This window comes from Engystomops pustulosus, chromosome 7, assembly GCF_040894005.1.
Source record: "Engystomops pustulosus chromosome 7, aEngPut4.maternal, whole genome shotgun sequence".
In the NCBI taxonomy this organism is placed as follows: Eukaryota; Metazoa; Chordata; class Amphibia; order Anura; family Leptodactylidae; genus Engystomops; species Engystomops pustulosus.
The window spans coordinates 61,617,695-61,689,783 of NC_092417.1; the positions used below are offsets into that span (position 1 = coordinate 61,617,695).

The 72,089-nt window shown below is 42.6% G+C and overlaps 1 protein-coding gene across 4 annotated transcripts; it reads left to right on the top strand.

Annotated features, from left to right (window-relative positions):
- Positions 1–11,359: 11,359 nt before the first annotated feature.
- Positions 11,360–49,899, top strand: DDHD1 (DDHD domain containing 1). 4 transcript variants are annotated; one of them, XM_072116140.1, is made up of 13 exons: positions 11,360–12,219; positions 16,255–16,428; positions 18,133–18,234; positions 22,367–22,495; positions 23,974–24,121; positions 25,242–25,351; positions 26,257–26,363; positions 28,233–28,489; positions 29,331–29,397; positions 31,985–32,134; positions 35,198–35,441; positions 35,645–35,838; positions 49,153–49,899. In XM_072116140.1, the coding sequence occupies exons 1-13, from the start codon at positions 11,637–11,639 to the stop codon at positions 49,345–49,347; spliced, it is 2,460 nt and encodes an 819-aa protein (XP_071972241.1). In that variant the 5' UTR covers positions 11,360–11,636; the 3' UTR covers positions 49,348–49,899. The 4 variants fall into 4 exon arrangements, with proteins under 4 accessions (XP_071972241.1, XP_071972243.1, XP_071972244.1 ...); XM_072116142.1 differs by having other exon boundaries at positions 11,361–12,219; positions 35,645–35,839; positions 49,163–49,899; XM_072116143.1 differs by lacking the exon at positions 18,133–18,234 and having other exon boundaries at positions 11,362–12,219.
- Positions 49,900–72,089: the final 22,190 nt, after the last annotated feature.

Here is a 72,089-nt window from a genome sequence, read left to right on the forward strand (position 1 = left end):
ACTGTAGATTACTGACTTTCTTTTCAATCAAATACTATATTATACTCCAGACCTGAACTTACTAATACTACTGCACTGGTAAGCTTCGTAATTGCAGCTGTAAACCACCTCACTAGGGCTGTATAAAAACCACTTGTGGGCAGGACCACGTGGTCTTGGTCAGTATATTCCAGAAGCAAAGGAGAGAGCAGTACCTGGCCGTGCTGCAGAAGCCAGTGTCACACTACCAGGAAGCAGAGGTGTCTCAGGCCACTACCTGACACCTGTCGCCAGTCAGGAGCCTAAGCCCCAGAGCAGAGGTCCACTGTCCGGACTCGGCTCCATCTTACCCAACCCAGCCTGAAGTTATTCCTACACGAGTAACCCTTTCTGCAGACCAGCCATCTCCCACCAGCTTTCCCGCCTGCTGAATCTGCTGCTGATGTTAGGCCCGTTGCCTGCCGTTCAAGTTACAATAAAGAACCGTGAATTAATTTGCACAACGTTGCCTCCATCTGATCCCTGGATACGGATGTCACCACCACGGGCTCCCCATACATTACCCGGGGACTTATCTTACAAACACTCAGGGGTTGCCCAGGGAGAACCAGTACATCAGCCTCTCCCTCCATATTTCTTGCACACAACACCTGCTGGAGACCTGCCAGGCTGCGGGACAGCCCTCCGGTCCCCATACCGGACTGTGACACTAGCGTGCCCAGGCCGCAACCGCCAACCACTCTGGTATTCTGGCCCCGACTGTCTCCAGGCCTCAAGAAAAGGCCAGGCCCCAGTTCTGGCAAGCTCTGTGCAGCGCTGCGTAATATGCGTGCGACATGTAAATAAAGAATTATTAATTATAATTATTATTAGTAAATAGATAGAGAATAAGCGACATATATAAATGGTCAGATTATAGGAGATAGATAACTAGACAGGAGAAAGATGATAAGCATCTTCACCCGGGAATTCAACCAAGGGGTATTAACCCTTTCACTGCCAGGGATTTCTGGATATTTTGTCGTGTTATTGACCAGAGCAATTTTTACAATTCTGACGTTTAAAAATTTACAGCAAAAAGAATTAAACCCAACAAATCATATATTTTCTGAAAGCAGACACGTATGCCATTTTCAAAATTGCATTAAAGAGTTTATAGATATAGGCGCCTTCATGCAATTTTGATTCAAACTGAAACATTTTATTAAAAAATACTTAAAATTTGACTTTGATGACAAAAATGTGCTCCAAACAGAAAATATTTACCTTCGCATCTCCTAAATGTAATAGATGGGCATGTGTAGAGTTCACAAATGTCCCATATTGATATGTTCACATAAATAAATCCACATAATATCACTAAAACTGTAATAACTAGATATCTGCTTTTCAGCTACAAATTTTAAGCCAGTCACAACCTGCAAAATAAAGCAATAAAACAGAATAAAAAGTAAATGCACCATAAAACCTATATAATTTTGAAAGCAGACAACCAGGCAATGCATTTGGCAATTAACATTCAAAATTTCCTCTAAAATATGTACAAATCCAGAATACTCATAAAAAGAAAATATATTTTCCTAAAACAGTATGATGTGAGGAGATTATACATACCCCACATGTGTATATTCACCAAAATATGCAGCAAAGGGAACGTTAAATCCACAGGGGGCACCAAACAATTATTGCATGAAATTGAGCTCTGAGCTTTACACTGATTTATCATTGTATGCTCCTTTACACAATGCCCACTTTGCCTACCCATAGCGCCGGCCCTGCTCATCTCCCCCTCATAGTGTGGCCTCCTCTCATCTCTCCCTCATATTGTGGACCCTCTCATCTCCTCCTCATATTGTGGCCCCTACTCTCCTCCCCCTCATATTGTGGCTTCTCTCATCTCCTCCTCATATTGTGACTTCTCTCCTCTCCCCCTCATATTGTGGCCTCCTTTCATCTCTCCCTCATATTGTGGACCCTCTCGCCTTTCCCTCATATTATGGCACCTAATCCCCCCCCCTCATATTGTGGACCCTTAGCTCCCCCTCATATTGTGGCCCTTCATCTCCACTCCCTCATATTGTGGCTTCTCTCATCCCCCCCTCATATTGTGGACCCTCTCATCTCCCCCTCATATTGTGGACCCTCATCTCCCCCTCATATAATGTCCACTCATTTTCTCCTCATATTATGGCCTCTCTCATCTCCCTCTTATATTGTGGCTTTTCTCCTCTCCCCCTCATATTGTGGCTTTTCTCCTCTCCCCCTCATATTGTGGCTTTTCTCCTCTCCCCCTCATATTGTAGCTTTTCTCATCTCCCTCTTATATTGTGGCTTTTCTCATCTCCCCCTCATATTGTGGCTTCTCTCATCTCCTCCTCATATTGTGACTTCTTTCATCTCCCCCTCATATTGTGTACCCTCATCTCCCCCTCATATTGTGGCTTCTCTCATCTCCCCCTCATATTGTCTCCTTTCATTATCATATTATGACCCCTTATGTCCCTCTTATATTGTGGCTTTTCTCATCTCCCCCTCATATTGTGTCTTCTCTAATCTCCCCCTCATATTGTGCCCACTCATTTTCTCCTCATATTATGGCCTCTCTCATCTCCCTCTTATATTATGGCTTTTCTCCTCTCCCCCTCATATTGTGGCTTTTCTCATCTCCCCCTCATATTGTTGCTTCTCTCATCTTCTAGTCATGTTGTGGCTTCTCTCACCTCCCCCTCATATTGTGTGCTCTCATTTCCTGGCCATATTGAGGCCCCTCTCATCTTCTCCTCATGTTGTATTGTGGACCCTTTTATCTCCTTCTCATATTTTGGACCCTCATCTCCTCCTCATATTTTGGCCTCTCTCATCTCTCCCTTATATTGTAGCCCACTCTCATACCCCGCAAATTGTGGGCCAGCTCTCATATTCCCCATATTTTGGCTTCTTCTCGTCTCCCTCTCAAATTCTCATATTGTGTACTCTAATTGCCTCGTCATATTGTGGCCTCTCTCATTTCCCCCTCATATTGTGGTGCCATCTCATCTTCCCCCTTATATTATGGAACCTCTCATCTTCTCTTCATATTGTGGCTTCTCTCATCTCCCTCCTCATATTGTGGCCCTTCATCTCCTCCATCATATTATGACACCTCTCAACTCCCCCTTATATTGTGGCTTCTTTCATCTCCCCATCATATTGTGGCCCTTAATCTCCTCCCCCTCATATTGTGGCCCCCTCATATTGTGGCTTCTCTCATCTCCTCTAATTTACTCCTCACATTGTGACTTCCCTCATCTCCTCCTCATATTATTGACACTCATCTCCCCCTCATATTGTGTGTTCTCATTATATTGTGGCCCCTCTATTTCCCCCCTCATATTGTGGCCCCTCTCATCTCCCCCTCATATTGTGGCCCCTTATCCCCCCCCCCCCCCGCTCATATTGTGGCCCCTCATCTCCTCCTCATATTGTGACTTCTCTCATCTCCCCCTCATATTGTGGACCCTCATCTCCCCCTCATATTGTGGCTTCTCTCATCTCCCCCTCATATTGTGTCCACTCATTTTCTCCTCAAATTTTGGCCTCTCTCATCTCCCTCTTAAATTGTGGCTTTTCTCCTCTCCCCCTCATATTGTGGCTTTTCTCATCTCCCTCTTACATTGTGGCTTTTCTCATCTCCCCCTCATATTGTGGCTTCTCTCATCTCCCCCTCATATTGTGGCCCCTCATCTCCTCCTCATATTTTGGCCTCTCTCATCTCTCCCTTATATTGTAGCCCACTCTCATACCCCGCAAATTGTGGGCCAGCTCTCATATTCCCCATATTTTGGCTTCTCTCGTCACCCTCTCATATTCTCATATTGTGTACTCTAATTGCCTCCTCATATTGTGGCCTCTCTCATTTCCCCCTCATATTGTGGTGCCATCTCATCTTCCCCCTTATATTATGGGGGAACTTCTCCTCATTGTGTGGCTTCTCTCATCTCCCCCCTCATATTGTGGCCCCTCATCTCCCCCCTCATATTGTGACCCCTCATCTCCTCCATCATATTATGACACCTCTCAACTCCCCCTCATATTGTGGCCCCTCATGTGTACTCAATTGCCTCCTCATATTGTGGCCTCTCTCATTTCCCCCTCATATTGTGGTGCTATCTCATCTTCCCCCTTATATTATGGAACCTCTCATCTTCTCCTCATATTGTGGCTTCTCTCATATGCCCCCTCATATTGTGGCTTTTTCATCTCCCCATCATATTGTGGCCCTTAATCCCCCCCCCCCTCATATTGTGGCCCCTCATCTCCTCCCCCTCATATTGTGGCTTCTCTCATCACCCCCTTATATTGTGTCCTCTAATTTACTCCTCACATTGTGACTTCTCTCATCTCCTCCTCATATTATGGACACTCATCTCCCCCTCATATTGTGTGTTCTCATTATATTGTGGCCCCTCTATTTTCCCCCTCATATTGTGGCCCCTCTCATCTCCCCCTCATATTGTGGCCCCTTATCCCCCCCCCCCCCCGCTCATATTGTGGCCCCTCATCTCCTCCTCATATTGTGACTTCTCTCATCTCCCCCTCATATTGTGGTGCCATCTCATCTTCCCCCTTATATTATGGGGGAACTTCTCCTCATTGTGTGGCTTCTCTCATCTCCCCCCTCATATTGTGGCCCCTCATCTCCCCCCTCATATTGTGACCCCTCATCTCCTCCATCATATTATGACACCTCTCAACTCCCCCTCATATTGTGGCCCCTCATGTGTACTCAATTGCCTCCTCATATTGTGGCCTCTCTCATTTCCCCCTCATATTGTGGTGCCATCTCATCTTCCCCCTTATATTATGGAACCTCTCATCTTCTCCTCATATTGTGGCTTCTCTCATATGCCCCCTCATATTGTGGCTTTTTCATCTCCCCATCATATTGTGGCCCTTAATCCCCCCCCCCCTCATATTGTGGCCCCTCATCTCCTCCCCCTCATATTGTGGCTTCTCTCATCACCCCCTTATATTGTGTCCTCTAATTTACTCCTCACATTGTGACTTCTCTCATCTCCTCCTCATATTATGGACACTCATCTCCCCCTCATATTGTGTGTTCTCATTATATTGTGGCCCCTCTATTTTCCCCCTCATATTGTGGCCCCTCTCATCTCCCCCTCATATTGTGGCCCCTTATCCCCCCCCCCGCTCATATTGTGGCCCCTCATCTCCTCCTCATATTGTGACTTCTCTCATCTCCCCCTCATATTGTGGTGCCATCTCATCTTCCCCCTTATATTATGGGGGAACTTCTCCTCATTGTGTGGCTTCTCTCATCTCCCCCCTCATATTGTGGCCCCTCATCTCCCCCCTCATATTGTGACCCCTCATCTCCTCCATCATATTATGACACCTCTCAACTCCCCCTCATATTGTGGCCCCTCATGTGTACTCAATTGCCTCCTCATATTGTGGCCTCTCTCATTTCCCCCTCATATTGTGGTGCCATCTCATCTTCCCCCTTATATTATGGAACCTCTCATCTTCTCCTCATATTGTGGCTTCTCTCATATGCCCCCTCATATTGTGGCTTTTTCATCTCCCCATCATATTGTGGCCCTTAATCCCCCCCCCCCCTCATATTGTGGCCCCTCATCTCCTCCCCCTCATATTGTGGCTTCTCTCATCACCCCCTTATATTGTGTCCTCTAATTTACTCCTCACATTGTGACTTCTCTCATCTCCTCCTCATATTATGGACACTCATCTCCCCCTCATATTGTGTGTTCTCATTATATTGTGGCCCCTCTATTTTCCCCCTCATATTGTGGCCCCTCTCATCTCCCCCTCATATTGTGGCCCCTTATCCCCCCCCCCCCCCCGCTCATATTGTGGCCCCTCATCTCCTCCTCATATTGTGACTTCTCTCATCTCCCCCTCATATTGTGGTGCCATCTCATCTTCCCCCTTATATTATGGGGGAACTTCTCCTCATTGTGTGGCTTCTCTCATCTCCCCCCTCATATTGTGGCCCCTCATCTCCCCCCTCATATTGTGACCCCTCATCTCCTCCATCATATTATGACACCTCTCAACTCCCCCTCATATTGTGGCCCCTCATGTGTACTCAATTGCCTCCTCATATTGTGGCCTCTCTCATTTCCCCCTCATATTGTGGTGCCATCTCATCTTCCCCCTTATATTATGGAACCTCTCATCTTCTCCTCATATTGTGGCTTCTCTCATATCCCCCCTCATATTGTGGCTTTTTCATCTCCCCATCATATTGTGGCCCTTAATCCCCCCCCCCCCTCATATTGTGGCCCCTCATCTCCTCCCCCTCATATTGTGGCTTCTCTCATCACCCCCTTATATTGTGTCCTCTAATTTACTCCTCACATTGTGACTTCTCTCATCTCCTCCTCATATTATGGACACTCATCTCCCCCTCATATTGTGTGTTCTCATTATATTGTGGCCCCTCTATTTTCCCCCTCATATTGTGGCCCCTCTCATCTCCCCCTCATATTGTGGACCCTTACCCCCCTCCTCATATTGTGGCCCCTCATCTGTTCTCATATTGTGACTTCTCTCATCTCCCCCTCATATTGTGGACCCTCATCTCCCCCTCATATTGAGGCTTCTCTCATCGCCCCCTCATAATGTGTCCACTCATTTTCTCCTCATATTATGGCCTCTCTCATCTCCCTCTTATTTTGTGGCTTTTCTCCTCTTACCCTCATATTGTGGCTTTTCTCGTCTCCCCCTCATATTGTGTCCACTCATTTTCTCCTCATATTATGGCCTCTCTCATCTCCCTCTTATATTGTGGCTTTTCTCCTCTCCCCCTCATATTGTGGCTTTTTCCTCTCCCCCTCATATTGTGGCTTTTCTCCTCTCCCCCTCATATTGTGGCTTTTCTCATCTCCCTCTTATATTGTGGCTTTTCTCATCTCCCCCTCATATTGTGGCTTCTCTCATCTCCTCCTCATATTGTGACTCCTTTCATCTCCCCCTCATATTGTGTACCCTCATCTCCCCCTCATATTGTGGCTTCTCTCATCTCCCCCTCATATTGTCTCCTTTCATTATAATATTATGACCCCTTATGTCCCTCTTATATTGTGGCTTTTCTCATCTCCCCCTCATATTGTGGCTTCTCTAATCTCCCCCTCATATTGTGCCCACTCATTTTCTCCTCATATTATGGCCTCTCTCATCTCCCTCTTATATTATGGCTTTTCTCCTCTCCCCCTCATATTGTGGCTTTTCTCATCTCCCCCTCATATTGTTGCTTCTCTCATCTTCTAGTCATGTTGTGGCTTCTCTCACCTCCCCCCTCATATTGTGTGCTCTCATTTCCTGGCCATATTGAGGCCCCTCTCATCTTCTCCTCATGTTGTATTCTCGTCTCTCTCTCATATTCTCATATTGTGTACTCTAATTGCCTCCTCATATTGTGGCCTCTCTCATTTCCCCCTCATATTGTGGTGCCATCTCATCTTCCCCCTTATATTATGGAACCTCTCATCTTCTCCTCATATTGTGGCTTCTCTCATCTCCCCCCTCATATTGTGACCCTTCATCTCCTCCATCATATTATGACACCTCTCAACTCCCCCTTATATCGTGGCTTCTTTCATCTCCCCATCATATTGTTGCCCTTAATCTCCTCCCCCTCATATTGTGGCCCCCTCATCTCCTCCCCCTCATATTGTGGCTTCTCTCATCTCCACTAATTTACTCCTCACATTGTGACTTCCCTCATCTCCTCCTCATATTATGGACACTCATCTCCCCCTCATATTGTGTGTTCTCATTATATTGTGGCCCCTCTATTTCCCCCCTCATATTGTGGCCCCTCTCATCTCCCCCTCATATTGTGGCCCCTTATCCCCCCCCCCCCCCGCTCATATTATGGCCCCTCATCTCCTCCTCATATTGTGACTTCTCTCATCTCCCCCTCATATTGTGGACCCTCATCTCCCCCTCATATTGTGGCTTCTCTCATCTCCCCCTCATATTGTGTCCACTCATTTTCTCCTCAAATTTTGGCCTCTCTCATCTCCCTCTTAAATTGTGGCTTTTCTCATCTCCCCCTCATATTGTGGCTTCTCTCATCTCCCCCTCATATTGTGGCCCCTCATCTCCTCCTCATATTTTGGCCTCTCTCATCTCTCCCTTATATTGTAGCCCACTCTCATAACCCGCAAATTGTGGGCCAGCTCTCATATTCCCCATATTTTGGCTTCTCTCGTCACCTTCTCATATTCTCATATTGTGTACTCTAATTGCCTCCTCATATTGTGGCCTCATATTGTGGTGCCATCTCATCTTCCCCCTTATATTATGGAACCTCTCATCTTATCCTCATATTGTGGCTTCTCTCATATCCCCCTCATATTGTGGCTTCTTTCATCTCCACATCATATTGTGGCCCTTAATCTCCTCCCCCTCATATTGTGGCCCCTTATCTCCTCCCCCTCATATTGTGGCTTCTCTCATCACCCCCTTATATTGTGTCCTCTAATTTACTCCTCACATTGTGACTTCCCTCATCTCCTCCTCATATAATGGACACTCATCTCCCCCTCATATTGTGTGTTCTCATTATATTGTGGCCCCTCTATTTTCCCCCTCATATTGTGGCCCCTCTCATCTCCCCCTCATATTGTGGCCCCTTACCCACCCCCCCTCATATTGTGGCCCCTCATCTGTTCTCATATTGTGACTTCTCTCATCTCCCCCTCATATTGTGGACCCTCATCTCCCCCTCATATTGTGGCTTCTCTCATCGCCCCCTCATAATGTGTACACTCATTTTCTCCTCATATTATGGCCTCTCTCATCTCCCTCTTATATTGTGGCTTTTCTCCTCTCCCCCTCATATTGTGGCTTTTCTCGTCTCCCCCTCATATTGTGTCCACTCATTTTCTCCTCATATTATGGCCTCTCTCATCTCCCTCTTATATTGTGGCCTTTCTCCTCTCCCCCTCATATTGTGGCTTTTCTCATCTCCCTCTTATATTGTGGTTTTTCTCAACTCCCCCTCATATTGTGGCCCCTCATGTCCCTCTTATATTGTGGCTTCTTTCATCTCCCCATCATATTGTGGCCCTTAATCTCCTCTCCCTCATATTGTGGCCCCTCATCTCCTCCCCCTCATATTGTGGCTTCTCTCATCACCCCCTCATATTGTGTCCTCTAATTTACTCCTCACATTGTGACTTCCCTCATCTCCTCCTCATATTATGGACAGTCATCCTCATATTGTGTGTTCTCATTATATTGTGGCCCCTCTATCTTCCCCCTCATATTTTGGCCCCTCTCATCTCCCCCATATATTGTGGCCCCATCTCATTGACCTCCCCCTCTCCCGCCCCCCCCCCTGCATATTGTGGACCCTCTCATGTTCTACTTATATTGTGGACCCTTTTATCTCCTTCTCATATTGTGGCACCTCACTTCCCCCTCCTGAAATTGTGTCCTCTCTCCCTTATATTGTAGCCCACTATCATACCCCCTAAATTGCGGGCTCTCTCTCATATACCTCATATTTTTGATTCTCTCATCTGCCTCTCATATTCTCATATTTGCATGGCCGGGACAGGTATTTAACTGGGGATTGTGTCGCACGCAATTGGATTGTGGTGCAGCTGCACCGGCTTTCATGCGACAGAAATCGGGGGGCAGTCTGTCGGACAATACGACTGATTCGGCCTGAGCGCAGCATTTAACTCCTAGAAGGTGAACTCCGTCGGACCTGACCGGGGAGCGACACTTGCAGGATATCATAGTGAATTGCTGCACAGTGCATGATCAACGGACAATGCACTTTCGTGAACTCCGCAGGACCAAGTAAGGAAATGTGCCCCATTGTGTGCTCTCATTTCCTCATAATATTGTGGCCCCTTTTAACTACCCCTCATATTGTGGACTCTCTAATCTTCTTATATTGTGGACCCTTTCATTTCCTCCTCCTCATATTGTGGCCCCTCATCTCCCCCTCATATTGTGGCCTCTTATCTCCCGCTCATAGTGTGGCCCCTCATCTCCCCCTCATATTGTGGCCTTTCTCATCTCTCCCTTATATTGTAGCCCTCTCTTATACCCCCCAAATTGTGGTCCCCCTCTCATGCGCCCCATAATTTGGCCCCATCTCATATGCCCTATATTTTTCCCCTCTAATAACCCCCCCATATTTTGGCCCCCTTTCATGCCCCCCATAATGTGGACCCTCTCTCATATCCCCCTATATTGTGGGCTCCCTCTCATACCCCCCAAATTGTGACCCCTCTCATAAAGATATGATGCCCCCCTCACTTTTCCTCTTTTCCTTGTTTCAATTTAATAAAAAAAAAAATAAACACCACATACCCGTGCCAGTTCTCCAGCAGCTTCTTATCATACTCTGTGCTGTGATGCTGGCAGATGATGACATTATCAGTCTGCGCCTGCCAGAATCACATCTACAGAGGTACAGCTAATTGCTCTTAGCATCACCCTGTTATTTAACTCTATCTGTGCCCTCTCCAGACACAGATAGATTTGAAGAACCAACAGCCAGGAGCGGAGTTAGGGGCGTTGTGGGGCGGAGTCAGCATGTGCCAGGGGGCGGGGTCAAAAAGGCAGTAGTCTGACCCTACGGGTATTCTAACCAAGAGACTTCTATAGCCCTCAAATGAGACATGTGAGTAGTGTGTGAAGCTGTCAATAACAGCTGGTTAACTATCAATAAACCAAAGCCAAGCTGCACGGCCACCATGGGGGAGGTCCAGAGGGAATGTGCTTCCAGAGCCCCCCCGTTTTGCAATCAAAGGGGGGGGGGCTGCAGTAGTCACAGAGCCTACAACCCCCCAGGAGGACGTTGCATCCATCAATGCCTGCAACAGAAGAGGAGCAGGAAGAAGGCTTTAGGGAGTGCTGGAAGGTGAGTCTAATTTTTTATTTTTTTTTTGTTCTGGGGGCTATCTATATATACAGAAGGGGCATGTGCTGTGCTGGGGGGCTATGTTTGCTAGCTTTATTGGAGGGTTCTGATACAGCTAGCAGTGTAACGCTGCTACATCTGAGGTAGCGCTAGGAGCTGCTTACTTTAGTAAGCTCCTAGTGTGTTTTTTTTATGGTGACAGCTCTTCTTTAAACAAGAAAACCACCAGGCGTAACAACACGCATGCTGAATTTTTGAACCCGATCTCTGGGTCCAGCCATTCTTTATAAGGGTACAGACTAAAATAATTCAATAAAAGAAGATGCTGCTGCTTGAAACAATCACTGCTACACCATAGGAAGTATCGTAGCTCGCTAAGTATCTGAAGAATAACAGTGAATGGTGGACCCTATGAATGTATTTCTCTGCTGGGCCCCAGGTACCTCAGTCGGGCACTGCATACCAGCTCCCGGATGTTGCAGGTCACACTGTTCTGCTGTAGATCCTCAGCAGCAGTAGCTTTCTGATCACATGACCCGGCTGCGGGTCACGTGACAGCGTCCAGAGCGCTGTGTGAGAATCTGGAGGACGCGCACGTCAGGGAAGATCGTGAAGGGAGCGGGGGCGCGCTCGGCAGCCGGTGTGTGTGAGGGGAAAGTCGAGCATCTGCCTGAGCAGACGGTGCGGCCTCCATGCCGGGGCCGAGAGGCTTCATGAGAACTGAGAGAAGCAGGACGTCGCCGGTATGAGTCACTCCGGGCACCGGTCACCGGAGAAGAACGGCGAGTGCGACTGGGAGGAGGAGGAGGAAGAAGAGGACGGGGAGGGAGAGGAGGGGCAGGAGCCCGGGTGTCCCCCCTTCGGGCGGCGCCGCTCTCCCATGTCCCGGGGCCTGGAGCTGCACCTGACCGGCCATGACTTCCCCCCGGTGCCGGAGCTGGCCGGGTCCCCCTCGGAGGGCGAGGATGCGGAGGATAGCCTGCAGATCCCGGGCAGGCGCCGCACCCGCTCCAGCAGCTCCCGGCCCCGCTATGAGATCGTCACGGAGCTGGGCGCGGAGGAGGTGCGCTGGTTCTACAAGGAGGAGAAGAAGAGCTGGAAACCGTTCATCGGCTACGACTCCCTGCGCATAGAGCTCGCCTACCGCCGCCTGCTGGAGCTCAGCGCCGCCCCGGAGGGGGAGCTGCCTGGGGAAGCCGAGCCCGGGGCCGCCGCTCTGGACCTGGTCAATATCGGGGAAGTGGCCAAGATAGAGCCGGTGTGTGTGCGGAGCGGCCTGTACGAGGTGGACGTCACCGAGGGCGAGTGCTACCCGGTCTACTGGAACCGTAAGTGTACGCTGACTGCCCCATGTCTGTGCTGTGCCTAGTGTCTCCTCTACCTAATGCTCAACCCGGCACCTGCGCATCCTGGGGTCATCACCCCGCTGGCACCTGCCCCTTCTCCCGCCCACCCGAATGGCACCTGCCCACCCGAATGGCACCTGCCCCTTCTCCCGCCCACCCGAATGGCACCTGCCCACCCGAATGGCACCTGCCCCTTCTCCCGCCCACCCGAATGGCACCTGCCCCTTCTCCCGCCCACCCAAATGGCACCTGCCCCTTCTCCCGCCCACCCGAATGGCACCTGCCCCTTCTCCCGCCCACTGGGGTCCTTGCCCACCACGCTGGCACCTGCCCCCCCCCCACTGGGGTCCTTGCCCACCACGCTGGCACCTGCCCCCCCCCCCCCTGGGGTCCTCGCCCACCCCGCTGGCACCTGCTCCCCCCCCCCCCCCCGGGGTCCTCGCCCACCCCGCTGGCACCTGCTCCCCCCCCCCCCCCCCGGGTCCTCGCCCACCCCGCTGGTACCTGCTCTCCCCCCCGGGGTCCTCGCCCACCCCGCTGGCACCTGCACCTCCTGGGGTCCTCGCCCACCCCACTGGCATCCGCCCCACCAGAACTGTAATTCACCACTTTCTTCTATGTGCAGCTTTTGTGGACAAATTGTCGCTGTCATTGATGTCTTGTATCCAGGCCTTTCCTAGGGATATAGCTCCCAATCCCATATTCCTGGAACATGTGTGCCTTCTGTGCACTATGGGGCTTGTCTTAAATCTTGCTCACATACAGATATGTACTAAGCCCAATATGCTGCACAGATACTGAGATCTAAAAAATAAATAGAGCGATGTCCTGAGGGACTGGAGACCCACACAGGTCTTATGTTTATGGTCCAATGATGTGAGGCTCCCAGAAGAAAAAGCAGACCCATTTGTAATAAATGGGAAAATCACATGTTTTCTGCAAATACCATTTCCAATTTCTATCTCCCTGAACCTATCTTGGGTTTGGGTGTGAGACGCCTGTGGAGCTTGGAGGAATTCCTTGGCCAGACAAGTCTATGTTGTAGTGAGTAGACATGACGGTTTTCTGCACCAATCTATGTATGCCAGTGTATATCAGGGCAGCATGGTGCCATTATCAGCACGCCATGTTCCTACATTTCCATACGCATCACAGTACACCCTGCAGCATTAGGAAATCGCTCCTCTGGCCCTGGGACATCTACAAGACACAGGTCAGAGTACAGCACGAGGCTTTCTCCCTCTGTGACCTTTGTCATGATTCAGTGCCTGTGAGGCTGAGCAGGCGGCTGATCCACAGCACATATCAGGATGATAATCTGCAGCCTGTCCCCTAATACACAGGTTGGTTGCATGTGAAAAATCTCTTCATTTGTTTTTTTTTTTTGTTTGTTTTTTTTTGCATTGTTGAGGATTTTTGATGCTTAAGAAACTTTGAAAAAAAATCTACACCATTTTGGCAAGTTAGACTAAGCTGTTACGTATGCAAAGGCCCAATAGACCCCCTATAGAGAGACATGGTGGTAATATCTGTAACATGCCACCACCTACTATGTGCCATTGTTGGCAGTCTCACTGCCCCTGGGCAAGGGAAAGTAACATCCAGTGATCCATTTATTGGTTATTTCTCAGAAGAATTACAGAGAAATGGTACAACACAGAATTCAGGAGGTGTTTCTCCAGAATTGTAAGGGTTTTAGGAATACAGTTTCTTGCTGGAGAGCTTCCAGGTTCTTATCGGATAGGAGGGGTCTGGCTCCGGGCACCCCTGCAGATCAGGTTATTGGGGGATTGAGGATTGCAGCTCTGTACATAGGTACCTGCTGTAATGGAAGGGATGATACATTGACAGTAATAAGACGGCAACACACAGCGGCCAGAGATCAACAGGTTTAGTCCTTCCCCTCCTCTGGCCGTGCCCTGAGCTGCTTTATTCCTAAGCTTTATCCCTTTAGCCTCAGATCCTTTAACTAATGTCATTCCATTTATATAGGAGTCCAAGTCCCTTCCACCTATTTACACAGTCTACCTAGAATTCACTTTTATTCCTGCTGGGCCATATGTCAAGCATTACGGTAGAAAGTGCCTTCAGTTTCTATCCTCTTAAAGGATTATGTTTTGTGTGTTTCATGTAGTAAGAGCCTGTGTGTGTAGTTAGCAGTGTATGTGTCCACATCTATGTCATACACACACAACTGAACAATGCAGAATGTCATTTCTCTCTGGGTTCAGTTCTTACTTTAAGTTTTGGCTCCACATGGATCAGATTTGTGAATTTCCCCATTGTGGGACTAATAAAGCATAATCTTATCTTATTTATCGATCTGTAACAGAAATTCGGATACTGCTCTATAATTTGCAGATTGGGCAGTCAGCTCATACATTGTATGAGTCCACTGAAATATATGTGGACGTGTGTCCATGAAACAACATAATACGTTCCTTTATCATTGACTGCTGTTTGTCCACGAGTATCCTAGGCTGCTGTTATAGATGAGAACTACAGAAACTAAACACCCTTTACTATCCTCTCACGTTGCCTTGCCTTCTCCATCCGGCTGCTTATTTTCTTATCATTGGCTGTTTTGTGAATCCCTGAGCCGGTGTTCATATGAACTAACTTGCTCTCTTTTATCTCCTGAAATACTCTGTGTTCCTGTGCGCAGTTTGTGTCGAATTTATTTGCAACCTTATTTCAGAACCATAAAATGTTGTCTGGAAAGTTCATTGTGGAAAATCGTCTTGATTACAGAGAAGCTGAGGCTGCGGCTCACATTGATCTTTACTTGCAGGTGATTTATAGGATTTGACATTCAAACGACTCCATGTTCTACTTATTTGTTTAGTGTCCTTGGAGTTGGAGGTCACACTGCTTTGTGTCATCTGATCAGTATCTGATGTACTTTACAGGTAAAGGTGTATTCAGATGGGGCCGATTACTGTGTAGTAGGGAAATAGTGCCCAGAAATAATGGAGGTGACTGACAGATACAGATGTGTAACCACTGACAGGGCCACTTCCATAACATCTCAATGTAGATCGAAATAAGTTATTCAGAACTGTTATTTAGTTTAGTTGGAATGATCTCGGTGCTGCCTGCTGACACATTGACCGGATCCCTTTTACTTCTTTTCTGAAATATGCTGCCATACTTGTGTATCCCAGTGTATTAACGCTTCTACATATGTTAGAAATTCCACTGGGATCTTCCAATAGGCTTCTCCCTTGGGACCTTAAATTGGTCCTAGGTTATCTCCTTAGTAACACCTTCTATCATGTACCAAAGGTGGCAACCAATTGGTTTCTTCTTTGTTCAGAAAGGCCAAAGCTGCTAAGACCTGGTTGGGTCAATGCATGTCTGTGTACTTTCATGCCGGTCAGAAATTAAACTCCTAATGAAGAGTTTTCCATTAATGGCCATCTTTACAGGCAAACTGAGACCTAAAGGCAATGCAAGCTCTGCTGGGGAATCTTGGAAGGAAATACAAATACTTTTTCTAGGGTACGATCAGAAAAACATTGCCTCCATGCTACCTTGCAAGGTAGCCCCCGGATCATCCACCATGACTTTTTCATGATGCAGGATTATTGCCAATCCAGTATATCTATTTCAGAATGAACAGACTTTACATAGTTGGTTATCGTCAGCCACATGAAAAGCAGACGGGTTGACTGTCATGATATAGTCTGTCCTCCTAGCTATGATTCAACTCCAGAAATGATGGGTGGTTTTCTTCCTATAACACTTTTCACATAAGAAAATTTGAGGAAATGGCGACCACCAACAACTCTAAAATTTGTCTGATAAAGGGGGTGGAGTTTAACTGTGAAAGGTGCAGTAGCCAAGTTGAGGGAAAATTTTTTTTAAAAGCCAACAAATAGGTGTAAAGTAGGTTTGGACTTATCATTTGTCATCTGACATGGTGATTGATCTGACACAGTTCAAGACTGTCTAACCCTAGTTATGTTATCAAAACTCATCCTCTACTGTTTTTATTCTTTCATCTCTTCCCTTTAGAAAGTGACAAAATCCCTGTGATGAGAGGGCAGTGGTTCATAGACGGCACGTGGCAACCTCTGGATGAAGATGAGAGCAACTTGATAGAACAGGAGCATCTCGCTTGCTTCAGGGGTCATCAGACGCATGACAACTTTGACCTGGAAGTGGCAAAGCCTATAGACCACAAGGATGGTGAGCTTTTCTGGTATTTTCCCGTAAAATTTCTAAAAACAAAAAACTACTTGGCTGAATATTTTTGCTTTTAGTGGCCGCACATATGATTCTTAATGCTCGCTATGAGACTGTAGATAATCATGAAGAAGCCCAAGTTATTCATTTGGCTGTGGTCACACTTGCCAGATTCACTGGTATAATGATCAAATATTTCCAGTGTCCAATACTTGGCCATATAAAACCCAAAAAGATATAATACGTTTGTGTTCTTTCTTATGTTTTTCAGCCCAGTTCTGTTTTTTAGGTATTTATGCTAATTGTCACCTTAAGACAAATCACATACTTATACTTAAAGTGGGTGATCTTTAACCTTGTGGCTGTCCTGCCCTTTAAAAACTATAATTCCCATCATGCCTTGACTGCCAAATGGCATGCAGGGACTCATGTTTTGCTGTGGTTTATGAGACAGGTTGGCAGACTTTTAATACTTGCCATTGATTTTTATAAATGCTGTGTTGACACTATTGATTTAGTATTGGTATGGCTCTAGTGATCAGATTAATAATCTATTCTTCCTACTTTAAGGACGCCAAATGTCTGGGTTTTTTTAAATAATGTACTAACTAATATTAACATGACAATCAATATATCCCTGTGCCAAGCAAAGTCTTTATTAGATACTTGCTAAAGATTCTATTTATTTTATTTGTCCAATTAAAATTTTATTTATAGATGTTCTGTATAAGAAACCTCTACTCCCCTCGCAGATCCCAACACATTTGTCCTGGTGGTACCTAATCCCTGCAGATCTCCACAATTCCCTACTACAATCAGTAGTCTCATGTTATTATACAGCAGTGTAAATTGGAGGGAAAATAATTTCTTTATGTGGAAATGATTCTTATTATGACGTGGTATTGCAGGCATAATTGGTATGGACACATATTGCCTCTAACTGCATGCAGCCAAATCCTTTCCCATCCGTGGAGACCATGCCTATATAATCCACATAATTGTGCAGAAGGCTAGCATTACTGTGTGTCAGCATCCCAAATACCTATCCATATAATGGATTTATAAAGAGTTACCCTAGCAGACACTAGATGCTATATGTATGCTCTGATGTTTGTGGATAGTAAACCTGTAAGTATAAGGAGTGGTCCCATCTTTTCTATGGATCCTGGTTGTGGTTAGGGCATGTGATAAGCAGCAATGGACTCCTATTTCTGTGAAGGTGCTGTCTGTAAGGTGCCTTCCACATAAGACAGATGCGCCTGAGATAGACCAATGTTGTGTGTGTGATGCTGGAACAATATGTTTCTGCTAATGGAAATGTGTTCCATCTATCGTAACAGCCGGAGAACTTGCTGTGGATTTTCATTAGGAGTTATTGATCAGACACCACAGCGGTAGTGGGTAATCGATCATCTCCAACAATGCCATAGGGAAAATCCCTCTGATTGTTACTTATCTTGCAGGCAGTGCAGGCCTCACTTATAACCATTGCCCCACTAGTGAAATAATGACCCATGTATTAGCAGCTTTAGATACAGTAGTAGCTTATAAAGACTTTGATTGGCAATGGGAGGTATAACAAGTGCTGAGTAAAATTTGACATGCATGTTACATAATGATTTTGCTTTGCTCTCTGTTCTTATACTGTGATTCTGAGACGTTTTCAGTTAAAAGCCAAAGTAAAGTTCCCTGTCTTCACTTTGCTAGTTATCTACCACCTTGCTCCCTTCTCCCTCCCTTTCCCGTTCAATTGGAGAGGATATAACCAGAGCACAGGCGCCCCATGTGCTAAAAGAAAGCGCTATGAAGGTACGGTAACTGAGCTACTCCTTGTAGAAGTCTCTGGCTGTAGACGCTCTTACTAGAGGAGTGCACACATCTCCCATCATGCTTTTTGCTGATCCAGAAGTTAGTCTTTGTCCCTGACTCTTTTTTTTCATGTGCTTAGACAAACAGTAACAAGATCCATTGTGTGACCTTAGGATTAAAGCATCTACTCTTCGCATTTTTCAGCCATCATTGCATAATCCCTGCTTGTTGGCTTTCTATGTAAAACGTAACTGGCGTTTGAGATATTTAAAGACGCACTCCGTTTTTTTTTTCTTGTCATGTCCCTGTAGATATAGATATATCTGAGTATTACATAATTTCTCACATAAGTATATACAGGCAGTCCCAGGGTTACGTACAAGATAGGGTCCAGAGGTATGTTTTTAAGTTGAATTTGTATGCAAGTCGAAACTGTATATTTTATAATTGTAGATCCAGAGAGTTTAAACATTTTTTGCTGTAATGGGACCAAGGATTATCAATAAAGCTTCATTACAGGCACCTTACAGCTGATCAGTGCAGCCTGGGACTATAGTAAAGCATTCAGAAAGCTTCACCAAGGTCAGAGGGGTCTGTCTGTAACTATGGGTGTCCTTAAGTAGGGGACCGCCTGTACAGAGAAGAATTATTACACAGTCCTTCTAGCAAGCACAGAAAGAAGAGTCTCTGGATTCCCCTGCGATGCTGTGCTGATGAATCATGGGATTAATAGCAAACACTGAGATGGAGAAACCTAACATCAAGATGGAGTATGATCAAAACATCCAGGAAGCTGCATGACAGGGATATGAGTGCCCCTTTAGACTGTGCTCTTATATACACTGCATCGAGCCATGGGTGCAGGAATGGAAAAAGTCAGCAGGAGTGCCTCTTTAAAGGGATATTCTTGTCTCAAATGCCTTTACTTTGTCTGTAGAATGTCAGATCTATGGGAACACATAATTATGAGACTGACTACTTGGCTACACAGGAAACTGCCATTTCTGACCTGTGCAGTATTCTGCCAAAGCCTTGTCAGATTGGAGTACCCCTTTAAGTCATGATGGCCATTTACTTTTTATTGGGATGTATTAGACCTTGGTCATTTTAAATTTTAATATAGCCCCACTATTTTCTGTATATCACATAATGTTCCTTTTCAGACCTTGGCTTTAGTTTAATAATTATTTTCCTTTATAGTAATAGAATAATAACCGCTCTCTGCTTTATAGACTCGTTCTGTAATTGCATTCACCCACTTGGCCAAAGCTTTGCACAAACTGCTGTCCTTTAGACGTTGCTCTAATTCACTTTAGAAATCTGGAGATCTCTAGCTAATGGCAAATGTATTTTGTTGTCTCTTGTGTTTGTTTTTTTTTTAAATTAATTTTATATTTTTTGTTGCAGAAATGAATAGCTCAGATACTTATGACATTTAGTAATTTACTTTTTTTCTGCTCCCTCTTTCTCCAGCATTGAGCTTTGAGGTCTAAGGACATTAAACTTCCAGAGACTGTTAGACTAAAGAGTTACTGTATAATCCAAATATAAGCTGATGCACCTAATTTTACAGAAAACACTTGAAGACTTATTGACTAATGTATAAGCCTAGGGTTGGAAATGCATTGGTCACAGCCTTCCCCCATTAATGAAATACCCGGCACCCTCCCCCCAATAATGAAATGTCCTTCAGCCTCCCCTCACTAATGAAATGTCCAGTAGGCTCCCCCATTAATGAAATGATCCGTAACCTCCACCCACTAATGAAATGTCCAGCAACAGCCCCTCATTATATAAAACAAAAATATACCGTATATATACTCAGTAATTTCCCCTGGAACTAAGCCGAGAGGGTAGAGAAGCTGCAGGCAGGTTTTTTTTTTTTAATATTCTTGACTAAAAGCCAAGGGGGAATTTTTTAGCACCAAAATTGTCAGCGTTGTATGGGGACAGAAAGCTGTACACAGACTGCTTAAATGAGGAACAAATACAGGGGAGAAGAATTCTCTAATTACAGTTTTTACTATTATAATCTGAAATATAAATTTCTAAAATATTGATAAATGTTTAACTATACTTAAATATAATGAAAAATACAAAAAAGATGAAGTGGGGCAGCACCGTGTATGAAAAAGAAGAGCAGTGGGTTCAGGTCTTCTATCTGGGTCTGACGAGGATCCCAAACATCCGTGTCTATCAACTGTGAAGCAGCACTGCATAAGATGAAAAAATCTAGTTTTTATTCCACCATAATGCTTGAGAATGCCTTGATTGAACAGGCGAAACGTTGCATCATTATGGTGGAATAAAAACTAGATTTTTTCATCTTATGGAGTGCTGCTTCACAGTTGATAGATATAAATATAATGAAATATAAAGGCAGGTTACTTGCAAGATAGGTTCTTTAGGTTTGTTCTAAAGTTGAATTTGTATGTAAGTCGAAACTGTATATTTTATAATTGTAGATCCAGACAAAAAAAAATTTTGCCCCAGTGACAATTGGAGTTTAAACATTTTTTGCTGTAATGGGACCTAGGATTATCAATAAAGCTTCATTACAGACACCTTACAGCTGATCATTGCAATCTGGGACTATAGTAAAGCATTCAGAAAGCTTCACCAGAGGTCAGAGGGGTCTGTCTGTAACTATAGGTTGTCTGTAAGTTGGGTGTCCTTAAGTAGGGGACCGCCTGTAATAGTAACCTCAGCCAAATTTTTTTTGTCTCTGTGACAATTGGATTTTAAAAATGTTCTCATAAGAATCAGGATTAACAATAATTCTTAATTGCTGACACCTTTAATAACGGTTATAGCTGTTTATTATAGCCTAGGACTAAAGTATAGTAAATTGCCGACATCCAGAGGTCTGTTTGTAACTAGGATTCGTCTGTAAGTCAGGTGTTCTTAAGTGGAGATGTAAATTGGTTTTATGGAGTCAAGGAGGCAGAGAGTTTAACACTGACTTCATTGACCAGATCTCCTAAAGTCTAACGCATGATGTCAATCATAGAGGAGGTGTTGAGAAGCAGGGAGAGCTTGACTTCAGTGTTAAACTCTCCACCTCCAGACTTTATACAAACAATTAACATATTACTTAAAATTGATTTTCTGGATGATGGCACCAGGCTGGGTCATGAAAGAAACCTGATCTAGAAGCTGTTTAGCTGCTCGACAACATACTGGTAGTGGTTTATTAGGTCAAATTCTGCTGACAGGTTCCCTTTAAATGTAAATCCATATCTGTGAATTATTTAAGGGCATATTATAACATGAAAAGTGTGGACATATTATACAGACCCCGCCGAATGCACAATACATGTAAGCCCCCCTAGTCCTCTAAACACGTATGTGTGCATCTCTGATCACCCTTATCTAATACTATTCAATGTACTTTGCTTCCATGTATTTATCTGTTCTTTATGGACTGTTGAGAGTTTGGATTTCTAATTTAGTTGTGAGTTTAGTTGTGGCAGATTTGCCTCAACCATAAAGGCTTCTGGAACAGTGTTGCTGGTCTGGAGATTAATTGGTTCTGACTAAGGTGTTTTTTACCTCTTGGGTGTATTCAGTGATTATTGAGATGTGCAGAACACATAGGTGCGACATTTTAGTGTTGTGAATTACAGCTAGTGTAGCTAAGCACACTACATAATGGGAGGTGTCATGTTATTACAACTAGAGAGACTGCAACAGGATGTCCACGTCAGATACAAACGGCATTTGTATACTTTTCAGTAATCTTAAAAGGATTTCCCGTTGTATAAAGTGATGTCATGTCACACGGATGTTGAACGGAGTTCCACTTTTTGGGCCTCTGACTGATTTTCAGAACGAATGGGACACAGCAGTGCCCCAACTACCCAGCTGAGCTGCAACTGTGATACATGGAGATATTCCTTCAGTTTACAAGATTGAAACGACTATCTAAGATCATGGACAAATAACATGGCGATTCCCCGCATGATTAAAACCTACCTGGACGTTACTTACCAAAGTGAGATGTAAGGTTCTCGAGGAATTTTGCTTTTTTTCTTAACCTTTTGAGGGAAAGGGAACATTTCGCCATAATTTTGCATGTAAGTATTCAACCCTTTTAGAGCTATTTGCTATGTATTACTATTACATTTTGCAGCTGTCCGCAGTCTGAAGTTAAGCCGCAGCCACGTGGACTGGCATAGTGTCGACGAGGTTTATCTCTACAGCGATGCAACTACTTCTAAAATAGCAAGGACTGTTACCCAAAAGCTGGGATTTTCAAAGGGTAAGTTTTCGGTAGCACATTATCTGGCTACAACATGACTGATGCTGAGAATCTGCCTCTGTGTGTTTATTTGGCTTTCGCACAAAGCGACACCCACCCGCTGACATCACAGGACCAATTTGATTGGTTCTGCGATGTCGATTGCTGCCACTGACCAGTCAATACAGACTGGATTGTGACCTCAGTCGTGACAGATCCCCCGCTCTCCAACGTCACTATTCTGCATTTAATGGTGTTGGAGAGATACTTGTGATCTGTCCTGACGGTACTGTTACACATATTATACCCCCTCCCCTCCCATTGTCCGTTTTCTCCTTGTGTTGTGTTAGGCCCCCCCCCCCCCATTGTCCATTTTCCCTTCCAACCGCATTTATATATGCATACCCTGTTTCCCCTAAAATAGGACATCCCCCAAAAATAAGACCTAGTACAATTTTGTTCAAGCTTAGAAATATAAGGCCTCCCCTGAAAATAAGACCTAGCGGACGCCATTACTATGGATCCCCCCAGACTGTACATCAGTATTAGTAGATCATTTAGATACAGCAAGAGGTTGTAACATGGGGGAAGAATTCATGGGATAAAATCAATGGCTGCTGCGCTGCAAATGTGATACCAGAAGCTACCAGGATAAGAAGGGCTCATTTAAGGAAAGTGCTATTGCTAAACATGAGATATTGGAGCCAATGATTCCAATAGAAATGGAGTCACAAGAAATTCTGCATGAAATAAGTTTGGAGAGTTATAAGGATGTTAGAGAAGTTGATTTTTTGTTCAACAATAAATATGAATTACTTTACGTGGAAATATAAGGCGTTCCCTGAAAATAAAACCTAGTGCCTCTTTAGGAGCAAAAATTAATATAAGACACTGTCTTATTTATGGGGAAACAGGGTAGTAAAAGTAGGAGTAGTGCAAGCAGTGTGTGGAGGAGCTTGTAGTGCACACAACTTGAGAACTAAAACGTTAAACCTTCTAAAATTCGTACAAAATAAGCAAACTTAAAAAAAATATGGGAATAGAAAGAAGACAATGACAAAAGTTTTCTACAAAAAAAATTGTTAGGACTTTTTGTCTAAAAAAAAAAATGGCAATTGAAACGCAGAAAATTGTAAAAAAAAATTTCCTAAATTGAAATTTTACCTCCAAAAAAACCAACCAATCATCAAAATTATACTATTAATATAAACTACAATGTGTCGTGAGAAAACAATCTCAAAAGTTATTACGACACGAAGAGACACTGATCAAATGAAAAAAAAAAATAATGGGCTGAGCCTTAACGCTCAAACTGGCTGCGCCCTGAGTACCTTATCAAACCTACATAGTTCTGTCATGTCTGGATCAATGGTTAACTGTAATCATCAAAATGATATGATATTTAGCGACAAATTTAAACTGCAGAACAGAGCTGCCATTTGTGAATTTACCCTTCAGTATTCTTTCATTTTTTTTTTTTGTGGCTAATATCTTTGCAGCTTCAAGCAGCGGGACCAGGCTTCATCGAGGTTATGTCGAAGAAGCCACATATGAAGACAAGCCTGTGGATACAACCCACATAGTGTTTGTAGTACACGGTATTGGACAGAAGATGGATCAGGGAAGAATTATCAAAAATACTGCCATGTAATTTTTTTTTTTTTTTTTGCTATTTCTGTTTTATCTTGTAGATGATGTCTTAACTTTTTCCTAAGGCTTCTTTCTCACGAACGTGTGCTATGTCTGGGCCAGTACCTGGGCGTAGCACATATTCCACTGCAGCGGCGCAAGGATTAGCGCTGCTTACCGCTCCCGTGTCTATATCGATGCTTGGCACCCAGCCGTAAACGCAGGCAATAGAGTATGATCTATCTTTCTCCCATGGGCGGTACAGTACGGTGACACACATTGGGGTCATTTATTAAAGGGCCGATTCGCGTTTTCCCGACGTGTTACCCGAATATTTCCGATTTGCGCCGATTGCCCCAGGATTTTGGCGCACGCGATCGGATTGTGGCGCATCGGCGCCGGCATGCACGCGACGGAAATTGGGGTGCGTGGCCGAGCGAAAACCCGACGGATTCGGAAAAACCGCCGCATTTAAAACAATAAAAGTGTCGCTTGGGACGCGCTTACCTTCACTTGGTCCGGCTCGGTGAATTTCAGGGCATTCGGATGCTTTTCAGCGCAGCAGTGCCACCTGGTGGACGGCGGAGGAACTACCTTAGTGAGTAGCCAGAAGACCCGAATCCACCGCAGAGAACGTGCCGCTGGATCGCGAACGGACCGGGTAAGTAAATCTGCCCCATTGTACTCGCCATACCGTGGCCGGGCGCCATAGGCTTCTAACATTTGTGTGAAAGTAGCCTAAACTTATATATTTGTGGCTAGAGATGAGCAATTTCATCCTATACATGACTCTGAAAACCCATATAATACTATTTGAGAAACTATTTTCTTTACAATCTTTTATATTCCAACTTGTTAATTGTAACCTATTGCTGGTAGAGCGTTGTCAAATCTGCAGAATTCTAATTCGGAGCTGAGTTTGCTTGTTGAGAAATCATCTGTATATTGTATAATATGAGACTTATTTCATCAGGTTTTTTTGTATCTTTTATTGTAAGACCAAATTGGGTGTGGAGACTAGAGATTTAAGATACAATGGAAATGTTTTTGACCATTCCTGGTTTTGGCTAAAACTGATGCAAAAACCTGATGAAATAAATCCATGAACTGACTTGTACTTATCCATATGTTGTTACAGGATGAGGGAAACTGCAAGAAAGATTGAAGAGAAGCACTTTTCCAATCAGACTTCAGAGCACGTTGAGTTCCTTCCTGTGGAATGGCGATCCAAGCTTGCTCTAGATGGAGGTAACCTAATCTGATGGACAAACAAAATGTTATACCATTGAGCTGAGCATAACATATCTGTTTGTGTGTGTGGGTAGGATCATTGTGTTTAAGGCAGAGTATGACTCCTTTTTGTCCTTGTGCTACCCATGTAATCCTCAGAAAGCACTTGGACAAATTCATTTCTAAGGACACAATACTGTGTTTTGTTCCTGCCTGTCTTAATAGCTCATGCAGAGTATTTTTGTGTGCATCGGCGGTGTGAGCGAACAATGGACCGTGATCTGTTGTTTACAGTCCTATAATGTGCCAATAGGCTTAATCACAGGTCTAATGAGACTCGAAAGATGTTGTGAGTCCTGATGCAAATACAGCGGTGAATCCGATCTGTGTGGATGAGGTAAACACATAGGACACATGGTGTAATCTATGTGGTGTAGCCAAAGCAGAATTACATGGGGTGATTTACAGTCACAGCATAGTGGATAGAATAAATGCATATCCCCTGAGCTTCAAAAAGGTCTTGAATATGGACTGAAGTGTTACACATATAATAAACAACCACAGCTTTGTTTCCCCACCAGGGGCCAGATCACATGTGTAAAGTCCTCAGTTATTGCAACTAGATATAAAGGAAACACTTGAACCTGTTTTTTGTGTTTGACCGCTCCTGGTTTTGGCTCACAATAACTGATGCAAAACACGAAGGACATAACAGAGATGTCAACTAGTCCTAACTGGACTGCTGCTTTATTTGCATATGGGTTTTTCTCACTGTGCTGCTCTGGATAATCCTTCTACTAAATGATATGTGTGTGTATTAAATCTAAACCTCAGCATTGAATATCATGTCTTTCAGTGTAATTGTCTTTTACATTATATGAGTATTGTTTTTTTTACCAGTGGATATTATTTCCTTTATGTAGATACAGTAGATTCTATTACTCCAGATAAGGTGCGTGGAATTCGGGATATGCTGAACAGCAGTGCAATGGACATAATGTACTATACCAGCCCTCTCTACAGAGATGAGGTAAGCCATAAATGGTAGGGCTAAAATCTGAATGGAAAGCATGTACTGTACCAGCTTGTGTTTTCTATCACTATTGCAAAGCCTTTAATCACTAGTAGAGATTTTGTTTATTTAGTCAGTCGGTTTCCACTAGATTTCAGTATACTTCCATAGCATTCACCACCATGCTGAATAAACTCTTAAAACAAACATTAATGGCCTGTAAATGCATTATGAATATCCGATTCCTGGTGTGACATCACCCCTTCAGCTTGGCGAATGTTCTCTTGTAGGGGCTGACTTGTGTTACTGCAGCTTAGCTCCCATTTAAATTAATTCAGTAACTAGGTTTGCTTTGTTTTCCAGGCTTATCACTATTACCATAGATTAGGTCAGTAATAGGTGATTGGTGGGGGAGTGACACATGGGATCTCAGCTGATCACTACATTGCAATGGAGCCACAACACTATAGACATAACCAGAAGCAGTAGTGTAGTCGCTGGAGAACCACTTTGAAGTAAAAACCTCGGGAGATGTTTTTTTTTCTCAACATTACTGATTGTCCTCCTCTCCTTTTCACATGTGATGCTTTCTTTTCATTTACCTGCCCCAAATGTAAATGTACGAAAACCAAATTCTAACAGGAAAAACCCTGAAATAAAGCCTGTGCTTCTCTCACACGCTGCTGTATCTAATATCGCTGTGGGTCGAGTCTTGTAAGAATGTGACACAAGAAGGTGCTGGATGGGGTTTTTTTTCCATGTTGTAATTCCGTACAACAGTGCTGACATTCATTACATGGCTGGTATAATAAGTGGACTGGAAAGCCTATGTCAATGATGTTTGCTCTTGTTCTGCTAGTTAGACAAAAACAATGCAATTTCTTATTAAAGAGTATCAGTATCACCGGCTCAGCCTTGTAACTCATCAATTATTGAGCTTTTAGCTCTGTGTGCCAGAATAACTGTGGAAAAAAACCTCACTGAGTCACAAAGACCTTGTAACACTGCTAAATGGTGTCTGTCACCCGCACCCACTTTGTTGGCTCAAACCTCCTGGCTGCACATGAAATGTCAGCTGTCCGCACAACTCTTTCTTGACTTTTGTACAGACATGACCGACTAAACGGGCACATCATGTTATTTCGGTAAAGGTCGAGCTAAATGGTGATTTTTATCTTGTAATGAAAGAATTGGCCAGAACCCTGCAGTCTGTGCATGGATTCTGGAGAAATTGGGATATTGATAGTGTACAAATATGGCCATTAGCAAGACAATGCCAAAATAACTTGAATCTACTCAACAAAGTGTTGCTTGGCACCAGCTAAAACTTTAGTTAGTTTATACACAACAGTGGAGTATTATTTATGTTCCTATGCAGATCTTTGTATTCCTCCCATCTTCTATCCACATAGTTTTACAGCTATACATTCTGTCACTTGTTTAATGTTTGAAAAGTACTTATTCTAACTTACGGGAACTATATGGATAATAAGATGCCATTGATATCTTTTATAACTGGGGAAATTACATAAAATCCATTGCAATAAAACTCAATGGGGGAGGAATTAATTAAGACTGCCGTTCTGAACGGTCCTGCTCCCGTGTCCACTAAGAGGCTCCAACCTCTTAGTAAATACTCTGGGACAGGTATGAAGTTTTTTGCTTTATGCCCTGACCCAAAACACCCAAAATGGTGTGCGGGTAAGGGAGAAAGCAAAACTGAAATTCATGTGCCTTATTCCCCAGAAAACTGTCTGCAAAGGCTTAATGAATTCCCCCAATAAGATGTAAACTCGGATCTACTTGGCCTCTCACATATGTACTTAGATCATACAATGGAAATTGTTTTGCAATATTTTAGGAAGTTTTGCTTTTATTTTTAAACAGTTAGTAAAAGGATTACAGCAGGAGCTGAACCGACTATACAACTTGTTCTGTTCCCGGAATCCAGAGTTTGAAGACAGAGGAGGCAAAGTATCCATTGTGTCTCATTCCCTGGGATGTGTCATTACATATGACATAATGACTGGGTGGAATCCAGTCCATGTCTATGAACAGATGGACCAGGATGAGGAGCCTGAGGACCAGTGGATTAGTTATGAAGAACAGCATCTCCTTCGAGAGCTTTGCTTGACCAAACAACGGTATGTGCAGAAATTTGGGTAGAAATCAAGAACTTGTATCCAGAAAATTTACCAAGGTTGTGCCATGTGTAGCGTAAGTCACTGAAGCCTTGATTATTGTAGACTTCTATTGAGCGGTATAAGTGGTGAGGGCTGGATTCTAGTTTGTTTGTGACCTCCATGGTTTACAAGAACGGGTAGGGGACATTAGACCCCAGGTGAACAGAGCATAGGATAGGGGCAAACTTCTTGTCACTGGAGAACACTTACTCATAGTTCCAGGCGTTGTGAATGTAGTAATCTTCTTTTGTTAAGCCATGACCTTCTTCCTTCAAAAATCAACTTTTAAAATAATGAGCAAGAAGTGCTCAGAGGGGGTGGTGTGTTGCCAGGGCCCCGCTGTGCTTCACCGGCTGATACACTGTACATCAGCATGTACCCCCCTTTCCTGTGTGAGATCCTCTTGACAGAGGAAGGAGGAAGTGCTGAAGTGAGCCCCCCCCCTCCCCGAGCCCTTCAAATTAATTAGCATAATGGTAAAAGTTGAATTTAGGAGAAATTACTCCATGGATAACAAATATAAGAAGAAAACCACAGTCGGGGTGTCCAGGCCTATGAGTAAGTGTCCCTGGTTTATCATGCTGTATTTTGATCCTAGATTTCCATTAAACGTCTGACTACATTTCCCAGCTGTTGTCTGTTAGAACGTTTGTCAAGGTCAGCAGATTCTGTCCAATTCAGTGGGTGAGGAGCCACATACTCTGCATTCCATCACTCGGGCTGGCAGTGTTCCCCACAGTCTCCAATAATGTCTGTTCTCATACGAGAAGAAATTACATGTGAAAATCTGATACTCTTACAGGTTAAAAGAACTGGAAGACAGATTACATGGACTTAAGAATTCTAATACCCCTGTTTTAAAATTTAGGGTAAGTGCATTGCCAGGGAATGAGGTTATTGTTACCGTTGTTGATATAAATTGTCCCTCCTCTGGGATCTGCACCCATCTGGAAATTTTGCAAATCTATACATATGCAATCTCCTAATCATTGACTAGCTCATTCTCCAAGGGCATCAACAGCCAAGCAAATAGAGCATAGACCTAGATGCAGAGGGATCAGGGGAAAGGGGTCAGTGGACACTTGTTTTTGAGATGGTTGCGGATCCCAATGGTGGAACCGGTATCTTATGTATTTAGGTTTATGTAAATTATGTAAGTTTTCGGTGAATTACTATCCACAATGGAAATATGTCTAATAGGGGGCCCAGTTTCTGAGTTTTTTTGAGACCCACATATCAGAAGAATGGGGGTTCTTGTACTCCCTAATAATTGGTACCTGAAATAGCTGCCCTATAGATTCTAATTCATTCACAGATACAGTATAGGGTAGGTCATCATTATCTGTTTGTAAAAGTTTGATGCATAACAACCACATGACCATCTGCTTGGCACCCACAGTGCAGAGGATGGGACTCGGAACATCATAGTGATGTGATAGATGGAGAAGAAAAGCAAAAATTTATTTGCCATTGACAGTAAACTGCATATAATACCGTAACCTACACAGACGCGCTATACCTCCTCTAGACCTCAGGCAGGAACTGTAACACTCTGGTGTATCCTGTGTACACTAACCATCTGATTCCTCCAGAAATAGAGCTATTAAAATAATGAGTTTTTATAGATTTATTATACTGACAAACCAAAGGTAAAAGCAGGCATCAATAAAATCAACATTAAAGGGGTATTCCCATCTTAGAATTCATTTCATTTAATTCATTTGCCGTATGTAAACATTTCTTTAATTGGATGTTATAAAAAAAAAAAAAAATGTTCCTGTGTGAATATAATTTCTCATAAATGTAGCCATGTTGTCTCTTAGAAACCAGATAGCTTCCTTGAATACGACCACCTCACATTTTGGCAGCAGTGGCCAGACAAGTGCTATTGAGTCCTGTCTGACCACATGGATTCAGCAATCATTACCGCAGGACGTCTGTGGGACGTGCAGTAACTCCCGGAAATTTCATATACAAAAACCTTTTGTTTCTTTGTGCAATCACTCCATCAGAGGTGGCCGTATCCAAGGACACAGCCTTGTTTCTAAGGGACCATATGACTACATTTATGAGAAATTATCTTCACATGGGTAATTTTTATTAAATAACTGCTTATCGAAGAAAAGGTTATGTATGGCAAATTAATGAAACTGAATGTGAATGCCCAGAAGAGAATACCCCTTTATGTCCACCGCTGGTGTGGAAATGAGCATTGATACAATGGTACACTCAAAAATACTCGAGTGGGCATGAGTACGGATCACTGGGCCAGATTTATTAAGTGTCTGAAAGTCAGAATATTTCCAGTTGCCCATGGCAACCAATTACAGCTCCCCTTTAAAATATTCATGAGTAAAATGAAAGCTGAGCTGTGATTGGTTGCCATGGGCAACTGAAAATATTCTGACTTTCAGACGCTTGATAAATCTGCCCCATTGTGTCACTGCTCCATTCCTCACAAGTGGAGTTTTTGATGTTGATTATAATGTTGATACCTGCTTTTCCATTTGGGTTGTGAGTATAATATTTTTAAACTCCCTAAACTGCTGATAGTATTATACTATATGTGATCCTTTCCTCACACACTGGAATAGCGCACATCTTTTAGGACAATAATAATTCCTTTATTTATATAGCGCACACAGATGAAGCAGCGCTGCACAGAGATTGCCAAATCAGTCAGGTCTGTTCTTACCTGAGGTTTAGTGTGTTTTTTGATGATATGCAGTCCCTATAGACAGGGACTTTTCCCCCTGCGGTTTTATGTACATTTCCGTGCTGCTGTTTTGCAGGGAAGGGGCTAATTGCATTATATATTATGATGCACACAGTCCTGAGCCTTTCACCATGGATTGTGATTCACAGACCAGGCATCGTCTCTAGGCCTATATAATTTTAGCACTTGAAAAAAAAATATATGTGGCCGGGAGCGGGCTGCCTAAAACAATAAAGCTGTACTTACCTTCCGGTGCCCTCCGGTATCCAGCGCTGCTGTCACTCCGGTCCGGGCGCCATGTAAACAAACATGGGCGCCGGAGCAGCGCTGCATTCAGCTTCCGGACGGACACGACAACCTTCCGGCCCCCATACACAATGCTGTGTATAGGGACGGATAGGCGTACCCGGCCACGGCCGGCCGGAAGCTGAATGCAGCGCTGCTCCGGCGGCCATGTTTGTTTACATGGCGCCCGGAGCGACAGCAGCGGCGGATACCGGAGGGCACCGGAAGGTAAGTACAGCTTTATTATTTTAGGCAGCACACTCACGGCCACATATATTTTTTTTTTTTAAACTCGGACAACCCCTTTAATGACATTTCCCTAGGATAGGAATTTATGTTATATAAAAAAACAGCCCTTTTTAATGCATTTTTAAACATTATTCTTTGTTTTTCTAATACAGTTTATACAGCGCACATTATAATATGACTTGATGTTTACCCACATAATCCCTTAGGTTGAGAATTTTTTCTGCATGGGTTCTCCCCTAGCAGTTTTCTTGGCGCTGCGCGGGATTCGTCCTGGAAATCGCGGAACTCAAGATCATATATTGCCGAGAGCTATTTGTAATCGTTTGTTTAACATATTCCATCCTGCAGATCCAGTGGTAAGTCTCTCCTCATGTGGTTTTAGGTAAAGTAAAAATAATAATTTAAAGACGGTAACCATGCAGCTTGCATCTCTATGACCTGGGGCCTCACATTTCTAGAATAGAATCTCATGTCCAACAGCTTTAACAGGGTTTGCCCACTAACTTCATAGGAAAAGAGCTATTGATGGGAAGTTTCTACTGTTGCAATTTTTTTCATTTTTACCCAATATCACTTGTGTGAGTCACTTTTAGAGACTGGAAGAGGGGTGTCATTTCTGGCTCATCCTTAGAACCATGGTGTCATATTAATGGTCATTTAACAACATGATGAAGGTATGTAAACCAAGCATGCTTCCATGTTGGTTTGTGCCTCCTATGGCACAATCTGCTCTTTTTTTTTAGCTTCTTATGCCCTTGTATAGATTATGCAAATGACCCTGAGGGGCTCCAGACTCAGTTGAAGGATATAGAGCCCGGAGCCCTTCAGACTCATCTGCATAAACTATGAAGCCTTTATTTGAAAAAATAAGGGCATAAGAAGGTAAAGAACAGCACATGCTGCCAGAGTGGCCACACACCTGCATGTAAGTGCACTTGGTTTACATGCCTTGATCCTGTAGTAGATTTCCTTTAAAGGTAGGAAACTTTCCGTTTAAATCACATCAGACTTGTAGTTCTGGGTTCTACACATATGTTCGCTTTAAGTATTTACTTATTGCTGTAAGTTAACACCTTTGCTATCTAACTTGAACCCCATAGGATCTCCCATAGGAATGGTTTTCATCATGACAAATTCTTTCATAGAAAGCTGATTCTCTCACTCCATAATCGTTGGGACTTTATCACATTTCCAGCTCCTCACCAAGATGAAACTTGCCCAAATTGTGGTTCCCAAAATTCTATGTTTATTTGTAACTTGTAGTTTGAGTTTATATACAGTAGCACAAGGTACTCATGTTAACCTATTTGTGCTGTGTAGCATCAATATTTCCCTAAACCTGAAATAAATGTGACTAGGGTCGAGAAGTAAGAGTTCTCTTTACGGAGGCTGCCAATTAAGGCTGCCATGCAGAAGTGAGGAGACTTATAGCCATTGTTGCTCCACTAGGGGATTCTGGGAAATGTTCAAATAAGCTTTCCATCCCCTTTGCTACCTTGTAAGGCAGCCTTCTTACCATCAAGTATGACTTTCTAGGAAGCCTAATGGCATGATGTGTGATTAACCAGTACAGGCAGTCCCCGGTTTACATACAAGATGGGGTCTGTAGGTTTGTTCTTAAGTTGAATTTGTATGTAAGTCGGAACTGTATATTTTATGATTGTAATCCCGGACAGAACTTTTTTGGTCTCTGTGACAATTGGATTTTAAAAATGTTGAGTTGTCGTAAGAACCAGGATTAACACTAAAGCTTCATTACAGACACCTTTGATTATTGTTACAGCTGTTTATTGTAGGCTAGGACTATAGTACAATAAATTACCAATATCCAGTGGTCCGTTTGTAACTAGGGGTCGTTTGTAAGTCGAGTATTCTTATGTAGGGGACCGCCTGTATATCTATTCCAGAAGAAACAGATTGCTAACTGCAGGCAGCTCTGTTTTGACTTGGTTGTGTTTCTTCAGTACAGTGTAGGGAACTTACGGAGAGTTTGCCAGTTAACTCCTTAACGCTCACTGACGCATATATGAGTCAGGGAGCAGTTAAGGATTTATGAAGCCCTCTTCATACAGACATGGGGTTTGCTGCACATTGCAGCAGACACCCATTGTTAACAACCGTGATCATCAGACCATAGGCTGCACGGCATCTGCAGGTTTGTTACAATGTGCCAATGGTATATTTTAATGAATCCTATGTAAAAACTCTGTATACTGCAGTAAAGTAGTATTGCCGTATATGGTAGGAACAATCAGACCATCTAGGGTTAAAGTACCCAAGAGGGTCTAAAAAAATAATAAAAAAATATATATATATAAAAAATATCAAATTGCCCCCTTTCCTTTGAACTGATATAAAACTACATAAACAGTAAAAATCACAAACATGTTAAGGTATCGCCGCTTCCCAAAATGCCCAATCTAAAAACAATTATTGCCGTCGGTGAAATGCATAACGGAAAATTGCCCAAACACGACTTTCACACCATTTTACATAACCTAAAAATTTTTATAAAAAGTGATCAAAAGGTCACGAAGGTCGTCTTGCACAGCCCCCTACACTGAAGTATGAAGTTATTGGCGTCAAAAATGGTGACACCAGGGGTTTTTTGTACACATTGTTTTAATTTTTTAAAATGTATTGAAACCTAAATAAATTTGGTATCACCGTGATCGTACCGAGAAAAAAAATAAAGTAGACATGTCATTTTGAAAGTCATAAAAACTGAGCCCACAAGAGAGTTACACAAATGCGTTTTTATTTTTCCAGTTTCACCACATTAGGTATTTTTTCTTTTTCCAGCTTCCCAGTCAGTGGCATAGAATTATAAATAACGCCACTAAAATTTGTTACACAGAAAATAAGCTCTTGGACAGCTCTGTACACAGAAATAGGAAAAAAAGCTATTGCTTTTTTAAAGTTGTGAGCAAAAAACCCTGCAACGAAGGGACTAAGGCCTCCTTGTAGGCATCTGAAGACTTGTAGCCATTACGCGTCCTAGAAAGTAATTCTGGATGGTAAGGGGGCTGCCTTACAAAACAGAAAAAGAGGCATGGTTTCCTTATTTCATCTAGGAAAAAATATTTGCATATTTCCTATAAATGTGCTTTAGTGATTGGAGCTGGATTGCAGTTCCCTGCACACCCAGGTGGTGGTGCTCTGCACAACAGTAAATCTATGCAGCTCCACTCTTTCTGATCAGTATGTCTTAACGTTATAACCTGGTAATAACCATTTAATGTGAAGACAAATATGGACACTGCCAAATACTTGATGGGGATTGCTAGTACCCCCCCCCCCCCCCCCAAAAAAAAAAAATTAAGGTACTTTAGCCCCATATCCTAGAGAAATGCCACCGCTTTGGGGCTCAGTAACTATTCATCTGCCTTTAAAACATCATTTACTTATGTGTTATTTAGGCCTACAGACTGGAGCCATTAATATTGAAGCACTACAGCAACATTTCACCCGTCCAGATCCACTCCTCCAACACAACAAATCCCATTGCATACAAGCATTTGAGACCGTGTCTCATCAACCCGTCCAAAGATACTACCTCAATGTCCGATACAGAGAGCATCCCAAGCCCAAGCACTTCACCAGTCCTGCCTCGAAGACACTATGGAGAGTCCATAACTAATATAGGCAAAGCAAGCATATTAGGTAAGGAGTGCTGGAATGTTGGGTTTCAAATGTCATCTCTAGAAAACAACCGTGAAGTAAATGTTCTTAACGGGGAAAATGTGTCATGATTTTGCATTGTATGGGCTTCAGATGTCTGCATGAAATCCTGTCACTAGATGGCGGCAAAGCTGGAGTTACCTTTCTTCCCAGCACTGTTTATTATGTGTATCTTTCTTGTTTAGGTGCTGCTAGCATTGGAAAAGGCCTGGGAGGAATGTTGTTCTCAAGATTTGCACGTTCTAGTGCAACTGCATCTCAAGGTTATGAAGTAAAAGAATCAGCTGAAGGGGAAGACAAAAAGTCAACAGACAAACAGAGTCAGAGTACTGCAACGTCCCAAACCATTCCACACAGCATCTCCGGCTCACTGGACACAGGTGGGGGACATTCTGGCATGTGTAGCCAAGTGAGATGTAAAGATGCCCTGTGTTTAAAGGGGTTATCCCATGAAACAAGTTAAGCCCTATACACTCGGCAATCTCTGTCAGCTCTATAGACATGAGCGACCGGTTGCTCTGCTCACCTCGGGGAACAAAGAGGGGTAAGATCTGAGGTACATCAGACCCCTTGTTCTTGTGATCTGTGCAAGTTTCATCACGGAGACCCCAGAGTTAGGCCCTACTCACAGGACAGGACCTAAATTGTTTGTGGGAAAATCCCTTTAAAGGCATTCTCCAGAACTTCTGGGAAATCTCATGGAGCAGAGGTGAACATGTGGTTTCCAGCATCACTTCTGCTGTCTTCTTACTAGCCCTGCCTGTAGTGGGCCCTGTGACCACCAGCAGGGTATGTAAATGGACAGCAAAACCAATGCTAGCATCGGGAACTAGAGCAGGATAAGTAGATGCCATGGGAACGCTTTCAATTGTCTTCATGATAAAGTACATGCTAACAAGGAAATATTTAAAGGGGGTATCTTATTTATTATATGAATTGTAACAAACATACAATGTTTTCTATTTAAATAATAATTGGTGGCAGGTTTTGAGGAGTTTGCTACAATCTGAGGCCTCTTTCATGCAACTTATGCTATACGTTCGGCTCTATAGGGAGGAGTGCAGCCCGGCTGTACGTACGGGAGAGCTAAAGCAAGCCCCATCATTTATTCAGTGACACCTAAGTGTCATTCTCACCACAGCTCCTTCTCTGCATATCCTGATCCTCTGCTTACTGCAGAGCAGCCAGTGGAGAGCAAAATCTCCTTGTGAGAATGGCAGTAGGCATAGTCTGTATACCTACAAGAGGCTGTGCCACACAACCTGCGGGCACTGCATCCCTCCCTGTTAGCTTTGACACTGTGTTACATTCCTACCTTCACATGGCCAGGTGCTCGCCCAGACCAGTTCCAGGCGAACACAGGGCTGCTCCTCACCCCTCCTCCATTAGCAGGCAGGGCAGAGACCGATTCGTGGGGACCGTGATCTGGTGGAAAATCATGCTACCAGATCATGGCCCCCATAGGAGCCATATGAATGTACCCTTACAAACAAAAGTTTATCTATAATATTATTATTATTATTACTTTATCGCACACAAATTACGCAGAGCTGTACAGAGTTTAGCAAATCTGTCTCTTACATATATTCACACACACACACAAAAACACGCAGCATCTGTGTGTGTACTATATAAAGTCAGTGAAAACTGGAAAGTCTGGCTGCCAGTTAAATATGTTCGTCAGGTTATTAACCCCTTAATGACTGCCGTATCAACTTTTTACAGTGATCATTAGAGATACTTCTTCTGATACAATGCCTTTCTATGTCGCAGCATCAGACGATGATTGCAGGACCTAGCGTCCTGCTGGTGCCAGGGCTTGGGCTGTATTATCACAGCCCAACCCTGGCTCTAACGAATGAAATCGGAAAGCTCTGATCCCAAGTGTTTAACCGCTAAGGGGATTCCCCCTGTTTCCCCAATTGGAGTGTAAATCTGCTCTGAATGCTTTCATTCAATGCCCAGCCGTGTGCCCATACAGCAGGTTACCCGCACATATGGGGTTTTGTTATATTGGGTATCAAACTTTGAACAGCTTTTCCTCATTTACCGTATGTACTCGGGTATAAATCAAGTTTTTCAGCACAATTTTTGTGCTTAAAGGGAACCTGTCACCGCTGTTCCAAAAAAATGAAACTAAGACAGGTTCCCATAGAGCCCTTTAGTCCTAAGGGCACCCATTTATCAACTTACACTGGCGATGCATAGAAAAGCAAAAAATCACATTTTATTCTGTACCTGGTAACCAGGGAGAACCCAGCGAGTCCACGTGGGAGGATCACCGCGGCTCGAGTCCTCGCCCTCCTCTGTGCACATCAGCCAGCGCACGCACACTGTATGATTTTTCCTACATTGCACAGCCGAGTTCCGCGCACGCGCACTGGCTGCTCTCAGCTGTGTCACTGCTTATCAGCGAGCAGGAAGCCAGGGAGCCGTGTGACGTAGGAAAGATGGAGGCGTGCGCTGGCTGATGTGCACAGAGAAGGGCGAGGACTCGAGCCGCGGTGATCCTCCCACGTGGACTCGCTGGGTTTTCCCGGTTACCAGGTACAGAATAAAATGTGATTTTTTTGCTTTTCTATGCATCGCCAGTGTTAGTTGATAAATGGGTGCCCTTAGGACTAAAGGGCTCTATGGGAACCTGTCTTAGTTTCATTTTTTTGGAACAGCGGTGACAGGTTGCCTTTAAAATTCCCCACTCAGCTTATACTCAGGTGTACATAAAAAAAATAAATGAACTCCGTACTCACTATTCCGACGGCACAGGCAGCTCCTCTTCTATCTTCATGTTCACGGCACTGGCAGCAAACATTTTCCCAATACAGAAAAATTTGTTTCTAAATCGCAATTCCATTTTGTTTTAATCCATGTGAAACCTTTAAAGGGGTAACAGACTTCTTAAAAGTTGTTTTGCATACACTGAGGGTGTAGTTTTAATTTATGGTGTTTTATTATTATTAAGGCCTCTTAAAGTCACTTGAAAGCTGAGTTGTCCCTCAAAGCACGAGTCTTGGCAATTTCCATGAAAATTGAAAAAATCGCATATAAAGTTCCAAGCCTCCTAACAGCCTTAAAAAAAATATGAGGAAACATAAAATAAACCATCTCAACATAAAGACATTCTGAAAACATTAGTTATCCAGCTATTGGGTGGTCTAACTATCTCCCTGGAAAGTAGAACATTTCAAACTTTGAGAATTTTTCAGGATTTTGGCAAAATTTCCATTTTTTTTTTCAGAACAAAATGCAATTCTTATCATTAAAATTTTTCAAATAACATGAAGTACAATGGGGGACATTTATATAAAGTTTCCTTTCCTCTGTTGGCTTGGTTTTGTACTAGCCAGTGTGTGTGGTACACATTTAATTTTTCTGTCTCTCCAGTTTCAGTGTAAGCGCCACAAAAAAGGCAGAAACCCCACAGTAAATGTCCCCCAATGTGTCACAAGAAAATCACAAGTCACAAGTTTTAAAATCGCCTGGATATGTTAAAGCATTCCAAAGTTATAACCAATTATCGTGGTACTTGACAGCTTCTAAATATAGGGCCTGTTCACGAAGGTGAAAAATGGCTTTGGTGGCAAGAGGTTAGGGCGCGTTCATTTGCGCATTTTGGTTGCGTTTTCATTGCTTTTTGAAACAGCTGAGGAGAGGTGATTTGCCTAATGACATTGTTAACACTTGCATTTACCAAACGCATCGTAAATGCAATGTTAATGCACGCATTAACAATGAGTTAACACGTGCTGTTTTGTTACATCTATGTTAACACCTATGTTAACAAACACATGTGCTAACCGCACGTTTGAGATGCGTTTTGTAAACACAAGTGTTAACAGTACTGTAACAAGGCAAATCATCTCTCCTCAGCTGTTGTAAACCGCTATGAAAACGCAACTAGAACGCACCATGTGAACGCTCCCTTTAAGAAATTTTCGTTGTTTAAATGCAAGACATTGGGGACTGGTTACCGATCTCTTGCGTCTCCATGGAATACGCAATACAGACGCCACATGTGGCTGCACCCTCAGTGTTTACAGTTATCTCATTTATATTTTTATTCTGTACTTTAGAATATATACAATTTATCAAATAAGCTTAAAATGCTGCTAGTTTATTCATTTAAGGATATATTCACATAGGACAACATAACGACCTTGACATTTACGGTGCGTTCACATTTGGCGTTGAGGGTGCACTCAGTTATTCAGATGCAGTTTTCGATTTCCTAACTAGGAGTGGAGTAAAAAAAAGGAGCAGCAGCACCTCTCCGTGGTATATACTCGCCAATTATAATTCACGCCTGCTTATGGCTTTGAAAACTACATCTGAAAAACTGTGTGAACGCAACCCTACACATGCGCTTTGAAACTGTCAGTTAAAGGTGTCCATTATCCTATTCCATAACGTGATGGACTAACAGACAGCACTACTGGTGAGAACCTCGTCTAATGCTTCTTTACTGAGAACAGCTGTGCTACAGACATGTATACACAGATATATATTATACATGCGTATATTACACACATATGAATAGTACAGGCATACACCCACATATATAGATGTGTGTGTGTATATATATTTATATTATGCATAATTCTGACACACAAATATGTATATGATTAGTAAAGACCTGCACACACATATATCCTTGCTCACTATACTTTTCAGCATTTCCTGAGTTACAGCAACGCATCACAACAGCTGAGAAGAGCAGATTTGTCTGACTACATTGCTGCAAACATTGGGTTTACAAAACACATGCATTTAACACAATGTTGACAGTAATGTAATCGGGCAAATCTCTTCTCAGCTGTTGTGATGCGTTTGAAAACGCATGCGTCATTGCCACGTGTCCATGTGTGCATCACCCTAAGGAAATGATCTGCAGTGCATGTGTACATGGAGCTTTATTTTTACCAATGGCATTTCAGCAAATATTTGACAAACGAATGCTCTCAAACTGTGGCAAAATAAATACATTAGGGGGCATTTAATAAAACGTCCACATTGTACACCAGTCTTAATATTCACTCGCCCAACCCACGACATGCCAGATTTACTCAGCGGTTCCAACTTGCATGCACTGGAATGAAATCTACGCCTGGCGTCTAATACCGTACCGCTATAATCTGTGCTGATATCCTGATGCAGACTGTGGTAAATATGGCGGCCCACTGAGTCCCTGGCCCGTCCTTTGTCCCGTCCTTTGTCCCACCCCCTTTTCAGAAAAGTGGTGTGAGGGTGAAAACCCATCAGAAACTTGTAATTGCCTGCACCCGAAGAATTGTGAGTTTCTCATGCCTTGCACGCTGGAAAACTTTCATACAAGGTGAAGAAAGAAACTGGTATTAAGGCACAGACTGGCTCCATCCTTAAGGGGTTCATTTTCTAAGCTCATCTCTTTGCATTGAGCGCACTGTCAGAAGGTAGAAAACAAAGCTGCTTCTCCAGGATCTCCTGTTATGACTGTAGAGTGCAGAGCGGATAGTGATCAGTAATTCCTGCTGAGAGGAGGGATTCTTACACTGATTGTCTGCGCCAGTAGCTGCTCTATTACGTACTCTGACAACCACTACATACGCACAGCATCGCCCCATTGTTATCCTCAACCTAAGGAAATGATCTCAGCCCTTGGAGAGGAACCAATATTGTCTCTTCATTAAAGAAACGCAAGTCATCTGTTGAAAGCGCTCTGCTCATACATCTTCTAAAAGAGAAAGTGGAGATTAACGAAGAAAAAAATGATCTCCCATAACACTTACCATGACATCACCCTTATTTATATTGCAAGGTCACTGGCACTCATATTTTCTGTAGGTCGATCCATGGCTCGAGTGTTTGTGCTTCTCATGTATAAGACATCCAGACAGGGTACTTTGACACCCTAGGTAGGTTAAGAAAATGACACCACCCTCCCCTCATATTTTACATATATTTGCTTTACAATTAATTCAAGTCCTCCTCATGTTCTAATAAGAACATATTATAGAATATTTGCTGTGTCCCTCCTGATCCGTTTAAATAACTTCTGTGTACTGCTTCTCCCTACAAGATCCATTCTGTGGAGATTGTCAACAGGAATATCAGCAGTTAAGGCCAAGTTCACGCCAGCATTAGTGGGGGGTTTCTATTATTTATAGCTAAAAAAAATAACGTGTTGCAGTGCTTTTTTGGCATAGTATATAATGGAACTGTAATGGGAGGTAAATTTGCATACATGCAAAGAGATGACAATGGAGGGGCATCCATTTACTGTCAGTTAAAGGTGTCCATTATCCTATTCCATAATAGGATAGACTAACAGACAACACTATTATTGTAAACCTTGTCAAATGCTTCTTTACTGAGAAGAGCTGTGCTACAGACATATATATATATATATATATATATATATATATATATATATGTGTATACATATATTATACATGCATATATTACACATGTATGAATAGTACATATTATGTATGTGTGTGTGTGTGTATATATATATATATATATATATATATATATATATATATATAAAATACAGACATACACACACATATATCCTTGCTCACTATACTTTTCAGCATTAGTCAGCTTCATCTTTTAACCCTTTCACGACCCGTGACATAATAGCAAGTAACAGGTCGGCTGTGGGTGCATGGAGAGGGCTCACGGGCTGAGCCCTTTCCATAGCCGGTAAGTCTTTGCTGCATATCGCATGGGCACCGCCATCTTGTTGGAGACTGCCACTCCCTGTGACGTCATCGGGGAGCGGCAATCGGTACTTTTTTGCCATTTTGAAAAATATAAAAAAATTCTATTAAAAGTGATCAGAAGGTCGTACCGCCCTAAAAGTGCTAGCATTGACAACTTCATCTGAAGACGCAAAAAATGACACCACCCACAGCTCCTACACCAAAATATGAAAAAGTTATTACTGCCAGAAGATGGCAAAATCTGAAGAAAAAAAATTTGAACAGGAAGTAGACTGGTCATTTGTGGCAAACAGAGAAAGCCGAAAAAACCAAGCCCACAAGAAAACGGCGCAAATGCGTTGTTTCGCTGCATATGGAATTTTTTTTCCTGCTTCCCAGTACACGGCATGGAAGAAAAAATACCATTACTATGAAGTGCAGTTTGAAAAGCAGAAAACAAGCCGTTACACAGCTCTTTATGTGAAAAAAAAAAAAAAAAAAATTGTTAAAGATTTTTGTGGTGAGTGGAAAAAAAAAAAAGGGCCAGGTCCTTAAAGGGTTAAACAAGGGGATAGCAGTAATTCTGATGTGAAGGGCACATGGCAACTCTGACTTGGTCTTACAGTCACTGCACAGCCCTCCCCATTTCTATCTGTCCCTGCTACATCACAGCTCTTCGTAGAAGGGGAAAGGGACGAGCACAGCAGGTTACAGCTCTGTCTGGCCTCCTACCAAGACTGTCGCAGACTGTCTGTGGGACAGGTGGTGCTGCTGTAACCTTGGCAGGGGACAGCAGCTTTAATCAAGTTCTTTACCCACTACTTCTTTTGCACCTGCTTCCCCAGACCAGTGCAGAGGTGGCACCCTAGGCAATCTGCTATGGCTGCCTACCCCTCATCTCGTCGCTGCACTCAGGTGATTTCTTTCTGAGAGCTGTATATTCTAGGGCAGAGGTCCCCAACCGCCGGTCCGCGGACCAGGACCGGGCCGTTGGAGTTTATCAGCCGGTCCGCGGCACCGCTGACAGCTAGCTCCGCGGCCCTGCGCCTGGTCAGAGCTCCCTCTGTGTGGATTTATAATGTTTTCTGCCATAGCCGTGACAGCTCGCAGCTCCCGGCAGAGAACATTATGCAGGATGGGGGGGGGGCGTCAGGCGGGTCTTAGTGACGCAGCCCTCCACAGCACAGCATGGTACCTGTTGTACGTCACGGGGCGGGTCTTAGTGACGCGGTCCTCCTGCACAGCATGGTGTGTTCCTGACGGGGTGGGACGGCAGGCTCTCCTTACTGACACGCCCCCGGCAGAACATGTTATGTGGGGCGTGCTGGGGCAGCAGACTGGCTTCAGTGACGCGGCTCCCAGTACCGGAGTTCAGTGTGTAGCGCTGCTAAGCAGCAGCTATTTTCCGACCACAAAAGACCCACGAACTAGGAAGGAATGGATTCGCAACCCATTTGTGAAGGAGCCAGGTGAATCGACCTTGTCCATGCTTGAAGAAGACCAACTGCTTGAGATTGCAAATGATGGTAGCCTTAAAAGTATGTTTGAGACTTCAGATCTCCCAACATTCTGGATTAAAGTCCAGGCTGAATATCCTGGGATCGCCACCAAAGCACTGAAAACTCTGCTTCCTTTTCCAACATCCTATCTTTGTGAAACTGGGTTTTCTGCCATGACAACAGCAAAAACGAGATTACGGAGTAGACTGGACATAAGGAAACACTTCGGGTTTCACTGTCTCCCATCACCCCTAGATGGGACCGTTTTGTTGCAGGAAAACAAGCCCAGTGCTCCCACTGATTCAGGGAAACAAGCCTGGTGCTCCCACTCATTCTGAATCTATGGTAAGTTGAATCACATTCTCATTATAAATGTCATAATTATATGATAAGTATGCACTAAGCTCCACCCCTCCATAACCCCACCCCATAGGATCTAGCTTAAAGCCGGTCCCTGGTGCAAAAAAGGTTGGGGACCTCTGCATTAAGAGACTGACGTGTTTTGGTTTTATGTTTAAGTTCCTGGTACCGGGACAACCATGAAAGGGTTAATTGTTGGGGCCCTGCATAAAAATCCCTATCAGATGGCCTGAAGTTGAGTCACTGCACACCCTACAGACCATCTCAACAAGTCTGACTCTTAGTGAGCTGGATCATTAGGTTCCACTCACTAAGTGGAGCCACCTCTTGTGACTCTTGAACGACTCCCTATTAAATATATAATAGGCAGCCTCAGGCCAGTCAGTTCCCTACTCATCACCACTTTTAATCCATGCAGAAGGATCACAGTACTTTATGTGTATGTCCCCTAGTGGCACAGAAAATAAAGTTTTTCCCCATAAGTAGCTATACAGTGTATCAAAAATTAAATAATGAAAATTGGATATTGGCACGCCCGTAGCTACCTAGGCTAAAAGGATATTACATTATTGTAATCATGCTGTGAATCACAAAATTGTAATTTTAGTGCTTCTTACCACTCAAAAAAAATTATAACAAAAAGTTAATGTACAACAAAATAGTACCAATCTAACCATTATCTTATCCTGCAATAAAAAAGCCAAAGGATAGGGCCTGACTTGCTGATCGGTGTGGGTCGCAATGATAGGACCCCCGCGGATCATGAGAGTGGAGGTCAATTGTACCTCCGTTGTGACCGTGGGGACCTCAGCAACCAGTCACACATGCGTCGGCTGCTTTGTTCATCTCTATGACGCTGATGGAGCCGTGTACCGGACACTGCTAGGGTCAGCTCGGGGGCAACTAGTACCCTAGTTCTTGGGATCCACGTGGGTTCCATCACTGAGTCCCCAACCGATCAGCAAGTTAGACCTGATCCTTTTGGATATGGCCTTATTTGCTACGAGCGGAGAACCCCTATAGCTCTCAGAATATGGAGACGCATAAACATACCAGGTGTATTTATTTGATAAAGTAGTAAAACTAAAGTAGAAAACCTGTACGTTTGTTGTCTTTTTAACCGGTTAAGGACCGGGCCCTTTCCTGGTTTTTCATGTCCATTTTTCACTCCCCACCCTCAAAAATCTATAACTTTTTTATTTTTACACGTAAAGCGCTGTGTGACGGCTTGTTTTCTGCGTAACCAATTGCATTTCATAGTGATGGTATTAAATATTCCATGCCATGTACTCGGAAGCGGAAAAAAAATTCCAAATGCAGTGAAAATGGTGAAAACCGCAATTGCACCATTTTCTTGTGGGCTTGGATATTACGGCTTTCACTGAGCGCCCCAAATTACTTGTAAACTTTATTCTTTGGGTCGGTACGATTACGGGGATACCAAATTTGTATAGGTTTTATAATGTTTTCATATATTTACAAAAATTTAAAACCACCTGTACAAAATTTTTTTTTTTATTTTGCCATCTTCTGGCACTAATAACTTTTTTATACTTTGGTGCACAGAGCTGTGGGTGGTGTCATTATTTGCGACATTTGATAATATTTTCAATGTTATCATTTTTAGGACTGTACGACCTTTTGATCACTTTTTATAGATTTTTTTTTATATTTTTCAAAATGGCAAAAAAGGGCCATTTTCGACTTTGGGCGCTATTTTCCGTTACGGGGTTAAACGCATTGAAAAGCCGTTAATATATTTTGATAGATCGGGCATTTTCGGACGTGTCAATACCTAATGTGTTTATGATTTTTACTGTTTATTTATAGTTATGTCTGTTCTAGGGAAAGGGGGGTGATTTGAATTTTTTAAGGTTTTTTATTATAATTTTTTTTTAACTTTTTATTTTTTTCTATTTTTCAGACTCCCTAGGGTACTTTAACCCTAGGTTGTCTGATGGATCCTATCATATACTGCCAATCTACAGTATGGCAGTATATGGGGATTTTCCTCCTCATTCATTACAATGTGCTATCAGCACATTGTAATGAAGGGGTTAAAACGAAATAGCCTCGGGTCTTCGGAAGACCCGAGGCTACCATGGAGACAGATCGCCACTCCCCGATGATGTCACGGGGAGCGACGATCCTAGGCAAGATGACGGCGCCCATGCGCCGCCATTTTTTTGAGGCTGCCGGCAGCAATCGCTGTGACATCGCCCGTGATCGGTGCTAGCACCGATCGCGGGTGTTACCGGTAAGCCTTTGCTGCAATATGCAGCAAAGACTTACCGGCTATGGAGAGGGCTCAGCCCTTGAGCCCTCTCCATGCAGCGGGACAGCCTAGAGAATCTATTTTTCTTTCCTCCAGCGCCTGTTTTCACCTTTGTCACCAGGCTGTATTTTTAGAATCTGACATGTCATGATAATTGGTTATAACTTTGGAAAGCTGTAACGTATCCAGGTTATTTTTAGGAGTGTTTTCTCGTGACACTTTGTACTTCATGTTAGTTGAAAAATTTTAGTGATGCATTTTGTATTTCATTTAAAAAAAAGGGGGGGTAATTTGGCAAAAATTCGGAAAAATTCTCAGTTTTCAAAGTTTGAAATGTTTTGTTTTCCAGGCAGATAGTGGGACCACCCAAATAGCTTGATAACTAATATTTTCAGAATGTCTGCTTTGTTGGAATGTTTTTTTTTTATAGATCCTCTCATTTTTCTACAATATTATTAGGCTCAGAACTTAGGTGCGATTTTCCTCATTTTCATGAAATTTGCCACGACTCTTTGAGGCGCCTAACTAATAGTAATACCCTAAAAATTACCCCACTATAGAAACTGCACCCCTTAATGTATGTACAACAACTTTTACAAAATCTGTTGAACCTTTAAGTGTTTCTCAGGGGGTTAAATCAAAATGGAAGTGCAGTTTAGAAACTGTAATTTTTTTAGGAAAATGCATTCAATTGGCATTCACAGTTTTGCTCATTTAATAGCAGCTTAGAGGCAGGGACAGGAGGCTGGGTGTACTGGACAGCCCCAGGGCATACATTGGACCCCAAAGCTGACACAGGAAGGATTGGATTCTCCCGGTAACTTCACAGGGAGGGGGGGCTGATCAACACTGGAAACATGTAGAATCCCATTACACACCGCAATCATGCTGGACTGTGGCGTATAAGGGTTAGAAGAGGGTGTAATATAGAGCTTCTGGCACCTGCTTCCGATGGGCTTAGGAACAGTGGTCCATATTTTACTGTGGTGCCTAAGGCATTAAACATCGTGAATCAGAGCTTTACTGATCCCAGTTGTTAGTCCCGGGTCTGGACTGTGATAACAGAGCCCAGCACTAGGTTCTGAAATCGCCTTGTGATGCGGCACAAGTATCACATCAGAAGTTCCTTCAACAGCCACCATAAAAACCTGTTACAGTGGTCATTAAGATGTTGATTTTAAAAAAAAGTAGCAGAATCGATGATTTATTCTGTAACCCTGTTGTTAGTTATTTTTAGTATTATGCCATTGTACCATATAAATTAGGCCATTGGAAACTTCAACTACTACTGCAATAAAACACTATCTCTCATATGCCTTTGTCAAGTAAAACATGTCTTTACCACTTTACCTCATGTATTTTGTAATGAGTGTGTAAGTATGGGGGGGGGCAGGATATTAGGTAGTTTACCAATATACTTCTTTTAAAGATTCTGCTCTGCTTTATTGATCTGTAAAGTGAAGCCTCCTGTCTTTTACCTTATAAGCCAGACGTTCCTATCCATAAAATGGCTGGAGATGGAGGGTCATGTGATCTCTAACTGTCCATGAACAATCGCCCTGCCAGGATCATATTATAGCATACATGAGTATATGGCAGTGATGGCAAATCTTTAGAGACCAAGTGTCCAAACTACAACCAAACCCACTTATTTAAGTGCCAACATGGCAATTTAAGCAGTAACATGTTGCTGCCTGTTTTTTCACGGCTTTTAATTGTATCAGTGTCCTGAAGACACCAATACAGTTAATCTGAATTTCTCCCATTTCTTTTATCACTGTAGCTTCCTTCCAGGGTCCCCTGAACAGGAAAAACAATGGGACCCAGAGCAAGAGCTCCATTAATAACGCAGCCTTGTCTGCACCTCCTTTCTCCACCTATAGCTCCAAGCAGCTAAAGATTAAAATAGTCCTGATCACAGCACATCCTGGGTGGCCAGGGATGGCAGGATGTGGTTTTGAGTCCTGTCTGTAAATTCTGTGCTGGGGTGATGGCCTGGATGCCCACAGAGTGCTCAGATTGCCACCTCTGGCACCCGTGCCATAGGTTCGCCACCACTGGTATATGATCACGGTCCTGACAGGGTGATTGATCAGTTAGAACAGTTAGAGATCACATGACATTTGCAGCCATTTTATGGACGGGAATCTCTGGCTGATGAGGTAAAAGACAGGAGGCTTTTCTTTAACATATCAAGAAAGTGGAGCAGAACCACTAAGAGATGTATATTGGTAAATCGCCTAATATTCTGCCTATAAGCTGTTAATCCTGTAGCGGACCCTCTCTTAAAGGGTTTGTAGTAAAGCTTACCCTGTATGATCATAATACAGACTGCAGCGTTATGCTCTGTGACCATGTAGACACATAGGCCCACATTTATTAAAGCGTTTGCACCAGTTTTCTGTATGACTTTGCACTGAAAAGAACGGGTGAAATTTTGCAGCATGAACAAAGGGCACCAAACAAAAATGGTGCACACTTCCTGAGCAGTGCAGGGGGCACCAGATGACCGTGCACCAGTTACGATTAATGTACCACTCCCTGCACTCTCCACAGGCAAACTGCACAGTACTGACTGCACTAGTTCTGATAAATGTGGCCCACTGTGTCTGCATAATATCTAAAATACAGAACCTCAAGATTTGTGGCTGTACATGTGGTTTGAAATGGTGTTATTTGGTACTGTATGACTGCTGTTTTCCTATCTATATGCCATGTGCATCCACTCCATACCCACAGTCCAGACCTATATACTCTACAGTATCATATATTGTAGAGGTCATTCTACTAGTGATGAATACCTGAACCATGCAGAATTATGCTAATATTGATACAGACTGCAATAACTATATGAGGATTTTGTCTTTTTTTACACTGATCTTGCAGTGGACCTGGAGCATCGGATTGACTTTGAGCTACGAGAAGGGCTAGTAGAAAGCAGATACTGGTCAGCCATGACGTCACACACGGCATACTGGTCCTCCATGGATGTGGCCCTATTCCTCCTGACGTTCTTGTATAAAGATGGCCAGCTGGAAGATGAAGACAAGCTAGGTGTAGATGAACTATAGAGGACATTGATGAAGCATGTGTGAATGTTTTCTTCTGTTCCTAGAAAGCACCTTAATCTTTCTATAAGTTACTTCTTATCAGTTTGTTCACCCCCTCCCTTCATTTTCGACATAACAGCAATAGAGACATTTCCATAGTTGCCTGATGTAGTATGTATATGCGAGTGCCTAACCTCATCGACATCTCTTTAGGTGACCTATAGGCGTTGTGGGAGGAGGCCGCCACGTGTCTGCTGCTCAGCGATGGTGTAAGGGTTTGCATTGACCTAGTGAGCTATTCAGGAGTGTATTCTGTCTAACAAAAACAATAAAACTACGAAAGCTTCAGACTAGCGTGATCTAATTTTAGCTTATTAATACTTCTCATAGTTCTGTTTTAATTTATTTTTTTTACTACTTTTTTGGGTCCAGGAAACCTATTCATTTTCTACATATTTTGGAGTTTATTTCCTAAAATACATATCTTTGTACTAAAATAACTGTGGACCTGGCACACTCTCAGTAATATTTTCATTACAAAAAGTCAATAAATCTTTGTGGTTTCACATACAAGAGCGTGAATGGAATTATTTAAAAAATGTCTAAAATGTGTCCTAGCAGCTACTGATATGTGATCTGCTAGTGGGAGGGGAGGACTGGGATATAGAGACCCCACAAATATTAGTGAGAACATCTGATTGCAGTTAATGGAGCATGTGGCAAAGGTTTTTAGGGCAAGCTGTCATGGTAAATCTCTGGGAGCTAGCTAAGTGATGGAGCTTGAAGAACACATTGTAGTAGTGACTATGGTATGTTCCCATAGGAAAACACATTAACTTGTGGTTTGTTTGCACCTAACTTAATGACATATCCCCAACTTATGCAAAAAAAAAATGCATTATTATTTCTTTTCTTTAAAGGAAATCTACCATTAAAATTAAGGACGTATAAACCAGGGCACTTACTCTATGGCCTCCTTCCTTCTAAAATCTATATTTAACATTATGCTAATGAACCTCAAGAGCTTCCCACAGCCCCACCATCCTGTAGCTTCACAGCCTGTTACATTGTGTCACTCTGCTCCTGCCCGACACTACCCTGAAGTGAAGCTATAGCACGCACGTCTCTGGTAACATCTTCCCCAGAGCCCTTCAGGCTCATTAGCATAATTTTTAATAGTTCATCTTAGAAGGAAGAAGGCCATTTTTTTACAAATATAGATATAACCACAGTCATGGTGCCTGGATCTATAAGTAAGTGCCCCAGGGATATCATGACTGATTTTGATGGTAGATTTCCTTTAATATATTTTTTTCATAATGGAATACAGCTTGTTTTCTGCTCCAGTAGTATGAAGTTCACAGGAGTATATTATATAGCAGCCCTTAATAGTAAGTTTATATAAAGGAAAAGCATGACCTGGCAGATTGATAACCTAACCTTTGTCTATGGGGAGCATCTGTTGAAACCAGGGGCAAACATTGTTATTGAAATCCTCTCTGCCAAAATACCAATAACTACTTGGGATATTTGTCCTCTTGAGATGATACTGCTGACTACCACTAATTGCAGGTCCACCATATGGAAGAAATTAGAAGCACATGCTGACATCACAGACATACACATTCCTCACATGACAGGCAGTCACGGTATCTAAACCCTATTAATGTGCTGAGCTACTGGATACCACTAAAGCCTGAAAATCCCAAAGAAAAATATACGACAGTGATGGATTTACAGTGTGAATTGCAGACACTGTATGTGTATATACAAACCAAATAGAAGGAACGTGAATTAAAAAATGGTCATTTACTTAAAAGCAAATTGTTAGCTTTTTTTTTTTCATCATCCATATACTTTTCTTCTCCTTATTGTACTTGGTGTATGCCCAGGCAGAACAGTCATAGTATCGTAGTTTATATGGTTGAAAAAAAACACATGTCCATCAAGTTCAACCAAGGAAGGGAAGGGATTGGATGAGGGAGGGATGTAGGGGAAACAATTCTATATAACATAACCATCGATGTTATTTAGGTGTAAAAAGGCATCTAGACCCTTCTTGAAGCTCTCCGCTGTCCCTGCTGTGACCAGCGCCTGAGGACTAAATAAATCTGACAATCATCAGAGCAGAGGTGATTCATATGCCCTAATTTCTACGTAAACCCTCTTGCTTGACCAATTTTTAAACTTTGAGTGAAAAAAAAATTAAACCTACTCTAATAAACAATTACAATACAAACGGTCGCTACTTAAGGACACCCGATTTACAGACGACCCCTAGTTAAAGATGGACCCCTCTGCTCACTGTGACCTCTGGATGCTTTTCTATAGTCCCAGACTGCAGTGATCAGCTGTAATGCGTCTGTAATGAAGTTGAGTTGATAATCCTTGGTCCCATTGCAGCTCAAATTTTGAAAATCCAATTGTCACTGGGACAAAAAAACATTTTTTTTGTCTGGAGTTACAATAATAAAAAATACAGTTTCAACTTAAGAACAAACCGATGGACCCCATCTTGTACGTAACCCGGGGACTGCCTGTATTTAAAATATTACATTAATAGACTATGCAAATCAACTTTATTGTATTTTAAAAGTGATTTAACATTTTCCAACTTCATAGGTTTTTATCCTAGAATTTCAAATAGCATATATACTGCGAGTCAAAAACTGTGCTGAAAAACCTCTGTACTCACCTTTCCGACTCCCTCGCTGGTCCTCTTCTCTCTACATCTTCGTCTCTGTCTTCGACTCCATGCATGGTCCCATCGCACAAACCATGACGTCAGCTGCTTGCCGACATCATAGTTTGTGCGGCATCATTGGCACACACTACAATGTCAGCAAGCGGCTGACGTCATCGTGTGTGCGACGGGACCGCACAGGGTACCAGATCCGGAGCTGAAGACAGAAGAGGACCTACGGGGTTGTCGGAAAGGTGAGTACAGAGTTTTTGTTTTTTTAAGGCTGGGCAGTGGGGTGCTGACTATATACTGACTATATACTGTGGGGAGGCTGTGAACAATGCATTTCCCTCTCTCGCCTTCTACTCCAGTCAATAGGCCACTTTATTAGGTACACCATGCTAGTAACGGGTTGGACTCCCTTTTGCCTTCAGAACTGCCTCAATTCTTCGTGGCATAGATTCAACAAGGTGCTGGAAGCATTCCTCAGAGATTTTGGTCCATATTGACATGATGGCATCACACAGTTGCCGCAGATTTGTCGGCTGCACATCCATGATGCGAATCTCCCGTTCCACCACATCCCAAAGATGCTCTATTGGATTGAGATCTGGTGACTGTGGAGGCCATTTGAGTACAGTGACCTCAATGTCATGTTCAAGAAACCAGTCTGAGATGATTCCAGCTTTATGACATGGCGCATTATCCTGCTGAAAGTAGCCATCAGATGTTGGGTACATCGTGGTCATAAAGGGATGGACATGGTCAGCAACAATACTCAGGTAGGCTGTGGCGTTGCAACGATGCTCAATTGGTACCAAGGGGCCCAAAGAGTGCCAAGAAAATATTCCCCACACCATGACACCACCACCACCAGCCTGAACCGTTGATACAAGGCAGGATGGATCCATGCTTTCATGTTGTTGACGCCAAATTCTGACCCTACCATCCGAATGTCGCAGCAGAAATTGAGTCTCATCAGACCAGGCAACGTTTTTCCAATCTTCTACTGTCCAATTTCGATGAGTTTGTGCAAATTGTAGCCTCAGTTTCCTGTTCTTAGCTGAAAGGAGTGGCACCCGGTGTGGTCTTCTGCTGCTGTAGTCCATCTGCCTCAAAGTTTGACGTACTGTGCGTTCAGAGATGCTCTTCTGCCTACCTTGGTTGTAACGGGTGGCGATTTGAGTCACTGTTGCCTTTCTATCAGCTCGAACCAGTCTGCCCATTCTCCTCTGACCTCTGGCATCAACAAGGCATTTCCGCCCACAGAACTGCCGCTCACTGGATGTTTTTTCTTTTTCGGACCATTCTCTGTAAACCCTAGAGATGGTTGTGCGTGAAATTCCCAGTAGATCAGCAGTTTCTGAAATACTCAGACCAGCCCTTCTGGCACCAACACCCATGCCACGTTCAAAGGCACTCAAATCACCTTTCTTCCCCATACTCATGCTCGGTTTGAACTGCAGGAGATTGTCTTGACCATGTCTACATGCCTAAATGCACTGAGTTGCCGCCATGTGATTGGCTGATTAGAAATTAAGTGTTAACGAGCAGTTGGACAGGTGTACCTAATAAAGTGGCCAGTGAGTGTATATATTAAAGATGAAAAGGCTGGAGGATCCTTTCTGCCTGGATTCATTTACGGCTTTGCACTTATTATATTATAAATTAGCTGCTTTTTGAAGAACCTGCTGTACTGCTTCAAGTTTCCTTTGGACTAATATATATATATATATATATATATATATATATATATATATATATATATATTTATTATTATTATTATTAATTATTTTTTTTTTTTTTTTTCCCTTTCATTTATGGATAAATATAATATACAGCACCTTTAACAATCCAATCAAAATTAATGGATCCAGAAGGTAGAACACATACAGCACTAGAATCAAGCTAAATACAGCACCTGAGCTAAGATCATATCATAAATACAGCCCTTGAACCAAGCTCAGTATATAAATACAGCACCAGAACCAAGTTTAGTACTTAAAAATCGAACCATCCTCCGTGTATAAATATTGAGCATTGAGTGGAAAATTGTTACCTTATGCGCAATATCAACACTTACCGTAACTCCAGTAATCACTCACAAAATCTTTAGTTTTCTTAAGATTTAGCAACACAAAAATTTTAGGTTCCACTCTTTTACATAATTTTCTCCACCTTTTTATCACAAAATGAATACTGTTCTATTGTTCCCCTAGAGATCAACATTACATAGTAGACCATATAGTAAAAGTGGTCACCTACTGTAGTCAATATATCCACAGTAACCCCACACAGTATCCAATATAGTCATAGTGGCCGCCTACTGCACCCAAAGTAGCCAATTTAGTCACAGTGCCTGCCCCACATTATCCAATAGCAACACAACTCTAAAACCTAAAAAAAAAAGTGTGCAGTTTTTGGGCTGCAAGCAACAGGCTGTGTGCTATCGCTTGCGGCCCATAAGACATTCCCAGGTGAGCTCCATTCACCCTGCCGATGCACAGTGCAGATGAATGGCTTTGCCACAAAGCGGCAAAGGAGCTGCTCTATTAGTGGCCACAATTAATTAATGTGGTGAGACCTGGTGCATGCACAACAGATGTCAATGTGTACCGTGGAGCTGCTCCTGGGCGGCTAGCTCACATCACACACTTACGTTCTGAGTGCATGAGGCCTTGCACTGCACAGAAATGTTTGTTGTCCACCGCTATGAAAATGCAATCTCGGCATATGAGCTGAAGACTTAAAACTAAAAAATTCTATTTAAAATGTAATAATTGTTTTAATAGCAATAACTTAATAACTGATCTTATTACAGAAAAGTGCCAATTCCTGCTTACTAAAAGGTTTTCCAAGTGAATGTAAAGACCTATCCATAAAATATCGTAGATTAATAATGGATGTTATTTGGGCGTGCCATGCTGAGAGCGCTACTGCATACAGGGTACAGATGGAAGCAGGGAGCTTTAGTCGTAAAGTAGCAGTTTCTGGCCCTTCATCCTGTGTGTAGTGGCACCACTGCTCTCGCATTGATATTGGTGCCATGAATAACCTTTTGAAAAAGGAACCTGTCAACCCACTCAAATAGTGGAGCCCTCAGGTATGGTATGAAAAGTAATTTATATTTTTTGTAGAAAAAAAAGTCATGTGAATATGAGCTGAAACTCTCAATGAAAAAGTACCTTATACTCGAGTATAAGCCTAGTTTTTCAGCACAAAAAAATGTGCTGAAAAACCCAAACTCGGCTTATACTCGAGTCAAAAAAATAAATATATCTAAACTCACCTTTCCGGCGACCCCGGTATATCTTCTGTGCGATCTGTCCGGCAGCGGCGGCAGGCTATATACACTGGGGCAGGGTCTGGCAGGCTATATACACTGGGGCAGGGTCTGGCAGGCTATATACACTGGGGCAGGGTCTGCAGGCTATATACACTGGGGCAGGGTCTGGCAGGCTATATACTGGGAAGGCTGTGACCAATGCATTTCCCACCCTCGGCTTCTACTCGAGTCAATAGGTTTTCCTAGTATTTTGTGGTAAAATTAGGGGCCTCGGCTTATACTCGAGTATATACGGTAATTGGTATTAGAATAAGGGCTCATTCACTGGGCAGTACTGGGGGCCGTGAGTACGGCTCCTGGTCACAAAGTGGCGAGCACGCAGTGCAGCACCGCACCGTGTCCAAGGGAGGAGGGGTGAAGAGCGCACCCCCTCCTCATCCCAGCCCTGTGCTCGCCCGAGATCTGGTATGGGCAGGCACACGCCCCTGGGAATGAGGCCTAAGGCAAAATGGTGGCTTTTTTGTTTTTAAGCTATTAATACATTATAAAACCTATACAAATTTGGTATCTGCTTGATCGTACAAACCCAAAGAATAAAGTGAAGGTGTCATTTGGAGTGCAACGTGGAAGCTATAAAAATAAACCCACAAGAAATTTGTGCCAATGCATTTTTTCATCAATTTAACTGCATTTGGAATTTTCTTCAAGCTTTGCAGTATATATCATGAAATATTGAATACAGTCACTAAGAAGTACAATTTTCTATGCAGAAAACAAGTGTCTTTACACCTCTGTGCACAGAAAAATAAAATTAGGACTTTTAAATGTAAATTTGCCAGATAATTTGCATTATAAATCCTGCACGACTCATACTCCAATCCTATCCAGAGATGTGTTCCGTTTCCTAAAATCCCTCATCATGCGTAACCAGCTCCCGCTTAATATATAAAGACGTTTGCATGGGTTTCCTCCGGTTTCCTCCCACACTCCAAAACATACTGGTAAGTTGATTAGATTGTGGGGCCCATGGGGACAGGGACTGATTTCTGCTCTGTGTTGCGCTGCGTAATATATAAATGAAGGAATTATTATTTATTATTATTAATTTCATTAAAACAACCTCCAGAAGTCATAGTACAATGGTAAAGTACAGATGGAGAAGAGAAAATCAGAGAAAACAGCTTAGCTATGCGTTTCACACTCAATGGAGTCTTCCTTAGAAGTAGCAAGTTATTCCTAACCTAAGGATTATATACTGTCCTGGGCGGCATCTGCAGTGATGTTTGATGATGTCATCACCTATTTCTATACAGGTGGCTCCTATGGGAATAGGAGTGCTGAGTATGTAACACAACGTATTCACTAAGTTCCTATAATAAGCAGATGTAGAAAAGTGAAGTTGTGCTCCTTACATCACTACAGAATGAACCATAACAGATGATGCATCCTAAAAACCAATCCTGACACGCTACAAGCAGAAAGACTAGATTTATGGAGAACCATAAAACCACCTCAGTGTTTACACATATTACTATCAGTGGGAGTCTGAAGCTGTCAGCTTTTTCATCTCATTATAAATATTTTAGCACCTCCCCCCTTCCTCTCCCCTCACATATGGGTGAAAGTCTAGGCTGAGGTCCTATAGTGAAAGTTTTCCAGTACCTACATACATACCAGTAGTTAGGAATGCTTCTCCCAGTTTACACAGCTGCTTTATATCTGTGCGCTTTGAGTACTGGAAACATGTCATCGACAGATCTATGTGTCAAGTGCTGAAATAGCACAAATATTTCACTGTTTTAGCCTTGATATCATTTCATGCTGCATAATATGGAGCTATTTTGGCAGTAACGTTATGACCTTACTACTACCACAGGCCCCCTTCCTTACAACCAACACAGAACCAAGTGACACAATAGTTTAGAGCAATGTTAGTCCAAAGGCACATTCTGTATATGACATACTTGTACATAGGGGGCAGTATTATAGTAGTTATATTCCTGTACATAGGGGGCAGTATTATAGTAGTTATAGTCTTGTACATAGGGAGCAGTATTATAGTAGTTATATTCTTGTACATAGTAGGCAGTATTATAGTAGTTATATTCTTGTACATAGGGGGCAGTATTATAGTAATTATATTCTTGTACATAGGGGGCAGTATTATAGTAGTTATATTCGTGTACATAGTAGGCAGTATTATAGTAGTTATATTCTTGTACATAGGGGGCAGTATTATAGTAGTTATATTCTTGTACATAGGGAGCAGTATTATAGTAGTTATATTCGTGTACATAGTAGGCAGTATTATAGTAGTTATATTCTTGTACATAGGGGGCAGTATTATAGTAGTTATATTCTTGTACATAGGGAGCAGTATTATAGTAGTTATATTCTTGTACATAGGGGGCAGTATTATAGTAGTTATATTCTTGTACATAGGGGGCAGTATTATAGTAGTTATATTCTTGTACATAGGGGGCAGTATTATAGTAGTTATATTCCTGTACATAGGGGGCAGTATTATAGTAGTTATATATTCCTGTACATAGGGGGCAGTGTTATAGTAGTTATATTCCTGTACATAGGGGGCAGTATTATAGTAGTTATATATTCCTGTACATAGGGGGCAGTATTATAGTAGATATATTCTTGTACATAGGGAGCAGTATTATAATAGTTATATTCTTGTACATAGGGGGCAGTATTATAGTAGTTATAGTCTTGTACATAGGGGGCAGTATTATAGTAGTTATATTCTTGTACATAGGGAGCAGTATTATAGTAGTTATATTCTTGTACATAGGGGTCAGCATTATAGTAATTATATTCTTGTACATAGGGGGCAGTATTATAGTAGTTATATTCTTGTACATGGGGGACAGTATTTTAGTAGTTCTATTATACATAGGAGGCAGTATTATAGTAGTTCTATTCTTGTACATATGGGACAGTATTATAGAAGTTATATTCTTGTACATAGGGGCAGTATTATAATAGTTATATTCTTGTACATAGGGGGCAGTATTATAGTAGTTATATTCATGTACATAGTGATGTAATTATAGTTGTTATATTCTTATATATAGGGGATAGTATTATAGTAGTTATATGTTATACTTATATTCTTGTACATATGGGACAGTATTATAGAAGTTATATTCTTGTACATAGGGGCAGTATTATAATAGTTATATTCTTGTACATAGGGGGCAGTATTATAGTAGTTATATTCATGTACATAGTGACGTAATTATAGTTGTTATATTCTTATATATAGGAGATAGTATTATAGTAGTTATATGTTATAGTTATATTCTTGTACATAGGAGGCAGATTTATAATTGTTATATTTTTTCACATAGAATGTAGAATTATAGTAGTTTTATTCTTATACATACAAGTCAATATTAAAGTTATATTCATGCATGTAGGAGGAAGTAGGGCTGTATCTGTCATGAGGCAAAATGAGTATCTTACCTCAGTTGGCAGATTGAAGAGCCTTTAGCGGACGGCAGATTACCAGAAGTATGGACTTGCCATATGCGGGCAGATCAATACTATGAGAAAAATCTATTGGATCTGTGTCTTCAAGACAAAGATTGACAGGGAGAGCAGCGCAAAAAAAACCTTCATCTGCGCCACTATTCATGATATTGGCCAGTATGATGATGTCACACCACCTGCCTCCCTGCATAGAATCCACGTCACTCCAGGAGAAGAGGAGCATATGGAACAATAATTATGATAATTCTTTATTTATATAGCGCACACAAATTACGTAGCGCTGCACAGAGCTTGCCAAATTGGTCCTTGTCCCCAATGGGGCTCACAAAATTTTAATCAACCTACCAGTACGTTTTGGATTGTGGGAGGAAACCAGAGGACCCGGAGGTAAACCCACACAAACACGGAGAGAACATACAAACTCTTTGCAGATGGAACTAGTCATTCATTGCTGTCAATGTTTTGGTTGTTTCATAGGTGATGTAACTATCCTTATATGGACAGTTACATCACTGCGGAAACACCCAGAACGTACACTCAGTGGAGGCCGGGGATGGATGCCATACAGTTGCTAGTCTCTAATGAGCTGTGCCTACAAGTCTGAATAAGCCACTTTGTTAAGGCTTCTTTTTACACAAGAAGCAGGAATCGCAATCATGGGGAAAGATAGAGCACATCAGGGGTGCAGGGCCCCATAGCAGACTTAATTGGGCCCTCTACCCCCTTTGAAAATATACATATTTGTATACAAACACTTTTATACATTTGTGCATGCACATTTATGCACTGATATATACATTTACACACTCAGATCTGTCCCAGTAGTTGCTGACCACATGGGGAAGATACACAGCAGGAATTAGAGATTACAAATCCTTAGTCCTGTCATTCTGCTGTCCCTTCCCTCTCCCCTGACATTACTTATCTGAGCTGTCAATTCATGATGTGCAATGTTATATACAGTACATGTTATGTTGTACAATGTGCAGCATAATATATATATAAAGATACACATTCTCTATTCATTAGTGTGTTAGGTCGGAATCCAAGGCCCCCTGACACTGTGGGCCCCATAGCAGTTGCTATGGCTGCTAGCACTGTAGTTACATCGCTGGAGCACCATCGCATCACCATAGCCGCCCATGAGGATGTATAGCCATATATGGGGGCGTGCAGCCAATCTACCTCCCCCTCCCAGTGCTGAAAAGTACCAGGAAGAACCTGAATCTCTTCAGGCTTGGTATCAAGTGATCTGGTTCTTATGTGCCACGTGTCCAAATTTCTCAGTTCTGATTGGTCAACAATAGCTGTGTCATAAGAGGGAGAAGCAGGGATTTGCTGTCGTGGAAACCATGGGATACCTGATCCTTAATATGATGTACAACCAGGCTTTATAGAAAGAGGAGAAAATAGGATAAGGCAGATCCTGAAGGAACATTCTTAAAATAAGTTGATGATTTTGGACACACTGTGACAGGGGCTTCTAAGAGAGCCTCTTACCGATATGAAGATTGCCTTATACGTACAGTAGGTGTGATGATAACATGTTTCCTGTCTGTGTGTCTCATCTAACAGGCTGATGGCAGATAGGGATGAATAATGTGACATGTGTGAGGCTGTGTACCAGCTATCTGATGTTATGTTCCCCATAGTTACAGCTCAGACCTCAGCCTCTTGTAAGCTATGATTAATCTTTCCTATGTGGTCAAGGCTAGAAAATGTAACTGCGTAACATGACCAGTCATATGAATTTCTCCCAGTCCTGCGCACCAATACTAGGGGTGGCGGCCTTGATGTTAAAATAGACTTTGTTATGAGTCAGCTTGGTCTGAAGAATTAGGAACATCTGTATCCAAACTTTCCCTTATTTATAATCTATTACTTTGTATTTATCAGAACCTTTCCAGAAAAGCAATAGAGACATCATTAACTTCTTTTAGATGTAGTTAGCTATTCAAATACCCAAAATTTTAGTCCCTTAAAGGGGTTTGCCCATGAAAGAAAATTCTCACATTTCAATCCCCTAGTGATGTTTACACAATACTCAGAGTATGGCGGGGACTCGCTTCACTTCATGATTCTTTTAGTGCTGTGAGATGCTTTGTGCTGACAATGTGGTTACATTATCAGGGTACAGGTTTATGTACACTTTCATTTACCTTCTGAACATTGTACTAGTGTCTGACACATAGAAATAGAGATGAGACAGATCAGAGATTATGAGATCCATGAGATGCATATTACACATGATTTTACTATCACAGCCATATCTGCTATATCTCACCTATAACACACACTGTCAGATCTGCTGTGCCTCCCCCCGCCCTGGAAAAAGATCTTGTCTGTAGCTGTACTCTCCTCATGTGCGGAAAAAAGTCATTGGGGCAGATTTACTTACCCGGTCCATTCACGATCCAGCGGCGTGTTCTCTGCGGTGGATTCGGGTCCGGCCGGGATTCACTAAGGCAGTTCCCCTGCCGTCCTCCAGGTGGCGCTGCTGCGCTGAAGTCCGCCGAGGCCCGCTGGAATGCCCTGAAATTCACCGGTCTGTACCTGGCGAAGGTAAGTGCAATTTTTGCGACACAATCTTTTTTTAAATGCGGCGGTTTTTCTGAATCCGTCGAGTTTTTGTTCGGCCACGGCCCCCGATTTCCGTCGCGTGCATGCCGGCGCCGATGCGCCAAAATCCGATCACATGCGCCAAATCCCGGGGCAATTCAGGGGAAATCGGCACAAATCGGAAATGTTTGGGTAACACATCGGGAAAACGCGAATCGGGCCCTTAGTAAATGACCCCCACTGTGTGTCAGTGTGAGCGTATCTTAGAATGCCAGGGTGGGGGGCTTCAGGCAGAGAACAACTCAGTGCAGTATCAGACAGAAGAGCAAGATGTCTGCCGACTCTAAACTCCGAAGATCCAGGGTCGGGTCCAGAGGCTATGAAACTTGTGTACAGCAGGACTGATAGAGACAGGTTGAAATTATAGCTGTGAAATTCAGTATTTTTGTTAATAACAGTAAATTAAAGAATGTGTTATTTTGTTATCCTGAGTACATTTAAGAAACTTTGTGGGAATACCCCTTTAAATGGGTTCAACAAGTTAGTCTCTATCCAAAGCATAGCTGATTGCTGGGGTGTCAGTCATGAGAACCCCCACAAACACAAACCTGGATCTGTTGTATCCCAAGTGAACAGAGCAGCCAGTCACACAGATTTTGTTGTGATTTCTTCTCAATCAGTATAACTTTATGGGGGCTTGTGGATTTGTATTTTTTTGCTGGACAACTCTATTAGATGCTTCTTCTTTCATATACCTGGGTTATGTTATTTTTTTGTTTTGAAAATCATTTTTAAAAGGCTTTTTACTTTTTTATTCCTTGTGGCATGAAGGCCACATGGCTGCTGCACCCATAGAGCAGTGTGCGCACATTGTACACGCAGCTCAATGACTGGCTGCATTCTAGGCATCGTACAAAAGGCCGCGCAGCAGAGGCAGATCGGTCCACGCATGCGAAACTAAAGTAGAAGCAGGTCTCCTGGTCATTACCAGGGAGATCCATAACTATAAACAACTAGTGTCCTACAAACTACTCATTTTTGTACCTAAAAAACTAGCTATTTTCAGCAATACCAATACTGATGTACATTTTTATTATTCCATTTAAGGGAAAATAACTCTTTTCATCACTTTCATAACAATTGTTTTCCGTCTGGGACTGACAAAAAGACAAAAATTATGTTTTATGTGTGAGATAAATGCCATAACAGTTGTATAGCTTGGATTATAATGAACATGCAAATGCCCTTTTATTTTCAATATATTACCCTTTAATTTTGGTTACACTGCAGGCACCCCCCAGGCTGCCATGTTAGAACATTGGCACCAAGTTATCTAGATTGCTGGGATGCTCATCCCTGAAAGAGGAAACCTCCCCCCTCCAAAACTCTTTAGATACCACAATTTCTTTCTAAGGGGTGAAATAAATTAAAGTGTAACTGTAAAGTTATAATGATTTTACCAAATTATTATATGTGATTCCCCCTTTGAAAACAAACAGAACGATGCCTACTTTGTGCTGCCCGCCCTTTTCTATCCAAAGTCCTGGCATCTTCTGTTCTGAAAGTGTTTGACAAAAATCTTTCCTACCAGAGGTGAAGTGGGCGGAGACTCATGTCTGTCAGACTATGCCCTCAAGCTGAGGCCAGTTAGATTGCCCACAGATCCCATGATGCCTTGTGTTCTCTCTCAAAATAATTTAGCACTAAATCCATTTAGCTTCCCTCAAGTAAATCCAATGAATACTCCACAGTGCACATACAGGATGTATATGGCGACAGTCTGGCAGCTTCCATCACATGGAGGAGCAAGGAACGTGTAATAAGTGGTAGAGATCATATGAACATGAAGTCTATATCCTGTACTGTGTGAAGGGGTAATAGGTTATCTGCACAATGCTGATACTACCAATGACAAGGTGGGGGAAGGGCAGCAGCATGTGGTGCAGTAAAAGGCTTTTTACTTTTTTATTCCTTGTGGCATGAAGGCCACATGGCTGCTGCACCCCGCTCCCATAGAGCAGTGTGCGCACATTGTACACGCAGCTCAATGACTGGCTGCATTCTAGGCAGCCAGAACGTGCACTGAGGCATCGTACAAAAGGCCGCGCAGCAGAGGCAGAGAAAGTTCTGTAGAATCACAGACTGGGATGGAGGAACTGATAGGGAACAGGGGAGAACTTGTACCTCACTATTATGCGCAGGAGACATCTGTATCCACTGTCTGGAACACTCTAAGTTCACAGAGAGATCTCTGTCACATGACCTCCTCCTGAGTGAGCATGAAACCGACTGATAAACATCGGATAGCAAATCTAAAGACTCTGGGGCTGGTTAGAACAGGGAGAGGAAGCAGCACTAAGGAAATCTGAGGGGTATAGCAAGGAAACTGCTGCATATAGGTAACAAAGATAATAGGCAACATTGTTTTACATCCCAAGAGCTATTGATTTGTGGGAACAAAAACCTTTACAGTTAGGCTATATTCACACTAACGTATGGGGGACGTATATACGGCCGATATACGTTCCCCATAGACGGCAATGGGCGCACGGTGCCCTACGGGAGCGGTACGGTGCAGCACACGTGCGCCGTGCGCCATAACTTCCTATGGAGAGGGGCGGGGGTGAGCTGCGCTCACCTCCTCCTCCTCTCCCCGTGCACTGCCGTTGCCCGCTACGGTACGGTACGAGCGGGCAACGGCAGTGTGAATGTAGCCTTACTCTTTAAGTCTTAAATTGTCTCTTGGTAATATTCATTAATTTTAATATGTAGCTAATGGCCAGTTTCTAAACAATATTTCTGCCTTTACTTCATTAACGAACCTTGTGCCCCACTCCAAAATACTATAAATCCTGTGTCCCATTTTTACAGACGCCCCACTTATATTTCCACTCCTACATACTTTGACTTTATCCGTGCCCCCTACTTTATCCGAGCTCAGGTTTCATTTTATAAACAGCTGTGGGGAAATGAAAGCTGAGTTCTGATTTGTTGTTATGGGAAACTAGAAGAGTTCTGCTCTCAGAAACTTCTGATAAATGCCCCCCAAAATTGTTTACATACTGGAACCTGCAAAGTAGCCGAGCCTGCGCACTCTCCTTCCAATTGTACCCACTATGGCTCTTTTCACAATTGTCTTCTTTCATATTTTTTAAAAACGAAATAAAAAGAAGTGGAAAAAAGACCATCAGCTTGCATACCAATGGAAAACACAGACTTGTGCATAAACTCATAGGAATGAATGTGTTAGTTTAGGTCTGGACCACCCGGAGCTATAGAGTCTTTGTATGTCCAGAAGTGGTTAAAGGAAAGTCATCATAACAATGCAGCCGGCAACACGTGGTAAAGATATATATCAATCATCATTCTATGCTTAGATGTAGTCATCTAGTCATGTGAGCCGTCCTATCAGCCATTGACATGGACCCCAATGACTATCTATCTGCTCTATAACACGAGGCTTGAAGGGCTGAACTAGAAGTAGATTTAAAAAATAGCACTATTTTTTTTACCTTAAACAGTATAGTGGAAGTCTCCTCCATGAATTGTGTTTACTGTTGCACCATGGCCCATGAACAGGAGTGGCGCTGTTTGTGGATAACATTTTACTTGCAGGGGCTATAAAGATGGGGATAGGATGTTTGCTCTTTGAGCTGGTGGCTCCAGGAAACCATGAAGATCCAGTAAACGGAATAGGGGTCGACGGTTACAACTCTGCTTCCTGTCAAAACATTTGGCTAAGCATGGAAGTGTGGTAAGTGAGGCATGTCAGGGGTAGGAGATTATGGGTGACACTACCAAAGACTGACTTTTTTACATTTAGATTTTTACTTTAGCTACTGTATATGAACTTATCATTTTGTCCTTCCCTTATACACAATGTGAACAGTGTGAAGTATGGAGGATGAACAGAGTGCAGCTTTCGAAGTCTTGGATCTTAATAGCATCCTAAAGGGTCAGAATTTAAAAAACAGCCGAAAGTGAAGACAGTGGAGGCATTTATTATATTTATCATAACCTTGATTTCTTTATTTCTTTGTATTTTGCTGATTTTTGTTTCTCTGGTTTTTGGCTGATATTATTTATCAAAAATACAATGGATCATTGGTTGGCACATAAAAGAAAAAGCTATAGCAGTGATGGCGAGCCTTTTAGAGACAGAGTGCCCAAACTACAACCAAAATCCACTTATTTACTGTGAAGTGCAAACATGGCATTTCAAGCAGTAATTTATTGCTACCTGTTCTTCAGCATCATTCAATTGTATTGGCCCCCTGAGGCCACCAATACAGTTGAAAGAAGGAGGACAAATTCAGACCATCATTGTCCAGGAGGAATGGTGGGTCCAGCAGGATGAGCTCCAAAGACAATGCAGTTCTGTCAACACCTTCTCACTTTTCCTGCAGTTTCAAACAACCAATGAAGTGTAGCTTTAAAATAGCATTGTTGTTAAGTTGCTTGGGACTGCAGGAAGATTTGGTCCTGTTTGGTGAAATTGGGTGGATAGCCTGAGTGCCCACAGAAAGGGCTCCGAGTGCCACCTCTGGCACCCGTGCCATAGGTTCACCTTCACTGAGCTATAGGATGTTAGTACTTTCTTTACTTAAAATTTTAGACTGAACCTAGAATGCACTTTATCCTGTACAAGTGAACTTGCTTTTCTCTAAAATAGAGCTTCACTACAAAATTCACGACGGTGTTTAATCAGTGAATTATCCTATGCATTTCCTGTTTCAAATAGAAATTGGTATTTAAACAGTCCTCCTTATCATGTTAATTATCAGCATGTTCACATTTTAACATCATGAGACCAAGACGACACCTTCCAATTGATCAATAGTACCTCACTATTGTGAGGCTTCAAGCATAATGGGGCAGATTTACTTAACCGGTCCATTCGCGATCCAGCGGCGCGTTCTCTGCGCTGGATTCGGGTCCAGCCAGGATTCATTAAGGTAGTTCCTCCGCCGCTGCTGCGCTGAAAAGCATTGGAGCGCGCTGGAGTTCACCGAGCCGGGCTGAGTGAAGGTAAGTGCAAGCTCCGCGACAGTTTTTTTTTAAAAAAAATGCGGCGGTTTTTCCGAATCCATTGGGTTTTCGTTCGGCCACACCCCCTATTTCCGTTGCGTGCACGCCAGCAACGATGTGCCACAATCCGATCGCGTGCACCAAAATCCCGGGGCAATTCAGGGAGAATCGGCGCAAACACGTCTGGAAAACGCGAATAGGGCCCTTAGTAAATGACCCCCAATGTATCAGATGGAAGAGGCCCCTGAGCTTAGAGTGTCACAGAGTGACATCAGCAGGATGCAACAGAGATGCAGAGATTGGAAGAGTCTTAGAAAGGCATAGAAATGGGCCCCCTATGTCAACATCACACACTGATGACCACTTATGCTATGATGCCATGAGGAACTGGATAATGAATGCAACACAACTCCAGACACATTTAAAGGGGTTTAAAAAAAATTTAAATGTGGCTGGGTGTGGGCTGCACAAAAAAAATAAACATTTACTTAGCTCAGCGGTCCCTCCTGGCACCCCATGCAGCTGTTTCTCTGGTCCGTTTCTCTGATTGTTCTCTGAGTTTGGCGCTCGGCCACGCCCATCTGTCCCCATATGTCAACGCATGATACAGCGATGAGAATAGGGACGGATGGGCATGGACGGCTGGAAGCTGAACTCAGCGGAGCTTCCCTGCCCCTGTAAAAAAAACAGACCGGAGAGACGGCAGCCGTCTAAGGAGAACTTGATACTGATTCATCAGACAATTAGTTGACTTGTAAACAGCTTGAGACTTCATTATAATCTGTTATCAATGCTCAAGGCCACATGACAAGTTATTGTGACATTTTTGTGGGTTGGCTTTTGTTTCAATAAATTGTTTTAGATGAGTAAATCATTGTTACATGCTTCTTCTTAAAAGCCCAACTTTTATTATTTTATCACTGTAGATTGAACTTTTTTATATTACCGATAAATTTTGTCTGAAAGTCAAATATTCATAATTTTTTGTGAGTAATGTATGTGTAGGGTTCAGACGGTGGACCATATGATGTACTTACCGTGTAGGGTGTTTTTAATATGTGTGTCCTGTTTGTCTCCAATAAAGACATTGGGGCACATTTACTTACCCGGTCCATCGGAGTTCCCAAAAGTGCATTGTCCGTCCGGAATGCATTCTGCCGCACTTCACTTAGATTGTGCGCCCAATTTCCTGCATCTGTCGCTTCCCCGCTCAGGTTCCCCAGAGTTCACCACCTCCCGGTGCATGTAAGTACTTGGCTTGTGACACAATTTTGAAGTTAAATTCCGCGGTTTGTCCGAATCTGTCGGGACGTCCGACAGTCCGCTCCCATATTTGTGTAGCATGAAAGCCCAATTGCGCCAAAATCTGATCGCGTGCGCCAAAAACCCCTTTTAAATCCCTGTCCCAGCGGTGCAAAATGGAAATCGTCGGGATGTCCGATAAAAGTGCGGTCCGCGGGGCCCTCAGTAAATGAGCCCCATTGATTTGTACTTTTCCTCCTATTTTGTTGCATCTTATTTATTTAATAATTTGTAAAAATGTTTTCCTCCCTGTGTAGTAGAGTTGGCCTGTATCTTTTTTTTGTGAACCATGTGCATTTTTGTTGGCTTGTTTTATGTTACTCTGAGAGTGGAATGTTTTTGCGTAAAATATTTTGCACAATTTACAAAAGGCGCAAGTATTAAATGTGTAGGAATAGCAAACATAGGCCAGTATGCCTCTGAGGTCAGAGGTCATACCTTTTAAAAGGGCGCAAGTGAGTGATTGATTTTACACACAGAAAGATTTATGAGTGGCTCACCATATATTCCATATGGGATGGAACACAGTCCAGCAGAAACTTGAAAATAGCCCCAAGTTAATCTAAATTCCCCCAAAATTATTTCAATACTACTTAGATTTCGTAGTGTATATTTGCTTATATAAAATATAATTAAACATACAAAAGTAAGTTCACTCCTAACATTTTTGCAAATATTTCATTATAACATTTAATGGAACAACACAGAAAATATGACACTTTGATACAATGTATAGTAGTCAGCATTCAGCTTGTATTACAGTGTATCACAAATTTGTTTCAATAGCCATAGCCATATTTCTAAACCGCTGGCAACAATGGCTAAAGTGTCAATATTCTTTGTGTACAACAACGGAATCTACCCCTAAAAGGTATAAATAGAGGGATCTGTATGCTACACATATGCAATTAACACATGAGAAGAGCACGAGGAACATATGTCAAGCAGCCAAAAATAATAATAATTAACAATATTTTATTTTATTAAAGTGCAGATCCAAACAGAAAACTCAAATGGACAGAAAATATAAAAACATTTAAAACACGAAAATGCAGATCAACTGCCTTCGTGACTGAACATAGCAGGTGATGCCATACAATAGTGTCAAACAACCTGCAACAAGGTCCCCCAGAACACACCAAAGATGATGAACCAAATTAATGCCACATACTGCACTCTAGCTGTAACAAGAAATATACTACACAGTGTAGGGGTCTAAGCAGAAGAGGACCAGGTGTAAGTCAACTCCATATAAAACGCCACCAGGGCAAGAATGAGAATAGTCAGCCCTGACGGTATAATGTATAGTGCACAGAGTGGGTGTCACTCTGACCGAATGCAGCAAACGACCCGGATGGCTATAAAAAAGACTAGAGGCAAAGTGTTACCAGGTGTGTGGAGGTGGTCCGAGGGAGCCCAGGCAATGCCCCACGCGTATCGCCGCGAATCGCGGCTTCCTCAATATTCTTTGTGGCCATTATTATTTTCCAGCACTGCTTTAACTCTCTTGGGCATGGAGTTCACTTGAGCTTCACTTCAGAAGAGCTGGTGAGGGTTAGAGACCTTGCACTCCACCTTCCATTTAAGGATGCCCTTGTGTTTGGAATCGTAATCATGTTGTAATACGGTCCTGCACCCCCGTTTCTAGTCTCTGCTTCAGTATGTCATGGTTCCTTCAATGAACTATAGCTCCACACAGCCGGCATCACTCATGACACTCCCAGCACTTTGACACACTAGTCTTTGTACTCTTCACCTAGTTGCCACCATCTGACCCAAATATGATTATCTTGGTCTAATCAGACCACATGAGAGGGATCCAGTAATCCATGTCCTTAGTCTACTTGTCCTCAACAAACTGTTTGCTCGCTCTCTTGGGCATCATCTTGAGAAGAGCTGTTCTGGAACGACAACCATGAAGACCAGTTTGATGTAGTGTGCATCTTATGATCTGAGCACTGACAGTCTGACCAACCATCTCTTTAAAGGGGTTTGCCATGAAAGAAAGTTCTCAAATGTTTACCCCTAGTGATGTTTACAGCATAAACATCTTTTCTAACCCTTTACGTTAAAAATTCCAGGGTGGAGACTCTCTAAGCAGACAATTAATGTTCCCTCTATGCTATGAGATGCTTTCATTTAGCTTCTGAACATTCACTAGTATCTGATGAGACAGATCAGAGATAATGAGATCTATGAGATGCAAATAACACACAATGACACTCTCCAGCCTTGCTACATCTGAGCCATAACAAACACTGTCAGCTCTGCTAACTCAGTTATATCACACACAGTCTACTCTGCTGTACCTCCGTCCCCTAATATAAAGATTTTATCTTGCCTGTAGCTTGTATATTTACTCTCCTCACACTGCTGTTTGCCGGCAGGAAATGTGAGTCTGTGTGTGAGCTCGTCTTGGAATGTATGGGGGAGGTGCGATGTGGAGACACTGCAGTGTGAGACAGGAGAATCTATTTATGTGAAAAATCTGTCCTGCTTAACCCTAAAGTCAGAAGATTGATGGTCCAATTCCCGGGCAACCAAAATTGTATATACTAGGACTGATAGAGACAGATTGGAATTATATCTGTAAAATACTGTACTTTTGTTAATAACAGTAAATTAGAGAATGTGTTATTTTGTTATCCTGAGTATATTTAAGAATCATGTTTTTTCGTGGGAATATCTTTGCAAAGCTGATAGCACTCATATTTAAATTTTTGAAAAGACTACCTCTGGATGCTTGTTGCACATGCACTCAACCTCTTTGATCAACCATGATGAGGCCTATTCTAAGTGGAACCGATCTTGATAAGCGGCTGTATAGTCTTCCCCATTCATACCTGAGACCCATGACACCATGGAGGAAAAATGGTCATTTTCCCTTAGGGGAGTACCAGCGGTTTAGACATGGCTGTGTTTGGAGTTATTGACTACTTAAAATTGAGTTAAATCTTAAGTGTAGTTCCATGAAAAGATAAAATATTTACAAAAATGTGAGATACTGTATATAAACATAATCTAATATATATAATATACCTATATATTTGTTTGTTGAATGCCTCTTTTAAGTAACAGGCAAGCAGTACACATACTCCCCTGTATATCCATTTGACTGAAACACAGTAAAGCTTTTATAGCAACCTGTCAGACAGAAAACAAAATATTGACGTATTGGGGCACATTTACTAAGGATCTGCGGAATGCATTTCAGTCGGGTTTTCCAAATTTTTCGGTTTTGTGGCATATTTAACAGGGGTTTTTGGCGCACGCGATCAGATTTTGGTGCATCGGCGCAGGCTTTCATGCGACACAAATCGTGGACGTGGCCGTCGGACAACCCGACTGATTCGGACTAACCGCGGAATTTAAAATTCAAATTGTGTTGCAAGCCATGCACTTACATACACCTGGAAGAAGATGGTGCCACCTGCACTGCCCTGGAAGTGTGCACCATTATTTTTGGTGCACTTAGTTTATGCTGCAGAATTGTGGCGCAAGTCAGTAATAAATGTGATGCAAACAGGAACACATCCCTTTAGGTGCACAGAAACAGACACAAACCTGTCACAGACACTTAATAAATACATGTGCAAGCAGTTTTCACATTCCTTTCAATGCAAAGTCAGACAGAAAACTGTCGGGAACGCTTTCATAAATGTGGGCCATACTCTTTCATGTACTTATGCAGCATATTTCATCCCCTAGTTAGGATGCATGGCACAAAACCACCACCGAGTAGGGCCTGTACATTGTGCTATATTATGTGTATGTAAGTCTGTTTGTAACCCAAGGTTTAATGGTTTTTGCTAACATTACCTATGCTACAATTGTAGTTCATTGGTATGCATACAATAAGGCCCCCCAGCCATAAATACAGCATAAAATGGAAAAAAATGTCCCTTCAATGAAAATTCCTGCGATGCTTATACCTGCAATATAAACCTGCAAAGAATGTAGCACACACATAACTATATTCCAGCAATGAATATACCAAACACATAGCCATCAATGACTGGGATGTACAATATTTACAAGCAATGAATAAACAGCACATAATGATATCCTAAGGATATCCTGATATCCTAAATATAGACCAAAAATTTATTTACTACACACATCAATTTATGCCAGCATTACATGTACTACTCATATCAATATATATCAGCATTAAATATACTGTACATCTGGGCTGCACTCGTACACAGACATCACTTACTGTTAAGTTGCTTCTATCTCCTTCTATGTTTGTGTTGGTCCGGTCCATCCCGCCCTTTTTCCTGTAGTCTCCTAATTTTTACCAATCCTTCTCCATCAGGTAGAGAACGTCATGGCAACTTCTCCCAGTTGTGACTTATCTCTGCAGAATATGCCGTCCGGGTGACTGTGGCCTCTGGA

Coding starts and splice junctions, on each gene's coding strand:
- DDHD1 (XM_072116140.1), top strand. CDS start 11,637: ATGAGTCACTCCGGGCACCGGTCACCGGAGAAGAACGGCGAGTGCGAC. Junction 24,122..25,241: donor ATTATCAAAAATACTGCCAT/GTAATTTTTTTT, acceptor ATGTTGTTACAG/GATGAGGGAAACTGCAAGAA. Junction 35,442..35,644: donor AGGCAAAGCAAGCATATTAG/GTAAGGAGTGCT, acceptor TTTCTTGTTTAG/GTGCTGCTAGCATTGGAAAA.